Below are 60948 nucleotides of genomic sequence, written 5' to 3'. Positions count from 1 at the left end.
TTTTATTTTTCTTTTATTTTTTATTTTTTTGTTCATTGGTCATTGGCCAAAGATAACAATTGGCAAGGGTTGCCCTCGCTAGATAGGGCAAGGTCGAGCATTGCCCTCGCCAGATCTGCTAACGTTTAGCCTCGCTAGAGGCTGGCAAGGTTTGGCCTTGCCCAAGACCGAGGAGGTTAGCCCTCATTGGCCTTTGGAGAGGTCGCCTTCCCAAATCATGCGGAGATCGCCCCTTGCTAGCATCAGGTGAGGCTTGACCTCGCCAAGCCTTGCCCAAAGCTAGCGAGGCCAACCTCATCGACCTTGAGCCTAACCAAAGGTCACCCCTCATCGGTTGTTGCCTTTGGCTAATTGCTGGCCATTGCCAAGGCCCAGCTACCCATGGATAAAAAATGATAAATGAAGAGAAAGAAAATAAAAAAGACAATAAAATATAAAAAAATTAATAGAAAAATTCGAAGACATATCGGCAAATTTTGCTCACATTAGCGCTAGCTATGCCACGTAGAATGACCGGCGTCCATATCAGTGATTTTCAGCCAAAATTGGCTGAATGAATTACATTGGCAAAATGTGAAAATGTTTAGAACTCAATTGACAAAAATGAAAAGTTTAATACTGAAGTGGTAAAAGTACAGTAAATTTAGAACTTCTTCGATAATTATCCTCTTTGTGAAGAAACACTTTGCACTTCTGATTGAGTTTTCTTTGAAAAGGTGTGCACATCTTGTTAATGGAGACCTATATTACTTAAGTAGGTTCAATGAACTAGACCACTGTAGTTGACTAGAGGTAAACCATTGCACCAAAAATTTGAAAAATAGATGAGGCCTGTGATAGATATGCCTTATTATCAAGATGAAAATGGAGGAATAGAGGACTACATGGTTGTTCAGAGAAGCTCCCCCAGGTTCAGACATTGCCGGGCTGGCGGATCTTGACAAGAAAGAAGAATGTCCTTGACCTTCTCTTTTAAACTAAACGGGGTCCATTAAATTAGCTGGGAACTTTCGACCCAACACGAGGACAAAATCTCCACAAACGGAGACCGGATTGGTTATGCGCGTTCAATTTATGACTAAGCATAAACTCAAAATCAAAGACCTGTCATCCTTGCTCAGGAAGGGTTATCCCCCCCTGCTTTATTAACTGCTGATCTTTATTATAATGACGCGAGAGTTATCAGAGAATTTGAAACAAAAAATTAGAATACAAAGTCATAGCACAGCTCAAATGTACCGTAAGGGATTCATATGTGTTGGAAACTGAAACTCAAGTGCAATAGTAGCCCTGCTTTTAAATGGCAATATCGGTGTTGACACTTTATTTTTAATTGACATATCGATAGAGATAGAAAACCCGAGTTTAAGGTTTTGGGTTTTCGATTGCGATGAGACTCCTTTTTCGAATGAAAATTGTTAATTTCGTTTTTTTTTTTCAGAATGTCATTTTTAGATGATTTCCTAGTTATTTCCAATAAAAAAAAGGAAAGTCAAGCGGTTGACTTTCAGGTTGACTTTGGTCAAATGATTGACAAAAAGTTAAATCCTTAGTAAAAAATTGACTTTTCACACGATGAGATCCCTTTTAGTCCCAATTTGACTTTAGCATAAATTTTTTTGCCAAAATCGATTAAGAATTTTGTATTCCATATTTTTTGGTTTTAAGTTCAAAATTGACCAAAAATAAAATTACTTTTATTCTAGTCATAATTAAGCTTAGTTCCTTCTACGACATTTGATTTAGAGATTACCCATTCACTCATTCAATAAATTTCAAGATTGGGCGTGCCGAAATATGGATTTTCATTTTTAGCCTTGATTAGGGGTCCATATCGATTCTACATGATTCGAAAATGGACACTTCTATTCCACTTGTCTTTGTGAGATAAGTCCGAATCTGGGGCCAATTGCGGGGAATTCATTCGGGTAATTCTTAATTTGAGGGATTTAGCCTTTTTGAACATGAGAAAACCAAGCTAATAAACTTTGATTGATGAAATTCAAGTTGACCTATTTAAGACTAAGGTTTAATTTTGAGAATTGAGGTTCAATTTCACTACTAAACCTCGATTCAATTTTAGCATAAAAGTTGTGCTATAAATTCAAGGCCAATTTGAATGCAATTAGTCATCCTAGGTATGGGTAATTAATTCAATAGGTGCCGCAAAGCACAATGATCCCAAGCGCAAATAAAATAACTATGAGAGACGATTAAATAATGAAATAAGTGCATTAGAAAGTGTAATTGAGTTCTAAAACTTTCAAAAATTGCAATTAAGTCCTAAAACTTGTTATGAAAGCGCAATCAAGTCCTAAAACTTTCAAAAAGTTTAATCAGGTTCTAAAACTTGTCATGAAAGTACAATTGAGTAAAAATATGTCTTTATGAAACATAATTTGGGACGTAATCTTCAATTCTAAGTTCCCAATTCCCACATTAGCTCCCCTTATTTCTCAGTCATCTTCTCTATTCTTTGTCCATATTTTCAAATTAATTAGATCACAAAACCACTTTAATAGTCTCCTCGACAACGTCAGCAACTTTGTGGGAGTATCGTTTCTTTGTAAACTTTGATTAAAGAGAGCTCTTGATCTAGAAGACTAGGGGGATATATTATTTTTTTTGTTCAATGTAACAACAAAAAGTGATTTGGCTCATTGGAACCGGACCAGATTGGTCGGTCCGGTTCGTTTCCCAGTTCCCAGTTCCGGGACCAACCGGTCCAATCCATGGTGCCAAAAATTGGAAACTGGTTCTCCTAGTCCGGTTCCCAGTTTTTGGGTGGAACCGAACCGGACTGGGAACCAATCATCCCTAATTTGTGCCCGCCGCTCAACTTCACGATGGTCGATTGCAGCGTTTTCAGGTTTGGCTTCCCCGACAGCGCCGACTTGGGCTTCTTGCAGTCGCTCAGGCTCCAGTCCGTCATGTGAGTGCGGCATCATCGGGGCGGGAGGCTGTTTTTTCTTCGGTGTGGTTTGCGATCAGTGCAAAATCGGTGTTTCCGGGTGGCTGTTTCAATGATAGTGTCATGTCCACACGCATCATATAAAACTCTACTCATAGGGTGCCGGTGAATGGGACCCTCCGGCGTATTCCGAGGGGGCGACGTCATGTTTTTTGTCATGTCCACACTCATTCTAACTCATCTCACACTGCTCCATTAGTGGAATAATATTTTTTGTTCCATCGTGCTCTTCGCGACTTCTCTCTCCCCCCTCCCTCCTCCCGGCAAGGAGGAGGAGAAGAAGAAAAGGTGAGCTCAACTCGAACCTATTCCTTTCAGAGAATGTGAATCAGTTTACCAAAAGAGTAGCGTTTTCTCATCGTCATCTTCTTTGTCGCAGTTCTTCTCGAGCTGTAAAGAGGCGAGGTTTCTGAAGTAGCCTAGGAAGTGGAGAGCTCTTCCATCACCAAGATACTGCACTGATTGCAGGTGAAGTCGCTGCTCCGGTGCACGTGCGTGTCCAAACGGTGGTGTCTTGATAGACGGCCGTCTCTTCATGGATTCCCCTCTGAACCTCTGCTTCTTCCCCAGGGATTCCCCGAGCCCTAACTGTATCGATCTGCTGACTAACTGCCCCTTCCCCAGGGATTCCCTGAGCCTCAACTGTATCGAACTGCGTACCCCGAGGGACGTGGTAAAGATAAAGTACCCTCTCGGGTGGGAACGGATCAAGGGGCTAGGGTCTTGCCGTGGCGTATTTTGCATCTCTAAAGCGAACGATCGGGAAGTTGCTATATGGAATCCCTCCACTGGGAGATAAAAGCTCTTGCCTGCTGCGAATACTGAGATAGGCGGTGAATTGTGTCGCTCTACTTGCGTTCATGGATTTGGGTATGACCATGAGAATAATGATTACGTGGTGTTGAGGCTGGTTCAGACCTCTGAAGAGCCAATTGAATCTGCGGTTAGCATCTCTCGATCAAGAGCTAATGAGCGGACGTGGCTCGAGGGGATGCCATATCGTCTGCTTAATATGCGCAAGATGGGGGTTTTCGTGTGTGGCCGTCTGCACTGGATAATGAGACGCAAGTGGGCACCGGATTCGGCCAAAGTGTTGGTGGCTTTCGATATTCATACTCGGGAATTTGTGGAGGTGGACGAGCTTAATTTTATAGATAACAATAGGTTTGACATGGATTTGGCCGTCCTGGGAGGGTGTCTTTGCCTCATCATCTATCGTGAGCAAGGGGTGTCGATGTGAGGATTACGAGAGAATATACATCTAGCAAACCATGGGATATGCAGTTCTCGATATCTAACCACTCGAGGGATTGGGGACTTGTCCTGCCATTGAATTACTCCCGGAATGGTGGTTGTCAAGTTTTGGCGGGAGTGGGCAGTGAGACTCTCGTTTGGCATGATTTACAGACCAAGAACGTCGGGGAGTTCCATAGAAGGGGCATGCCAAGCTCCTTTTAAGCAGAAATTTGTTTGCAAACCCTTGTTTGGGTCAATTGATTATGAATGAACTTCCGAGATGAGGGGTAAGTACTTCGTGAAAAGTAGCTAGTTCTTTTATATTGGACTGTCTCGGATTCTTTGTAAACAGAAGTTTAATAACTTGGTTAGTGTAGTGGAATTGACTTGAACTACTTCCTCCATTTTGCATGTTTGTGAAAATGTGAAGCGAAATAAACTTTTTTCCACAGCTTTTTTCGATGGAACAAGGAAACTTATATGAAAATGATGAATGTCTTTTCGCGCCAAAATGGAAAATTCAAATACCAGATAGGAATCAAGGGGCCAAAACAAGCTTTTTCTTGGGGCGCAATCCGTTTGACCTTTTTTACGCGGGAGTCGGGCTCCCGCGCCTTTTGCCGTGGACAACTGTATATGGATTTCGGCCTACACAAAATAACAAAAAAAGAATTATCGCCATATGCACTACACCATTTATCCTCATGATTTGCACAAGACATATTTTCGAAATCAACTATTTCATCGTCGAGTATGTAATAAATACTCTGAGAGGACTTATTGATTAACGCTTTGTTTTTTTGTAAGACAAGCCAAATATCTGACATTAAATTTAAAAAAATAAATAAATTTTATAGACAAGTCTATAAGGCCAATTGTTAATCATATTTAACAAAGAAATATAGAAATGACAATCTTTCTTCTTTTAATTATTTAACGAGTGACTCGGGGTCAGAATCTTTCTTTCATTTTGGACGGTTTCCCGTTGATATACCCTAGTTCCCGCAAATTTATTTATATTCTTAGAATCGTAGAGGAAAGAAAACGAATAAAATACACACGCATGCTACATTAAGCACCAGCCGCACTCGTACATACGATTACAACATGGTAACTTTCAATGCATGACATGAGCTGTCCACGTACGTACGGCAGCAGGATTGACATTTTGGGATGTGAATCCAGCAGCCTAGAATTTTTTCCCTAAATTACTGCGCTCCCTTTTTCCTAAAGAGTCTCTTGTGTCCTATTAGGTCCACCGCTCGATCCAACTGCTATTTTCAAAAGAGATTGGATCATGCCATGAACGAACCTCTAATTGAATTTGTATTTTGAGTATTTGTTGCCTAGTGTGAAGAGAAGAGGGTTATGAATTTCCGACACGTCAATGGGGGGCGCCTGTGATGGGTTCATACTTGTACTTGTGGATTGGGGGGTTTCGATCAAACATTCTGCGACAAAGCGTGAGACCCTCGTAGTAAATTCTCTAGATTATGACCCAAATGGTCCTAATATGCGATATAGTCCATAAACTTTTAATCTGTTCAATGTGATTCTTGAACTTTGATTTAATGTGTAACGTGAGACTCGAATTTTTTGTTCATATTTAATAGGGTTTCTGAATTATATGAAAAAAATATTCCATGTTCTTTCATTAATTTAAAATCAAAGACAATATTGAATATTTTCACGTAATTTATGGACTACTCAAATATGCACAAAAAGCCTAGGGACCGCATTGAACGATTAGGAGTTTAGGAAATACATCACACTATAGGTCAAAATTAAAAAAATATTTATGTCATTTTCCTTAAATTTTAGGGATAGCAGCTATGATCTCGCTTTCTTATTTATTGAAAAGAAAAAATTTGCTGAATCGAGGAAAGCGAAAGGGGAAAGGGGAACGAGAAGGACATGAATTTGTCCTAAACTTTGGGCGACGGATGATGCGATAAATATAGTAAAAATTGGTCCGAACGACAATTCCTAGAAACTTAGGAAATTGACAACTCAATCCGATTGGATTTTTACAAGTGGAGAGGCTAGTCTTTCTTATTTTACGATGTCGATTAGATGAAGGTGGGACGAAAGTGGCGCTATGGACAAAAATCAAGCTGGTCCACCAATTTTTAATACGGTTCGTGGCCGGCTCTGAAAGTGAAGTTTGAGAACTGAGTTTTTTCGAAAAGTTTTGAAAGGAATTGAACAAGATCAATGGTCTGGGAGGATTTGAACTTGAGAGCTTTTGCTTCGATAGAATGGGAGATTTTGTGGGGCTTTAAGTAGCTAGATGAAAGCATGACTTATTATTTTAAACATTACAAGTTTTTAGAACAATTCACAATAGTTTATGAGATGAAGAGGAAGCCCAAACTTTACCAAAAAAGAAAAGAAAAGAGGAAGCCCAAAAATTCACCTTGTAAAAGCTTGAAATAGAGAACTAGAAGCTCTAGAAATACAAGCTTGAGACCTTCGCCTCTGCTTCAGAAGAGTGGGAAATGAAAGAGAAAGGAAAGTGGCATGAAATTCTCTTTTTCATTACAAGAATGCGTTAAAACTTTCTAATTAGATCTTGGATTCTTAAAATGGCTTCACACAATCAAGATGAGATATTCTTGGAAGTCTTTCATGAAGTACAAAAGGAAAATAATAAGGGCCTATTTGGTAACACTCTCGGGAATAACTGATTCTGTTCTTTTGTTCCCCAGAGTAAAAAAAAAGAGCAAAAATTCATTTGGTAAAATTTTTGTTCCCCGGAAAAAAAATATCAATTTTTTTATTTTTATTTTCGGAATAGATTTGGAATAGAATCAAGAAGCAGAAAAAAGTTACTTCTCGTTCTCGGAAATAATTCATAGAATTAATTCTAATTTTTTTCTGCCCTTCTCTTTCTTCTCTTTCATTTTCTTCTTCTTCTTCCTTTTGGTTGGTCACTGGAGTGTCGTCAGTCCGTGGCGATGCCAAGCCATGGCAAGGCTTGTTAGCCCGAGCCTTGCCGTGCCATGGTTGGGCGAGGCTCGGCCTCACCTTGGCTGTGCGAGGTTGACCTCACCCAAATCTAGCAAGGCTCCAAGTTGGCGTCGCCTGGTGATGGCTCAGCAAAGTGGAGCCTCGCCGGTGGCTGGACGAGCTTGGTGTCATCAAATATGGGCGAGGTCAACCTCGCGCAACCAAGGCAAGGTCGAGCCTCGCATAGCCACGACGAGGCTCAACCTTGCCGGCCGGGCGAGGCTAATCTAGTGCTGCCTGTGTGAGGTCGAGCCTCGCTTGGCCATCGACAAGGCTTGGCCTCGCCTTGGCCAGGTGAGCTCGCTAGACCTCGCCTTGGCTTGGCGAGGTTTCGGCGAGCTCGTTGGACCTCGACAACCAGCTACCAAGGAGGAAGAAGAGAAAAAGAAAAAAAAAAAAAGAGAGAAAAATATAATAAAATAATTAAAAAAATTAGAAGAAACAAAAAAATTTAAGAATCCTACTAAACACATTTCTATCCCCGAATTAAAATTTTGGATAGTTACCAAATGCGTTCATTTTCTCAGAAATTATTCCTGGGAATAGAATCATAAAAAATGATTTATGATGAAAATTGTTTATCGAAGTAGAATCGTTACTAAACGCGCCCTCGCAACTAAGGTTAAAAGTAATGATGAGCTCGAGTTAAAAACACTAGGTGTAAAAGGGAGGGATGGATGTTCTAATCCAAAAATTACAAGTGGCTTAATGAGAGTGGCCAAAAAAATATATTTTGAGTGGGAAAAAAGAGAGAGAGCTTCTTCGATAAGTAAAATGCATAAATGAGTCATCAAGAACATTTATGAGCTAAAAAGGTGTTCAAGTAAAAAGTTACAAGTGTCATAATCATGTAGCTCCATTCGATGATATGGCCAAGGGGGATGAATTTAGAAGATCAAACTTGAGTTAAAAAGACACATTGTATGAATCAGAGAAGATGTGATTAAATTATCACACATAGCCACCTTTGGTTTGCTTGATCAAATAACCAAGGTTTAAATAATTATGACTTTGAGTTAAAAGCCTTAAGTGCAATGATGGGAATGGTGCTTCAATCCAAAGAATACAAGTGGCCTAATATGAGTAGCCAAATGAGAGATATTTTGAGAGAAGGCTTTTTGATTAGGTAAAACAAGTGAATCATCAAGACATTAATTGGCTAAGGTTGAAATAGATGATGTAATGCATAAAGTCATCACTAAACTAAGTTCAATGTCACAAGCTAAGGACATGTGGCTTAAAATACTTGGTGGAGAAATGAAGAGAGATGGTATAATTTAAAGAGGAACAAATGGCTCGCTTGTATGGTTTCCAAAGTAGATATTTTGTTGAGTTATCAAAATATGTTGAAAATCAATACGTAAACAAGGAAATCAGTGTCCATTCCGAGCATTAATAAATAAGAAAAATATTTTCAACTCACTAAAAATATTGGTGGAAAATAACGGATGCTAGGAAAATCTCAATTTAATAAATTTAAAATTTGAATATTGTCAAATAGGCAATTTTGATGACAGCAACTAATATGGCGGTGAATTAATGACTGTCACTTAACACCACCAACATACATGTCAATATCTATCACCAAGCTTAACGCCTGGAATGCCGAAGATTATGGTAATGGAAAATTATCCTCCATACCTTCTACACCTCACAAAATTAACAACTTTCATTGCTCCAAACTAAATAACACTTATCTTTATATCTTAAATTTTAATACCGAACATAGAAAGTGCCAGGGAGTCTTTTTGGGAGCATAAGGTGAGGATGCTAGTTTAGGATCCACTTGACTTCCATTTGACTGGATTAACAAAGGCTTTGGTGTTCCCTAATAGACATTGATTAAACCTTTCTTTTCTATAATGAACACTTTCAGAGAATCCAAGTTCTCCTTTCTTGTAGTACAAGTGGAGAGGAAAAAACTGACTAGGGATACCTAGGCTAAGGAAAGTTTTAAGACATTTCTTTGGATGAGGAAAGGAAACCTTTCAAAGGTCACTTGGATACTTTTAGTGTTCAATTCAAGTTGGAAAATTCCTAGAGTTCACTTAGCTCCTGAATAAGCTTCTTTCTCTTTTGATAATAATTAATATTCATTTTTTTTCTAAATAAGAATCCTATTCTATTCAAAGGGAGGAATCTCCTTGGTCTTCTTTTTCGATTAGATAAAGAAAAGCTTGTTCGAATCGAATAGTGTTCATAAAAGAAAGGACAATCATTTCCAAAGGCTGTCCCAAATAGCTAGATTCCTTCTTTGACAAGCTAGATGGGTGATTCTACCTCAAAAGATAAAAAAAAAAAAAGTTACGCTAAGAAAGAAAGTAAGAATCCTATCTCTTGGATGGATTGTCAAGTTGGCTGCTGTATCATGGATCCCCTTGGGAGGGAAGGATTGACAAGCACACTTGCCTATAGGAGATTAGACTATCCATTGTCTGCTAGATAGATTTCCCTTGCATTGGAAGAAGGGGAAACAATTGCCTTTTCTCAGGTTCTCAAACTTTTGGGGATAAATACATTAGAAGTGTCAAAAGTTGTGTATGACGCTCACTTTAATACCAAAAGTTTTCCTCCATTCACTTAATTGCCAAATCAGAGAAAAAACAATCATTTAAGTACCAACGACAAGAAATTTTGGCCAATTTAATTACGTGATATTTATAATTAAAATTATGATATGACTTGGCAATTTTTTTAAAAACTCCAATCCACATGGCATTTTCACGTGACATGTTTGGCGCTGAAGTGATCACTTTTTGACAACAACTGGCACTGAAGTTGTCATTTTGAACAAAATTTGACACTAAAATGATGAGTATTTACAACTTTTATATGACGTCGTTTAGGCTTTGCATGCTAACTAGATACGTTGACAAGCCACATAGGATTGAGAAATTAATAAAATATAATCACGTCAGATTTCCAGTTAACCAAATCGGAGTTGACATTCAAGTGATCATTTTTTGAAAAAAAAAATGATATTCAAGTGATTCGAAAAAAAATTTTGGTACTAAAGTGAACGCTGTACATTACCTTTTGCACTTCTAGTATACTTATTCCCAAACTTTTGTGTAAACTAATTTATAAGCTGAATTTTAACCTAACAAGTGAAAATACGTGATCCATACCCATCATAGATTGAGTCGTTGGTCCAAGTTTTTGTTCAGGCCATAGAGTTAATCTTACTTGCACCGTGGATGGCGACTTTCCAACTGAATGGACAAAGCATCTTGTTCTTTCGAATCAATGGGTACTTCCTCTTTACACGGACGAATCCCACTACCACATTCGCTGTCCCCAATCATTTTTCAAATCGAATATACATTTCTAACCAAATTGTGTACGTGTAATTTGGTCTATTGTCGATGGAGAATCATTCTTTGTTTCTTCCCACAATTTTTAATTTCGCGATACGTACTTTGTGGAGATTGACTTGCCACATGAGGATGGTCTAACATACATTTTTTTTTTTTTTTTGGAGTGATGGGTTTAAAGTCCAACTTGGACTTCATATCAAACCATGTAACATCTGTTTGAAGAATATGGTCGATTACCTAGCCCATGTTGGAGACAGCTCATTAAGGTTTTTTTCTTCTTTTTAAAGTTTAAAGTTAGTACTCTTCGTCGTATTGTTGGATCTTTAGTCTCTTCCAAATAGTGAGCATGGTCCGAGTTGGGTTGGTTCAAAACCTAACCTAGGGATTAACCTGCACAGTATTAGTTCCTAATTTTTGGGACTAAGGACTGACCTTATTGAGTCCAGTCCAGTTCCAGGATCAACCCGAGGCCAATCGATTATATTTTATTCGATTTTTTGTATTCCTTAAAAGGAGAAACATGCTATTTCAAATATATATCCATCAACAATGTGGCATTGAGCAACCAAATCATGATAACCAATACATATCAAACATAAATATAAGATAAGGTAACAACATAAATTTCACACCGACTAGAAGCAACAAACCATAAAAATGAACATGCGAGATGAGCGACAAGGCGAGCAAGGCCAAGGCGGGCAAGCTAGGTTGAGGCGAGTGAAAGGCATTTTTCTTTTTTGTGTTGAATTAGGGCTGAGTCTCTTTCTACTTTCTAATTTACATGGCAAACTACTACAATAAGAACAAAGGATGATGCATTAGGGTTTAGAATATACAAAAGCATATAATATATCTAATATATATTATATATAATTGGTCTGGGTTGGACCAATCCTAAACTATCAGAACCGAGAATCAATCCGCACAGTATAGGGTTTAGGGGTTTGGAGACCAATGACCGACCTAGTCCTTCTATGAATTGGACCAGGATCGATCGGGTTGGGCCGGTCCATTGTCGGCCTAGGGTCAACCTTAGATCGATGCTCACCCCTATTTCCAGATTAGGTCACATCGATTGAATCGCATAAATCTGATGCACTGTTTAGTTCCTTGTTAAATTTGTTATTGTGTTCTATTGCTCTACATACTTGATGATCAGTCCACATAATTTTAGTTCCATGTACTGAACCAAGCATTAGAGCATATAAAAGAGTAGAGTTCACCCCAGCACAGTCACCTATGAATTCCCTCGAAATCTAAGTTCATGCGCAGTGAATTGTCGAAACCAAATTCAATGCAAGAACGACAACCAAAGGACCGAAAATCACATGAGCAAAACGACAGTTAAAGGAACAAAACACCTCAATGCGCGTCGGAAATTCAACTGCAGAAAGCAAAGTGATGAGATTGTAGCCACTTGGGGCTGTTCCCGTTCTTCTGCTGTTAATCTTTCGACAATGGAAGGTGAAACACGTGCGGTATATGTTCATGAACCCATCATTGCCGCAGACTGCAAGCCCACTAGCAGTGGAGGTGATGTAATACTGCGGACGTCATGAGTTCAACGCATGCTTCTCCTAGTATTCGACGTGACAGTGACATGAGAACCAACATCCGTACGGTCAAGTTCCTTGTTCTTAGTCCCGCCAAAATACGAGTTTGCCGTGCACTTCTTGGTTGACTCCGTTCGTCGTGCGGCTCCAAATCAAATACAGAATTTTCTCAAAAACTTAAGAAGGAAGCTGATGAAGCTATTATATTTACGGGGACCATTCTCTTTCTTAACCAGACAGTTCTCATTCCGTCTTATATATATTGATCCATAACTGACACCCCATCATCATCACTCACTCCTTCCTTCACCACTTCGCACTCCCTCGTTTTTGGAGCTCTCCAGATCTTGTCTCTCCCGTAGCTATGGCAGAGAGGGTGAATCCTGCTCCTAATTCCTCTAACTCATCTCTCTCGATACCTGCATTTTCTTTTCTGTGTCGTTTTTATTTTTTATCATTCTATGATTGTGATTCTTCAGAACAATTATCTCTCCATTTGGGTTATTATTTTGTTGGGTCCTTCCTGTTCATTTCGCTGTTTTGCGTCTTCCCCCCTGATAATTTCTCTGTAAACAATTAGGAAAAGGAAAACCTCGAATTATTCTTCGCATTCATTTGATACACGTGGCTTTATTGATTTTTGCATTGTTCTTGTTTATTGCAGGTGACCAGAATGTTGATAAAGGTGGATATGCAGTGCCCGCGCTGCTACAGGAAGATCAAGAAAGTTCTATGTAAAATTCCCCGTGAGTCTCTCTCTCTCTCTCGCTTCCACTCTTTTTAGTTTCAAATTGTTATCATTTCTTGATTCGTCATTGCCATTGCATTGGTGTTAATTTAATTCGAACGAGTTTGCTATGAATTAATTTGTGAACAATAGAAGTCAAAGACCAGATATACGATGAAAAGCAGAACACGGTGTTGATCACCGTCGTGTGCTGTAGCCCGGAGAAGGTCCGACAGATGATCATCTGCGAGGGTGGCGAGACGGTGCACAGCATCGAGATCCTGCTTGACAAGCCCAATGAGACCGAGAAGAAGTGCAAGGAGTCTGATACACAAAAGGATACCGACAAAACCACGGTCGTGAGCGTTGTGCCGCCGAAAGAAGACCTCAAGACGCCTGCTCGAACGACGCCTCCACCGACGCCTTTACGCCAGGCGTGTGTGCCGCCACCCCGAAAGGCGCCAAATCCAAAGGTGTGCTACCCACTGGTGCCAGTGTATCCGATGGTGGGGGTGTGCCGTTGTCCACCAGGTTATAGGGGGTACGGTGGGGGCCCATGTTATTGTGGGCAGAGAAGGCCGGTGATGTGCTATGATGGATGTGGGAGACCGGTTGGTGAGTGTCAAGGCTGGAACAAAGGCCCCTTTCCTGTGCAGGGGAGGCCAGTGACGTGCGATGATGGATGTGGGAGACCGGTTGGTGAGTGTCAAGGCGGGAACAAAGGCCCCTTTCCTGTGCAGGGGAGGCCAGTGACGTGCGATGATGGATGTGGGAGACGGGTCGGTGAGTGTCAAGGTGGGAACGGAGGCTCCTTTCCTAGGCAGGGGAGGTCAGTGACGTGTGATGATGGATGTGGGAGACTGGCTGATGAGTGTCAATGCGGGAATAGAGGCTCTTTTCTTGGGCAGAGGAGGCTAGTGACGTGCGATGATGGTTGTGGGAGACCGGTTGGCGAGTGTCAAGGCGGGAGCAGAGGCTCCTTTACTAGTCAGGGGAGGCTAGTGACATGCGATGATGGATGTGGAAGACCGGCTTGTGAGTGTCAAGGTGGGAATAGAGGTTATTGCGTGAGCCGATGCGATTATTTTATTGAAGAAAATGCCACTGCATGCACTGTCATGTGATCGAGTTCAAAAATTTTCACGTCAATCACTAATGTAGTGACTTTGTGAAAGATAAATAAGTCGATTTTTCAGGGCTATCTTGGGGTCTTTATCTTTGTGGGCATAATAGATAAATCGATGAGGTTGGTGGTCTAGTATGGTGGTATTTGTGGTCAAATATGTTCAACACATGACTTGTTGCTTGTTCATTTCTTCAATTCAATAAGATTGAGGTCTTTTCATATCTCCTCTCATCCTCTCATTCAGCGCATATTCATGTCTCGTGCTTGCCTCTATGGTGATTCATTATGGGAAAGATCAGGTCGAGTGAACTGTTGAATGGCCTTCACAAAATGAAATGAAACAAAATGATTGTAACTTCATCATTTGGCTTGATAATATTGGTATTCGTTATAGCCATATATTCTACATCTACTCTTTGCTTGTTCCTTCATTTATTTTGGCTCATTGTATGTCTACTTCAAAATCTATACCAAAACTCCTCTCCCATCTCTTCCCCTCCCATTCCTCTCTCCCCACCCATAACAGCACAACGCATCAACAGTGAAATTATTACAAAAAAAGTCCAAAATCTATTATAGGGATATCAATTCAGTCATAAACTTTTTAATTTAGCTAATTCAAGACTAAACATTTTAATAATTTGTCAATGTAATCATTTCGATTAATTTCGACTGGAAATTATTGACGTGAATGCTAGCTATCCTAAGTGGCCACCACTATGGTCGTCGACCAATCAAGGGAAATAAGAAGAAAAGAAAAAAGAAAAAAAGAGAAGAAATGGAAAAAAATGAGGAAAATTTTAAAAATTTGGAAAAATTATGCATGTTGGTGTTGGTGGTGCATGTCGGATGGCTGGCATCCACTTAAGCAATTTTCAGCTAAAATTGATAGCACCCTTGGGCTGACAGTATAGTCTGATGCTAATACCGACGACGTCACCTTCCCCCTTGCCTATTGCTTGCACCCCTCTCCCTTATCCCTATCTCTGTTTGTGGCGAGATTGTTCATCGCTTGGGACAGTGAGGCCACACGAGCTCAGCTAAGCCCATAGTTTGAGATAGCCGGCGCTGTGTGAGGCCGGCCTCAAGCTTGCGAGGGCTGCACCTGGTCGCAAGCCTTTGTGGCAAGCTCGCTAGCTGGGCAATCTCTATAACAAAGCTCGACCATGGTGGCCTCGTCTCGATCTGACCTTGAGCCGGCGCAGTGACCACTGCCTGCCTCAGACATGAGGTCGGTGACGACCTCCAAAGGAACAGTGGCGGTGCGTGCGGTAGAGGGGAGACGTGGTGGTGGTGGTGGGGTGGGGGTGGGACCGAAGTCTCTCGGGTGAAAATTTACAGTGGGAAGTTGAAGAGGATTTGTGTAACTTTCTTCTTAAAGAAGATAACTTCCTTACGAGGTCGCCGTTAGATTCTAAAGTCAGGGCACTCGTCACCCTCACTTTAAAGGACTCATACATGATGGAAAGGGAAACTCAAGCAAAGCAATAGCTCTGCTTTTTAAATGGGAATATCAGCAAGACAAAAGCAAAGTGCAACTTTCAATGAATGATAGCGAGTAATCTTAGTTGCAACGCTTTGGGCTCGGTACGTCTAACTTTAACACAAGTTGCTTCTAACTGCGTCTAACGTCATCCTTCAAGTTCGCTTAATGTGCTCAGTTTGTTTTAGTAATTGCTACAAGAAAGTGTCCTTGATTTTGGCGTGGGTGGGCCAGAGCGTTGGCTTTCTCTGTGATCGTGATATTCGTTAGCTGTATTTCGGACGTCAGAGGAAGATCGTTATCGACGTGCAATCCTAAAGCGCTCGTCGCATTTTAGAAAGAACATTCGTTCATCCTATTTTCATCGTTAAGCTTTCCGGGCCAAATTTGACGTTAACTAATATCGTGGTATCTATGTGGAGAATGACAAAATATTACCACTTATAATAAACATCTTTTTGCCAAGGCAAATCGTTAGTTTCTCCCTCTCCTCCCCCCTTTCTTCCTCCTTTCTCTCCTATACTACCAAAGCACACATTTGATGAGGCCTGAACCGCCCAAATGAGTGCCTGCTTTTAAAAGCAAAAAAGGTCATAACTGAGGATTATAAAATGTGCGGAAGACATTCAATATTAGGATGGAGATCTTCTATCCCATATGGTGCTTCACTCTGTATCTCAACAAATCTCAATCATATATAAAATCTTTATTTTTATAAATCAATCACTGAGATTTATCTAAGCACTAAAGGGATTACCATGCGGGGCAAAAGATTTATGTTTGGTCGGAATTGTAGTTGCCATCTTAAAGAGGTTGGACACCACAAATTGAGATTTATCCAAGTACTGAAGGGTTACCTTGCGAAGCAAGATAATAGCTTCACTTTTAAATTACCTTTGTTTTGCCAAAATTTGACTCCGCGGCGAAATACCTTTCAATGGAAATCATTCTCCGGTTTTTATTAGAGGGGACGGGTTTTGTGACAATTCCGAATAAGAAATATCATAGATAGACAAGGGAATGGATAACTTCATTTGAAACTAAACTGAATTTATGCAAATTGTGCTTAAATTTAATCAATGATGTAGCATGAGAATGTAAAGATGCGATTTGGGAATTTAATTGACGACAAAGCACCGAGAAACTAAAGCAAAGATACATGCTAAAATTTAATCAACGATGTGGATCTAGAAACTATTGTCGCGACCTACCCCTTGGTACGATAGGAAATAGATTTTGGGGGTATTGCCTAAAAGATGGGTTTACGTCCTAGTTTTAAACACGGACTCTCCTAAACCCATGCTTCTCATGACGTTGAGTGTTCAAATTGACGCTGAGAATTTTCTAAAAAGAAGTTGGCACTAATCAATTGGGGTCAGCTAGAAGCTAAATAAGGCATGTGAGTGTGTCTCACTTTATACACAACCGGTGAATTTAGGGTTAGAAAATTATACTAATTAATCAATTAGTGCCATGTCGGTATTTAATTTTGTCCATTTTAGAAATATTTTTGTCAAGTAGTTTGGATTGATTTTAAATATATCTACTAACATGTGAGGTGTTCATGTGAGTATATAATCATTAAAATAACAATTAGCGACTGAATTGAGCATTAAATAAAGTGCAAAGGAAAACAAGCATTTAGCGTTAAGAAATGAATGCCAATCCTAATTAAGCAAAAGGAAACCACGATGATGTCAAAGGTGCGCAATCAGTGCCATTTGTCCTCAAGAAAGATCGAAACCTTATGGTAGAGCTATAAGAGTTTGTTTAATTTTGAGCACAATTTTTAAGGATTTTTGCACATTCTAAGAGAAGGCTAACCACAAGACTATTTTAAAGCTTTTTCATAACCATTAGAAAAAGAAGAAGAATTTTTTGGAATTTTTTTATTTAGCTTAATTTTTTAAAAATATATTTAATTGATTTTTGGGAAAATGTCACAAATGGTCCCTATACTATTACTTAATGTGCAATTCGTTCTTGAACTTTCGATCGGCACAATTTGGTCCCTAAACTATTAATAAATGCCCGATTTGGTCCTTGAATTTTTGATTGGCTCAATTTGATCCCTGAACTATTGATAAATGTTTGATTTAGTCATTCGTTAATATTTTTCCTTTTTTTTGGCTTATAGTAATGAAATTGAAAAAATAAAAAATAATGAAAAAAAAAAAATTAACAAAAAAAAAAATAGTAACGAAAAAAAAAGAAACCCTAGCGAGTACTGTTCATCTCCCTCGCGAAAGTAGCCTTGCCCGCATCGGCCAATAATGCATGGGGAAAAATCTCAAATAAAATAAAATAAACTTGCCTAATAAAATAAATATACTTAATTTAATTTTTTCTTCTTTCTTTTTGAAAAAAAAAAGAAATCTTGGTCGGTTCGGAACTCTAGCGAGGGGAGTGGCCAGCAAGGGTTTCCGGTGAGGGCACGGCGAGCAGCACGTCCGGCGCGGGAAAGCAAGGGTTGACACCGGCGAGGGACTACGGTGTGGCAGGGCACCGACGAGGGGCGTCGCGGGGCGCAAGGCTTGCTATCGGACATCGGGGAGAGGTGACCAGAGGTGGTGTGGGCTCCGACAGCGTCGGGTCGCGGCTGGGACAGTGGCACGACAGCGGTTGAGCGTCGGGCGGAGGCGAGCGAGGGCGTTCGGGTCATGGCTGCTGCGGGGCTCTCGAATCTGCCGGCGTTGGACACTTGAGCGGCAAGATCGGGACAACGGTGGCGTCATAGGTCGGCACGGGCTGGAGCGGGGGACGTCGAGCACTGGGTCATGGCGGCAAGGATCAGCTCGGCGAGGTAGCAGAAGCGTCAGGTCATCGCTGGTTGTCGGGCAGAGTGTTGAGGTGTGGCAGGGACGCGGAGGTCACCGGATCTGGAAGTTGCGGGCGACTGAGGCGTTGCAAGGTCGACGGGCGGCAGGCAAGACCAGTGGAGTGGCGGTGGAGTAGAGAGGGCTCATGGGTCGCCGGCGCGGTCGAGGTCTACCGGCGTAGTGACCGGTGCGGGCAAGGCTGCTTCCGTGAGGAAGATGAACAGTATCCGCTAGGGTTTCTTTTTTTTTTTTTTTCGTTATTTTTTTTTTCGTTACTATTTTTTCCTTTTTTTTTTCATTATTTTTTTATTTTTTCAATTTCGTTACTATAAGCAAAAAAAAAAGAAGAAGGGAAAAATAGTAACGAAGGACTAAATCGGACATTTATCAATAGTTCATGGACCAAATTAAGCCGATCGAAAATTCAGGGACCAAATCGGGCATTTATCAATAGTTCATGGATCAAATTGAGCCGATCGAAAGTTCAGGGATGAAATTGCACATTAAGTAATAGTATAGGGACCATTTGTGACATTTTCCCTTGATTTTTTAATCCGAAAATAGTGACCTCAGGCTGGGCCTAGGGCCATGACATGGGCTGAACTTAGACTCTGGGGCCTGGGCTAGGAATATAAATTAGGCTCTCATGTCAAGTCCACTCGTGAGCTAAACCCAATTTGCTAGAGTACAAACCTAACCCAAACAAAACTAAGCCCGCAATCTTCTAACCTAAATAAAGCCTGGATTACAAAACTAAAACATAGGCCCAACGCTCACTGGCCCCACAACCCAAACTCAGCCCATTTTGCTCATGACAAGCCCACTTTTGTTAAAACAACAAGGGAAAATGTCACAAATGGTCCCTATACTTTTACTTAATTTGCAATTTCGTCCTTGAACTTTCGATCGGCTCAATTTGGTCCCTGAACTATTGATAAATGCCCGATTTGATCCCTGAATTTTCGATCGGCTTAATTTGGTCTCTGAACTATTTATAAATGTCCGATTTAGTCATTCGTTACTATTTTTCCCTTTTTTTTGCTTATAGTAACGAAATTGAAAAAAGAAAAAAAAAGAAAAAGAAAAGAAAAATAGTAACGAAAAGAAAATAACGAAAAAAATAACAAAAAAAATAGTAACGAAAAAAGAAAAGAAACCCTAGCGGTTACTGTTCATCTTCCTCGCAGAAGCAGCCTTGCTCGCACCGGTCACTGCGCCGGCAGACCTCGACCGCGCCAGCGACCCACAAGCCCTCTCTGCTCCATCGCCGCTCCACCGGTCTCGCCTGCCGCCTGTCGACCTTACAACGCCTCAGTTGCCTGCAACTTCCAGATTTGGCGACCTCCGCGTCCCTGCCGCACCTAAACGCTCTGCCCGATGACCAGTGACGACCTGACGCTTCTGCTACCTCACTGAGCCGATCCTTGCCGCCGCGACCCATCGCTTGACGTCCCCCGCTCCAGCTCGTGCCGACCTGTGACGCCATCGTTGTCCCGATCTCGCCGCTCGAGTGTCCGACGCCGCGATCCGAGAGCCCGCGGCAGCCACGACCCAACGCCCCTGCTCGCCTCGCTTGATGCTCAACCGCTGCCATGCCACCGTCCCAACCGCAACCCAACGTCGCCGGAGCCCACACCGCCACCGCTTGCCTCTCCCGATGTCCGACAGCAAGCCTCGCGCCCCACGACGCCCCTCGCCGGTGCCTTGCCACGCCGGAGTCCCTCGCTGGTGTCAACCCTCGCTTTCCTGCGTCGGACGTGCTGCTCGCCGTGCCCTCGCCGGAAACCCTCGCTGGCCACTCCCCTCACTGGAGTTCCGAACCGGCCAAGATTTCTTTTCTTTTTCAAAAAGAAAGAAGAAAAAGTTAAATTAAGTATATTTATTTTATTAGGCAAGTTTATTTTATTTTATTTTATTTTATTTTATTTTATTTTATTTTATTTGAGATATTTCCCCATGCATAATTGGCTGGTGCGGGCAAGGCAGCCTCCGTGAGGGAGATGAACAATACTCGCTAGGGTTTCTTTTTTTTTTTCGTTACTTTTTTTTTTTTTGTTAATTTTTTTGTTATTTTTTTGTTATTTTTTCAATTTCATTACTATAAGCCCAAAAAAAAGGAAAAATAGTAACTAAGGACTAAATCGGACATTTATCAATAGTTCGGGGATCAAATTGAGCCGATCATAAATTCATGGACCAAATCGGGCATTTATTAATAGTTTATGGACTAAATTGAGCCGATTGAAAGTTCAGGGAAGAAATTGCACATTAAGTAATAGTATAGGGACCATTTGTGACATTTTCCCAAACAACAATCAACCCATACTCGATGAAGACTACGCTCAGCCGCCATTTCTCTTTTTCTATTTCTATTTTTTTTTTATCAAACTATCCTATTCTTGTTCTTTAAAAAAAAAAAAATTTCCTTCTTGAATTCTTCCTCTCATTGCTCGGAAACCAAGACCTTAAGCCTAGAACGTCAAGGCTCCGGCAAACACTATACGCCCAACAAAAAAAGACCCATTGTCGAACCTCCATCCCCGGCTGCTTTAGACAACCGAACGGGCATTTGCCGACGTCCATATCCATCATCATCCGTTCAAGACTTACGCTCGTAGCCACATCAAGAACACATAGGAAATTTACAGGGATCTGGCCAAAACACAAAGCAAAGGTAGCCAAAAATTGAAGAGATTCGGAGTCGGTAGAAATTAAATCTAGCTGAACCCAGTAATCAATGAAGAGCCTGTACCACACAACATATGTTCACGTACTCCTTTTGACAACTCGGAATCAGAGATTAATTCTATTGAATTTGGTTTAGGCATTTCTTCAAACACATGGCAAGTGTGGACCGAGAGGGAGATTTTGGACATCTTTTGAACTCAAATCCGGATATAGACCAAACAAAAACCACACGAGACAAGCCAAAACAATCAAATCAGCTCTCCCAAAACAGGGCGAGAAAATTGTTTCTGGACCTAGCGTCTAAGGCTGCGCATGACAACGCTTCTGTTCCCGAGAAGAGTTTTTTTTTTTTTTTTTTTTTTTTTTTTTTTTTGAAATAGTTCTTTTCTATTTCTGCTCTGGGAACAATTTATGAGTAAAAGAACCCGTTTGATAACGACACAAAATTTCTACTCTTGGAATAGAAAAAGAATAGAAATGCGTTTGGTAACGCAACAATTTCTTTTTTGTATTTAATCATTTATTTTTTCTTGTCGACGGATCGCTGCCACCGGCCCGCCAGCCGTCGCCGCTGCAACACCGACGGTGGGCTTCCGGCGGCGGTTGGCGGTGACGGCCGGCGGCCGGCGGTTGTGCAGTGGCGGTGGCGGGCGGGCCGGCGGTGGTGACGGGCGGCGGCGGCAACGGCGACAGGCGGCGACCGACGGTGGCGGCGGCGGCGACCGGCGGCGATGGGCGGTGGCTCCGGGCGGTTGACGGTGGTCGCGGCAAGAAAAGGAAATACAAGAAAATTAAAAAAAGAAAATCAGCTTATTTTTAAAAATTGTTCCGGGCACAAGAAGCAACTTTTTTGCTTCTCAAAACTGCTCCCGGAACAAAAATTAGAGAAATTGTTCCTGGAACAAATGCTTTTTTTTTTTTTTTTGACCTAGGGGAACCCCGCACAGCCGACAACTGGGAGTAAACCCTTGGGGAGGCACGTAGGAAACCACCACCCACGCACCCCGGGTAAGTCGCCAAGTGTCTCCACCTGCCTCCCTGCAACTTGCGTTGCAGGGGCTTCGAACTCCGGCCTCTAGCGTGGAGGTCCTGGAGCCTACCAGCGGAGCCACCCTCGCGGGTGGTTCGGGAACAAATGTTTTACCAAACCAGTTTCTGTTCTTTTTTTGTTCCGGGGAACAAAAGAACAGAAATTGAGAGAAATAGGAGCGTTACCATGCGCTACCTAATTGTGGGTCCCTATTGACCAGGCGTCGTCGGTTTGCGTGACGATGGCCTAACGTCGCCCATCCAAGCCGACTTCGGCTCTCCTCTGTTCTGCTCCCTTCCCATTTCTCGGTTGCCCCCCTTGCTCTCTCTCCCTTCAGTCGAAGAAGAAAGCCTCCAAAAACCGACGCACCCCCTTGCTGCCGCTCTCTCTCTCCCCTTTCAAGCCGCCACGCCGCCTACTGCTGGACCGATTGGCTACCCTCGCCTCATCCTTCTCTCGTCCTTTTCGTTGTTTGTCGAGAAGCCAGCGTCCAACGGAGAGAAGGAGAAGAGAGGGCCGGGTCGGGAAAAGGAAAAGAAGAAGTGGGCTGGGCCGGCCCAGGGGCGAAAAAGAAAAGGGAAAAGAACGTTTTTAAATCTAATTATTTTTTTAAAATTTTTTTATATTAGTAATGCAAATGTTCGTAGTGTCTATATATACGATGCAATTTAATGGATACGTGATGTATTTTAATGAAAATTATTTACTTTACTTTATACTTTTTTTTAGAGACTAATTCCTAATTTTCTTTATAATTAAGTCCTAAAAAAAGGACAAAATTTAGGTGTCAAGAAAATCAAGTAAAAATCATAGGAGAGGCTACTCTCCATATCTATTCGTACTACTGTGACTTCAGCATTTGCATATGCATAGTCCTCCTTTGCAGCCCAACTTTCTTGCTCGGATTAGTGCTTATTTGTCCATGACACCATCTAGAATTTACACGGATCCAAGGAGTTCACTTGTACCATGGCATGAATTCTCGAAATTAAAATGATGATGAGGATTTGACACTATTAGGTCGTTTTCGATGGCGCCCTTTAGATGACTTTCTTAAAAGATGAGAGCCCGCCGTGATTGCACTCTCTTAAGTTCAATCCATTGTCTAATCATGTGTCTTTATGCCCAAAAATTCACCTTGTAAAAGCTTGAAATGGGAGAACTAGAAGCTCTAGAAATACAAGCTTGAGACCTTCGCCTCTGCTTCAAAAGTGGGAAATGAAAGTGAAAGGAAAGTGGCATGAAACTCTCTTTTTCTTTGCAAGAATGAGTTAAAACTTTCTAATTAGATCTTGGATTCTTAAAATGGCTTCACACAATCAAGATGGGATATTCTTGGAAGTCTTTCATGAAGTACAAAAGGAAAAGAATAAGGGCCTATTTGGTAATACTTTCGGGAATAACTGATTTTGTTCTTTTGTTCCCTAGAGTAAAAAAAAAGAGCAAAAATCCATTTGGTAAAATTTTTGTTCCTCGGAACAAAAATCAATTTTTTTTTTTAATTCTCGGGAATAGATTTGGAATAGAATCAAGAAGCAGAAAAAAAGTTACTTCTCGTTCCCAGAAATAATTCCTAGAATTAATTCTAATTTTTCTTCTCTTCTCTTCTCTTCTTCTCTTTCCTTTCTTCTTCTTCTTCTTCCTTTTGGCCAATCACTGGAGTGTTGCCGGCCCGTGGCAACACTAAGCCATAGCAAGGCTTGTCAGCCCGAGCTTCGCCGTGCTGTGGTTGGGCAAGGCTCGATCTCATCTTGGCTATGCGCGGTCGACCTCACCCAGATCTAGCGAGGGTCCAGGTTGGCGTCGCTTGATGATGGCTATGCAAAGCGGAGCCTTGCCAGTGGCTGGGTGAGCTCGGTGTCATCAACTTTGGCTGAGGTCAACCTTGCGCAACCAAGGTGAGGCCAAGCCTTGCATAGCCACAACGAGGCTCAACCTTGCCAAGCTAGGGTGAGGCTAATCTAGTGCTGCCTGGGCGAGGTTGAGCCTCGCTTGGCCACCAATGAGGCTTGGCCTCGCCTCGGTCAGGTGAGCTCACTGGACCTCGCCTTGGCCAAGTGAGCTTGCTGGACCTCGCCTTGGCTTGTAGAGGTTTCGGCGAGCTCATTGGACCCCAACTACCGACTACCAAGAAGGAAGAAGAAGAAGAGAAAAAAATGAAAAAAGAGAAAAATATAATAAAAGCACTAAAACATTAAAAGAAACAAAAAAAATTTAATAATCTTACCAAACACATTTCTATCTCGAGAATATAAATTTTGGACAGTTATCAAATGCGTTAATTTTTTCAGAAATTATTTCTGGGATAGAATCAGAAAAAAAATCATTTAAGATGAAAAATTGTTCATTGGAGTAGAATCGTTACCAAATGCACCATAAGTAACTAAGGTTAAAAGTAATGATGAGCTTGAGTTAAAAACACTAGGTGTAAAAGGGAGGGATGAATGTTCTAATCCAAAACTTACAAGTGGCTTAATGAGAGTGGCTAAAAAAAGATATTTTGAGTGGGAAAAAAGATAGAGAGCTTCTTCGATAAGTAAAATGCATAAATGAGTCATCAAGAACATCTATGAGCTAAAAAGGTGTTCAAGTAAAAAGTTACGAGTGTCATAATCATGTAGCTCCATTCAATAATATGGCCAAGGGAGATGAATTTAGAAGATCAAACTTGAGTTAAAAAGACATATTGTATGAAATGGAGAAGATGTGATTAAAATATCACATAGCCACCTTTGGTTAGCTTGATCAAATAACCAAGGTTAAAATAATTATGACTTTGAGTTAAAAGCCTTAAGTGCAATGATGGGAATGGTGCTTCAATCCAAAGAACAAGTGGCCTAATATGAGTAGCCAAATGAGAGATATTTTGAGAGAAGGCTTTTTGATCAGGTAAAACAAGTGAATCATCAAGACATTAATTGGCTAAGGTTGAAATAGATGATGTAATGCATAAAGTCATCCCTAAACTAAGTTCAATGTCACAAGCTAAGGACATGTGGCTTAAAATACTTGGTGGGGAAATGAAGAGAGATGGTATAATTTAAAGAGGAACAAATGGCTCGCTTGTATGGTTTCCAAAGTAGATATTTTGTTGAGTTATCAAAATATGTTAAAAATCAGTATGTAAACAAGGAAATCAGTGTCCATTTCGAGTATTAATAAATAAGAAAAATATTTTCAACTCACTAAAAATATTGGTGAAAAATAACGGATGCTAGGAAAATCTCAATTTAGTAAATTTAAAATTTGAATATTGTCAAATAAGCAATTTTGATGACAGCAACTAATATGGAGGTAAATTAATGACTGTCACTTAACATTGCCAACATACATGTCAATATCTATCACCAAGCTTAACACTTGGAATGCCGAAGATTATGGTAATGGAAAATTATCCTTCGTACCTTCTGCAACTCACAAAATTAACAACTTTCATTGCTCCAAACTAAATAACACTTATCTTTATATCTTAAATTTTAATACTGAACATAGAAAGTGCCGGGGAGTCTTTTTGGTAGCATAAGGTGAGGATGCTAGTTTAGGATCCACTTGACTTCCATTTGACTGGATTAACAAAGGCTTTGGTGTTCCCTAATAGACATTGATTAAACCTTTCTTTTCTATAATGAACACTTTCAGAGAATCCAAGTTCTCCTTTCTTGTAGTACAAGTGGAGAGGAAAAAACTGACCGGGGATACCTAGGCTAAGGAAAGTTTTAAGACATTTCTTTGGATGAGGAGAGGAAATCTTTCAAAGGTCACTTGGATACTTTTAGTGTTCAATTCAAGTTGGAAAATCCCTAGAGTTCACTTAGCTCCTGAATAAGCTTCTTTCTCTTTTGATTTAAAATAAGAATCCTATTCTATTCAAAGGGAGGAATCTCCTTGGTCTTCTTTTCCGATTAGGTAAAGAAAAGCTTGTTCGAATTGAATAGTGTTCATAAAAGAAAGGACAGTCATTTCCAAAGGCTGTCACAGATAGCTAGATTCCTTCTTTGACAAGCTAGATGGGTGATTCTACCTCAAAAGATAAAAAAAAAAAAAGTTACGCTGAGAAAGAAAGTAAGAATCCTACCTCTTGGATGGATTGTCAAGTTGGCTGCTGTGTCATGGATCCCTTTGGGAGGGAAGGATTGACAAGCACACTTGCCTATAGGAGATTAGACTATCCATTGTCTGCTAGATAGAATTCCCTTGCATTGGAAGAAGGGGAAACAATTGTCTTTTGAAATCCATGGTTTTCTTAGGTTCTCAAACTTTTGGGGATAAATACATTATAAGTGTCAAAAGTTATGTATGACGTTCACTTTAATACCAAAAGTTTTCCTCCATTCACTTAATTGCTAAATCAGAGAAAAAACAATTATTTAAGTACCAACGACAAGAAATTCTGGCCAATTTAATTACGTAACATTTATAATTAAAATTATGATATGACTTGGCAAATTTTTTAAAAACTCCAATCCACATGGCATTTTCACGTGACATGTTTGGCGTTGAAGTGATCACTTTTTGACAACAACTAGCACTAAAGTGGTCATTTTGAACAAAATTTGATACTAAAATGATGAGTATTTACAACTTTTATACGACGCCGTTTAGGCTTACATGCTGATTAGATACGTGGACAAGCCACATAGGATCGAGAAATTAATAAAATATAACCACGTCAGATTTCCAGTTAACCAAATTGGAGTTGACATTCAAGTGATCGTTTTTTGAAAAGAAAAAAATGATATTCAAGTGATTTGAAAAAAAATTTTGGTACTAAAGTGAGCGTTGTACATAACCTTTTGCACTTCTAGTATATTTATTCCCAAACTTTTGTGTAAACTAATTTATAAGCTGAATTTTAACCTAACAAGTGAAAATACGTGGTCCATACCCATCATAGACTGAGTCGTTGGTCCAAGTTTTTGTTCAGGCCATAGATTTAATCTTACTTGCACCGTGGATGGCGACTTTCCAACTGAATGGACAAAGTATCTTGTTCTTTCGAATCAATGGGTACTTCCTCTTTATACGGACGAATCCCACTACCACATTCGCGGTCCCCAATCATTTTTCAAATCTAATATACATTTCCAACCAAATTGTGTACGTGTAATTTGGTCTATTGTCTATGGAGAATCATTCTTTGTTTCTTTCCACAATTTTTAATTTCACGATACGTACTTTGTGGAGATTGACTTGCCACATGAGGATGGTCTAACAAATATATATATTTTGGAGTGACGGGTTTAAAGTCCAACTTGGACTTCATATCAAACCATGTAACATCTGTTTAAAGGATATGGTCGATTACCTAGCCCTTGTTGGAGACAGTTCATTAAGGTTTTTTTCTTTTCTTTTTAAAGTTTAAAGTTAGTACTCTTCGTTGTATTGTTGGATCTTTAGTCTCTTCTAGATAGTGAGCATGGTCCGAGTTGGGCTGGTCCAATACCTAACCTAGGGATTAACTCGCACTGTGTTATTCCCTAATTTTTGGGACTAAGGACCGACCTTGTTGAGTTCGGTCCAGTTCCAGGATTAATCCGAGGCCAATCGATTATACTTTATTCAATTTTTTGTATTCCTTAAGAGGAGAAACATGCTATTTCAAATATATATCCATCAACAATGTGGCATTGAGCAACCAAATTATGATAATCAATACATATCAAACATAAATATAATATAAGGTAACAACATAAATTTCACACTGACTAGAAGCAACAAACCTTAAAAATGAACATGCGAGATGAGTGACAAGGCGAACAAGGCTAAGGCAGGCACGCTAGGTTGAGGCAAGTGAAAGGCTTTTTTTTTTTTTTTTTTTTTTTTTGCGTCGAATTAGGGCTGTGTCTCTTTCTACTTTCTAATTTACATGGCAAACTACTACAAAGAGAACAAAGGATGATGCAATAGGGTTTAGAATAGACAAAAGCATATAATATATCTAATATATATTATATATAATTGGTCCGGGTTGGACCAATCCTAAACTATCAAGACCGAGAATCAATTTAAACAGTATAGGGTTCAGGGGTCTAGAGACCAATGACCAACCTAGTCCTCCTACGAACTAGACTAGGACCGACCGGGTTGGGCCGATCCATTGTCGGCCTAGGGTCAACTTTAGACTGATGCTCACCCCTACTTCCAGAGTAGTTCACATCGATCGAATCGCATAAATCTGATGCATTGTTTAGTTCCTTGTTAAATTTGTTACCATGTTCTATTGCTCTACATACTTGATGATCAGTCCACATAATTTTAGTTCCATGTACTGAACCAAGCATTAGAGCATGTAAAACAGTAGAGTCACCCCAGCACAGTCACCTATGAATTCCCTCGAAATCCAAGTTCATGCGCAGTGAATTGTCGAAACCAAATTCAATGCAAGAACGACAACCAAAGGACCGAAAATCACATGAGCAAAACGACAGTTAAAGGAACAAAACACCTCAACGCGCGTGTCGGCAATTCAACTGCAGAAAGCAAAGTGATGAGATTGTAGCCACTTGGCGCTGTTCCCGTTCTTCAGCTGTTAATCTTTCGACAATGGAAGGTAAAACACGTGCGGTATCTGTTCATGAACCCATCATTGCCGCAGACTGCAAGCCCACTAGCAGTGGAGGTGATGTAATACTACGTACGTCATGAGTTCAACGCATGCTTCTCCTAGTATTCGACGTGACAGTGACATGAGAACCAAAATACGTACGGTCAAGTTCCTTGTTCTTAGTCTCGCCAAAATACGAGTTTGCCGTGCACTTCTTGGTTGACTCCGTTCGTCGTGCGGCTCCGAATCAAATACAGAATTTTCTCAAAAACTTAAGAAGGAAGCTGATGAAGCTATTATATTTACGGGGACCAACCGTTCTCATTCCGTCTCATTTATATTCATCCATCACTGACACCCCATCACCATCACTCACTCCTTCCTTCACCACTTCGCACTCCCTCGTTTTTGTAGCTCTCCAGATCTTGTCTCTCCCGTAGCTATGGCAGAGAAGGTGAATTCTGCTCCTAATTCCTCTAACTCATCTCTCTCGATACCTGCATTTTCTTTTCTGTGTCGTTTTTATTTTTTATCATTCTATGATTGTGATTCTTCAGAACAATTATCTCTCCATATGGGTTATTATTTTGTTGGTTCCATCCTGTTCATTTCTCTGTTTTGCATCTTCCCCCTGATAATTTCTCTGTAAACAATTAGGAAAAGGAAAACCTCGAATTATTCTTCGCATTCATTTGATACACGTGGCTTTATTGATTTTTGCATTGTTATTGTTTATTGCAGGTGACCAGAATGTTGATAAAGGTGGATATGCAGTGCCCGCGCTGCTACAGGAAGATCAAGAAAGTTCTATGTAAATTTCCCCGTGAGTCTCTCTCTCTCTCTCTCTCTCTCTCTCTCTTCCACTCTTTTTAGTTTCAAATTGTTATCATTTCTTGATTCGTAATTACCATTGCATTGGTGTTAATTTAATTGGAACGAGTTTGCTATGAATTAATTTGTGAACAATAGAAGTCAAAGACCAGATATACGATGAAAAGCAGAACACGGTGTTGATCACCGTCGTGTGCTGTAGCCCGGAGAAGGTCCGACAGATGATCATCTGCGAGGGTGGCGAGACGGTGCACAGCATCGAGATCCTGCTTGACAAGCCCAATGAGACCGAGAAGAAGCGCAAGGAGTCTGATACACCAAAGGATACCGACAAAACCACGGTCGTGAGCGTTGTGCCGCTGCAAGAAGACGCCAAGAAGCCTGCTCCTACGACGCCTCCACCGACGCCTTTTCGCCAGGCGTGTGTGCCGCCACCCCGAAAGGCGCCAAATCCAAAGGTGTGCTACCCACTGGTGTCAGTGTATCCGATGGTGGGGGTGTGCTGTTGTCCACCAGGTTATAGAGGGTACGGTGGGGGCCCATGTTATTGTGGGCAGAGAAGGCCGGTGATGTGCTATGATGGATGTGGGAGACCGGTTGGTGAGTGTCAAGGCGAGAACAAAGGCCCCTTTCCTGTGCAGGGGAGGCCAGTGACGTGCGATGATGGATGTGGGAGACGGGTCGGTGAGTGTCAAGGTGGGAACGGAGGAGGCTCCTTTCCTAGGCAGGGGAGGTCAGTGACGTGTGATGATGGATGTGGGAGACTGGCTGATGAGTGTCAATGCGGGAATAGAGGCTCTTTTCTTGGGCAGAGGAGGCTAGTGACGTGCGATGATGGTTGTGGGAGACCGGTTGGCGAGTGTCAAGGCGGGAGCAGAGGCTCCTTTACTAGTCAGGGGAGGCTAGTGACATGCGATGATGGATGTGGAAGACCGGCTTGTGAGTGTCAAGGTGGGAATAGAGGTTATTGCGTGAGCCGATGCGATTATTTTAGTGAAGAAAATGCCACTGTATGCACTGTCATGTGATCGAGTTCAAAAACTCTCACGTCAATCACTAATGTAGTGACTTTGTGAAAGATAAATAAGTCGAATTTTCAGGGCTATCTTGGGGTCTTTATCTTTGTGGGTATAGATAAATCGATGAGGTTGGTGGTCTAGTATGGTGGTATTTGTGGTCAAATATGTTCAACACATGACTTGTTGCTTGTTCATTTCTTCAATTCAATAAAATTGAGCCCTTTTCATATCTCCTCTTATCCTCTCATTCAGCACATATTCATGTCTCGTGCTTGCCTCTACGGTGATTAATTATGGAAAAGAACAGGTCGAGTGAACTGTTGAATGGCCTTCACAAAATGAAATGAAACAAAATGATTGTAACTTCATCATTTGGCTTGATAATATTGGTATTTGTTATAGCCATATATTCTACATCTAATCTTTGCTTGTTCTTTCATTTATTTTGGCTCATTGTTTGTCTACTTTGAATCTATACCAAAACTCCTCTCCCGTCTCTTCCCCTGCCATTCCTCTCTCCCCACCCATAACAGGACAACACATCAACAGTGAAATTATTACCAAAAAGTCCAAAATCTATCGTAGAGATGTCAATTCGGTCATAAACTTTTTAATTTAGCTAATTCAAGACTAAACATTTTGATAATTTGCCAATGTAGTTATTTCGATTAATTTCGGGCTGGAAATTATTGATGTGAATGCTAGCTATCCTAAGTGGCCACCACTATGGTTGTCGACCAATCAAGGGAAATAAGAAGAAAAGAAAAAAGAAAAAAAAAGAAGAGAAGAAATGGAAAAAAAATGAAGAAAACTTTAAAAATTTGAAAAAATTATGCATGTTGGTGTTGGTGGTGCGTGTCGGATGGCTGGCATCCACTTAAGCAATTTTCAGCTAAAATTGATAGCCACCCTTGGGCTGACAGTATAGTCTGACGTCACCTTCCCCCTTGCCTATTGCTTGCACCCCTCTCCCCTTATCCCTATCTCTGTTTGTGGCGAGATTGTTCATCGCTTGGGACAGTGAGGCCACACGAGCTCGGTTAAGCCCATAGTTTGAGATAGCCGGCGCTGTGTGAGGCCGGCCTCAAGCTTGCGAGGGCTGCACCTGGTCGCGAGCCTTTGTGGCAAGCTCGCTAGCTGGGCAATCTCTATAACAAAGCTCGACCATGGTGGCCTCGTCTCGATCTGACCTTGAGCCGGCGCAGTGACCATTGCCTGCCTCAGATATGAGGTCGGTGACGACCTCCAAAGGAACAGTGGCGGTGCGTGCGGTAGAGGGGAGACGTGGTGGTGGTGGTGGGGGACCGAAGTCTCTCGGGTGAAAATCTACAGTGGGAAGTTAAAGATGATTTGGGTAACTTTCTTCTTAAAGAAGATAACTTTTCCTTACGAGGTCGCCGTTAGATTCTAAAGTCAGGGCACTCGTCATCCTCACTTTAAAGGACTCATACATGATGGAAAGGGAAACTCAAGCAAAGCAATAGCTCTGCTTTTTAAATGGGAATATCAGCATGACAAAAGCAAAGTGCAACTTTCAATGAATGATAGCGACTAATCTTAGTTGCAACGCTTTGGCTCGGTTCGTCTAACTTTAACACCAGTTGCTCCTGACTGCGTCTAACATCATCCTGCAAGGTCGCTTAATGTGCTCAGTTTATTTTAGTAATTGCTACAAGAAAGTGTCCTTGATTTTGGCGTGCGTGGGCCAGAGCGTTGGCTTTCTCTGTGATCATAGTATTCGTTAGCTGTATTTCGGACGTCAGAGGAAGATCGTTATCGACGTGCACTCCGAAAGCGCTCGTGTCACATTTTAGAAAGAACATTCGTTCATCCTTAAAAGCAAATTTTTGGTAACGACAATTTTCACTCCATGAGGACTTCTAGGACGACGAATTAGAGGCCTCTCCTATTTTCATCGTTAAACTTTTCGGGGCAAATTTGACGCTAATTAATATCGTGGTATCTATGTGGAGAATGACAAAATTTTACAACTTATAATAAACATCTTTTTGCCAAGGCAAATCGTTAGTCTCTCCCTCTCCCTAGATAGCCCCCCTCCCCCTCTCTCTCTCCTATACTACCAAAATACACATTTGATGAGGCCTGAACCGCCCAAATGAGTGCCTGCTTTTAAAAGCAAAAAAGGTCATAACTGAGGAGGATTATAAAATGTGCGGAAGACATTCAATATTAGGATGGAGATCTTCTATCCCATATGGTGCTTCACTCTGTATCTCAACAAATCTCAATCATATATAAAATCTTTATTTTTATAAATCAATGATTGAGATTTATCTAAGCACTAAAGGGATTACCATGCGGGGCAAAAGATTCATGCTTGGTCGGAATTGTAGTTGCCATCTTAAAGAGGTTGGGCACCACAAATTGAGATTTATCCAAGTACCGAAGGGTTACCATGCGAAGCAAGATAATAGCTTCACTTTTAAATTACCTTTGTTTTGCCAAAATTTGACTCCGTGGTGAAATACCTTTCAATAGAAATCATTCTCCGGTTTTTATTAGAGGAGATAGGTTTTGTGACAATTTCGAATAAGAAATATCACAAGTAGACAAGGGAATGGATAACTTCATTTGAAACAAAATTGAATTTATGCAAATTGTGTTGAAATCTAATCAATGATGTAGCATGAGAACGTAAAGATGCTATTTGAGAATTTAATTGACGACAAAGCATCGAGAAACTAAAGCAAAGATACATGCTAAAATTTAATCAACGATGTGGATCCAGAAACTATTGTTGTAACCTACCCCTTGGTACGATAGGAAACAGATTTAGATGGGCTTACGTCCTAGTTTTAAACACGGACTCTCCTAAACCCATGCCTCTTGTGACGTTGAGTGTTCAAATTGACGCTATTAGAATTTTCTAAAAAGAAGTTGTCACTAGTTTATTGAGGTCGACTAGAAGCTAAATAAGGCATGGGAGTATGTCTCACTTCATACACAACTGGAGAATTTGGGATTAGAAACTTGATTACACTAATTAATCAATTAGTGCCATCTTGATATTTAATCTTGTTCATTTTAGAAAGATTTTTGTTAAGTAATTTGGATTGATTTTAAATATATCTACTAACATGTGAAGTGATCATGCATTAAAATAAAATAACAATTAGCGATCGAATGGAGCATTAAATAAAGTGCAAAGGAAAACAAACATTTAGCGTTAAGAAAAAATGACAATCCTAATTAAGCAAAAGGAAACCGCGATCATGTCAAAGGCACGCAATCATGGCCATTTGTCCCCAAGAAAGATTAAAATCTTATGGTAGAGCCGTAAGAGTTTGTTCAATTTGAGCATAATTTTTAAGGATTTTGCACATTCTAAGAGAAGGCTACCGACAAGACTATTTTTAAGCTTCTTCATAACCATTAAAAAAAAAAATTTTTTGGAATTTTTTTATTTAGCTTATTTTAAAAAAATATTTTTTTATATATATTATTAATTAATTTTTTAATCCGAAAATAGGGACCTCAGGCTGGGCCTAGGGCCATGACATGGGCTGAACTTAGACTCTGGGACCTGGGTCAATGATATAAATTAGGCTCTCATGTCAAGTCCACTCGTGAGCTAAACCCAATTTGCTAAAGTACAAACCTAACCCAAACAAAACTAAGCCCACAATCTTCTAACCTAAATAAAGCCCGGATTACCAAACTAAAACATAGGCCCAACTCTCAATGGCCCCACAACCCAAACTCAGCCAATTCTGCTCATGACAAGCCCACTTTTGTTACAACAACAATCAACCCATTCTCGATGAAGACTACGCTTAGCCCCATTTCATATATATATATTTTATCAAACTATCCTATTCTTGTTCTTTTTTTTTTTTTTTTTTAAATTTATTTCCTTCTTGAATTCTTCCTTCCTCTGCCCAGAAACCAAGACCTTAAGCCCAAAACGTCAAGGCTCCAGCAACACCATACGCCCAATAAAAAAAGACCCATTGTCGGACCTCCATCTCCGACTGCTTCCGACCACCGGACGGGCATTTGCCGACGTCCATATCCATCATCATCCGTTCAAGACTTACAATCGTAGCCACATCAAGAACACATAGGACATTTACAGGGATCTAGCCAAAACACAAAGCAAACGTAGCCAAAAATTGAAGAGATTCGGACTTAGTAGAAATGAAATCTAACTAAACCCAGTAATCAACAAAGAGCCTGTACCGCACAACATATGTTCACGTACTCCTTTTGACAACTCGTAATCAGAGATTAATTCTATCGAATTTGGTTTAGGCATTTCTTCAAACACATGGCAAGCGTGGACTGAGAGGGAGATTTTGGACATCTTTCGAACTCAAATCCGGATATAGACCCAACAGAAACCACACGAGACAAGCCAAAACAATCACATCAGCTCTCCCAAAACAGGGCGAGACAACTGTTTCTGGACCTAGCGTCTAATTGTGGGTCCCTATCGAGCAGGCGTCGTCGGTTTGCGTGACGATGGCCTAACGTCGCCCATCCAAGCCGACTTCGGCTCTCCTCTGTTCTGCTCCCTCCCCGTTTCTCGGTTGCCCCCCTCGCTCTCTCTCCCTTCAGCCGAAGAAGAAAGCCTCCAAAAACCGACGCACCCCCACCTTGCCAGCTGCTCTTCTCTCTCCCTTTCAAGCCGCCACGCCAGCTACTGCTGGACCGATCGTACTGCCCTCGCCTCGTCCTTCTCTGTCCTTTTCGTTGTTTGTCGAGAAGCCAGCGTCCAACGGAGAGAAGAAGAAGAGAGGGCCGGGCCGGGGAAAAAGGAAAAGAAGAAGTGGGCTGGGCCGGCCCAGGGGCGAAAAAGAAAAGGGAAAATAACGTTTTTAAATTTAATTAATTTTTTAAATTTTTTTTTATATTAGTAATGCAAATGTTCGTAGTGTCTATATATATACGATGCAATTTAATGGATATGTGATGTATTTTAATGAAAATTATTTACTTTACTTTTTACTTTTTTTTAGAGACTAATTCCTAATTTTCTTTATAGTTAAGTCCTAAAGAAGAGGACAAAATTTAGGTGTCAAGAAAATCAAGTAAAAATCATAGGAGAGGCTACTCTCCATATCTATTCGTACTACCATGACTTCAGCATTTGCACAAGCATAGTCCTCCTTTGCAGCCCAACTTTCTTGCTCGGATTAGTGCTTATTTGTCCACGCACCATCTAGAATTTACACGGATCCAAGGAGTTCACTTGTACCGTGGCATGAATTCTCGAAATTAAAATGATGATGAGGATTTGACACTGTTAGGTCGTTGTCGATGGTGCCCTTTAGATGACTTTCTTAAAAGATGAGAGCCCGCCGTGATTGCACTCTCTTAAGTTCAATCCATTGTCTAATCATGTGTCTTTATGCTATTACGCCATTACATCTTGACAAAGAGTATGATTGACAATGTCTAGGGTATTGAAAAAAAAAAAAAACTAAAACCATAGATGGGCCTAATCTAAAATGAACGACTCTTATGAAATTTATAACATGAAATTCTTCAGTATTGGTCAATGATGGCAACCTTGCTGGCCTTTGGTGAGGTCGACCCATGCCCGAGGTCATCCCTTGTTGGTCATTGCCTTTGGCCGGTCACCGGCCATACTAGACATAGTGACCGGCGCACAAAAAATGAAAAAAAGAAAGAAAGAAAAAAACAAAGACAATAAAAACATAATAAAATATTCTAAAACACATTAACAAAACTTGTTCACGTTAGTGCTAACATGCCACATCAGATAGCCAACGTTCACGTTAAAGATTTTCGGCCTAAAATTGGCCAAGTGGACTACATTGGCAAAATTTGAAAGGTTTTTGATTCAATTGATAAAATTGAAAGGTTATGATTGAATTGGTAAATGTAAAGTAGGTTTAAGACTTTTTGGACAATTATTCCCTTAGTGAAAGAACACTTTGCACTTCCGATTGAGTTTTCTTTGAAAAGATTGTGTACGCCTCTTGTCAATGCAGATCTATATTACTTAAGTAGGTTTAGTGAACTAGACCACTATAGTTGACTCGAGGAAAATTACTGTGCAAACAATTTGAAAAGTAAATTGGGCCTGTGATAGATATGCCTTATTATCAAGATGAATAGAGGGTTATATGGTTATTCAGAAAAGCTCCCAGGTGCAGACCCGAAAAAAGAAGACATGTCCTTGGTCTTCTCCTTTTAGCTAAATGGTGTCCATTAAAGTTAGCTAGGAACTTTCGACACAACTCAACATGATCTCCAGAAAAAAATGTTCATTGCATATAGATATGGGGGGATAGATCAGATTGGTTTGTTCAATTTATGACTAAGTATAAACGCGAAATCAAAGACCTGTCATCCTTGCTCTTGAAGCATTATTCCCCTGCTTTATCTCACCGCCGATCTTTATTATAATGACTTAAGAGTTATCAGAGAACTCAAAACAAAAAAGTAGAATATAAAGTTGGAGCACGACACATCCGTACTGTAAGGAATTCATTTGTGATGGAAAATGAAACTCAAGCGCAATAATATTGCCGCCTTTAAATGGCAATGTCCGCAAGGCAAGGGCAAAGTGTAACTGCCGGGGCAGTTTCAGTGAATGATAGTGACCAGTCTAGTTGCACACTACGGCATGGTAGGTCTAACTCCGAACCAAGTTGGCCCTAAACTTCATTTAACATCACTCTTGAATTCTCATTTTGTTTGACATCTAAGGTCGAAGAGCTTTCTTCCTTTTATTTGTCTTCATGACGAGGGAGATCACTTTAGATCCTTTGGATATGTAAATCCCAAGCTTACGAAATACCCTCTAATATCTTGGATCGGGTGAGCCATGAGCCGAAACCCTAGTAGGTAGCCCAACCGTATGGGAATAATATTTTGATGATGAGCTCAATTCTTTTCGTTTGTTGTGGACTCTATGATATTCCCAAGTTTTGATTTGCTAAGTATCAGTTATGTTAACCTAAACATCATCAAGCTATCAAATTATACAATGACAGATGTGCGGAGATTGTCAATAATTAAAAAGAAAAAAGTTCATAATTGTAGTTGCCATCTAAAGGAGATTTTTTCCTGGCCGCAAATTGCCATGTCCACAAATTCATTTCACTAAAGTTCTGGTTAATATCTCAAAGCATATTGCTATGTTTGTCCATTTAAGGAAATTGGAAAAGACATAAATCTGGAAAATGCTACATACTCTTAAAAATAATAATTATGATGCTAGAAATAAAAATTGGTGTACCAAGTTTGGAGATAATCATAAAAAATTCTTAAACCTATCGTATAGATAATTTAAGAAAATTGGAAAAGACAAATCTGGAAAATGCTACATACTCTTAATAATAACAATTATGATGCTAGAAATAAAAATTGGTGCACCAAGTTTGGAGATAATCATAAAAAAGTCTTAAACTTATTGCATAGATACTAATTTAGTTCTAAACTTTTCAATGTGGCTAATTTATTCCCAAACATTTTGACGATTTGTTAATGTAGTTGTTTTGACCAATTTCAGCCGAAAATGGCTAAAATGGCGGTCTAGTTAATGTTAGCCGACATTGAAGTAGACTATTTAATCCAAAACCTTTTAATGATTTGTCTTAGCCTTTTCGACTAATTTTGATAGGAAATTGCTTAGCAACAGTGGTTTTACGTGATATGGCCGGCATTGACATATATAATTTTATAATTTTATATTTTTTCCTTTCCTTTTCTCTTCTTTTTTCCTTTTATTTTCTTTTTTCTTTTTCCTTTTTTCTTTTTCCTTTTACACTTTTTCCCTCCTCTAGGCATTGTTAGGCCTTGTTGATGGTTCACGTTGAGCAAGGGATGCTCGAGCCTAGGTCAGCAAGGGCAGCCCTTACTTGAGGCCGATAGCCGTCGGCAAGGCCTATCAAAGGGAAAAAAGGGAAAAACAAAATAAAAAAAAGGAAAAACAAAAAGTCATAAAATTTAAAATATTATAAAAATTGTTCACGTTAATACCGGCCTAACACTTAGGACAATTTGCTGACTAGAGCACTACATTAGTGGTTTCTAGCTAAAATTTGTTGAAATGGCTAAATTAATGTATCGTTAAAAGGTTAATGATTAAACTAAAAAATCATCAAAATATTTAGGATTAAAAATGCACAATTGAAATGTTTAAGACCGAATTGATCACCGTATAATAGGTTTATAACTTTTTTGACAATATGAGTATGGACAACACCGGATAATATATATCTAGGTGTATGGTGAGGAATTTCTAACTCAAATTTCAAATGAATATACCTGTAATAGAAATATTTGAAAAGAAGACTTTTTAGCTTCTTTTTTAAATCTAATTTTAATCTTGTTTTTGTTTTAGTGTATTTGGGTTTCCTTATACTCAAATGTTCTTCAAATGTCACTTTGTTCCAATCTTTTTAATCACCAAGTTAAAACTTGAGATGGTTATTCCTCCTTCACCATTTAAATTTGTTTAAATTGTAAGATTAAAAAAATATGTCGAACGGTAAACTATAATTAGTTCCTATGTACTGCTCTCTTGTTTTTTTTTTTTTTTTTTTTTGGAATCAATTTTAAATTAAGTGGACTTTAGATAAATTTGTATTGTGTAACGACTTTCCATGATTTGATAGGAAGCCCAAGTTTGACTTTTATCATATAAGTAGGTACATGATGTAAGTTATATCGTGACAACTTACGTGGGACCACTAGCTAATCAATTTTTCCTTTTTTTCCTTTGTCTAAGTGAAAAATTCAGCATCTTTGCTCATAGCAAATAGAATAACAATATATAACACTAAAACGTAAATGTTTAATGATTTATTAAGGGTGAACATGGTTTTAGGGTAGAATAAAAAACCTGAGAATTAAATTAGAGGGAACCAATCCAGCGTTAGATTTTAAGTTCCAAAAATTAAGGAACCTATTTCTACAGTAGATTTTAGTTCTAGATGAAACTAAGAACCTGGAACTAGTCTTTATATTTTTCTTGTTCTATGTTTGCACGTAATCCTACAATATTCCATGGTGTCCAATGATAAGTATATAATTTGAAACCATTAGTCTGAGTTTCCATTTTTGGCAATATCCATGAATGAGACTTTTATTTTGCTAATATTTCATAATTTTCGTATTTCTAAATATAAGTTGTGATTAGTGGATTATAGTAAATTGTAATTATTAGAGGTGATTATTCACTACAATCGTTTAATTAAGAGAATAAGTGGAACTTGCATAGACTCTGGAATCTGTGATAGGATAAGTACCGGGTTCCTGGGTATACAAGGAAGGTTCCAAGTTCCAAAAATTAGAAAACCTATTCTAACAATTTCAAGTTCCAAGTGAGACTTTGATGGAACTTTGAACCTTTCATCCCCTGTGGTTTATAGATAAAATGTCGTTATGTTTAATATTACAATCACATAATATACTATGGCATATTAAGTAGGGCAAATAAAGAATAAACTCTATATATTTTAAACAAAACACTACTTCCTCTTACTTTTGTTCATTTCAAAATTACCCTTTATAAAAATTAACATCAAATGTCATCCACCACCAAAGCTTCGCTTGCTCCACTCGAAAAACAACCATCCTCACCCATTTAGGCAACTTTAAAAAAAAAAACTACCCTTTTCTTCTATTTTCGAGGTAATTCTCAATCTATTTTTCAACTTTACATACTTATTCACTTTTGCACACCCCTCTAACACTTGCTTAACACCAATATCTAATTAAGGGAACTTTTCTAAGGAAGATTATCCAAAAAGTCGTTAGTCTATTATACGAAAATTAATTCAATGCTAAACTTTTCAATTGTACTAATTTAATCCTAAATTTTTTGACAATTTGCTATTTTAATCTTAAATTTTTTGATAATAAACCTATATAATTCTAATATTTTTAACAATTTACCATTGTAATCCTTCCGGGTAAATATTCAAATAATAAGTTTATAACTAAATTGTCACGCCCCGATCCTCGATCGCATGTCCACCCCTCACCTGGTCGATTAATAGCGATGTACCAGGACGCATTGCTGACCCTTTCTTTTTAATACGCATGCGGAAGCATTAAAATAATTCCTAGAAGGATAGAAAAGTGGGGCCATATTTTTCACAACATGAAAACACAACCATACTTTTATACAAAGCAAACCTCATAGTACATAATACAATACTATGCACAGAAGTCTGAACTATCATACATCAGTTCACAACTCAGGTTTGCAAATAGGATGGGATCTCAGTTCTCATTCGGGTCATGCTTCGGATCATCCTTGGGATCCTCCTTAAACTCCTCCTCCGGTTCCTCATCAGGGTCCTCCTCTTTGGGTTCTTCCTCCTCAGGTTACTCCTGAAATGTTGTCCCACAACCAGGATGAAACTACATTTCATCAAGTTTTACTCCCTAAGACCCTATTAGTAAACCAATACGCTATCCGGGCTACCTATGCACACACGGGTCAAAGGACTTACCTTGGTCTTAGATTCCACCTGCATATCAACACAATTCAATAGGCACCCAAGCAATCACATATCAATATCTCAATCAATCGACTTAGTCGGTTTTATGTCAATCAGACCATTCCCCGGTTGTCTCCCTTATTGAACAGGTTTAAGGGTATCGTCTAAGGGACAGGACAAGAAGCTGGGCCCATTTAGACAAAGCGGACGCTCTCCCAAGTCTCAAATCTTACTCACGGCTCTACGAGCATAGTCTACCAAATTTCTTGGCAACAAATTATGGTCCAAAGGATATGACCTATCTTTAGGTGACAAATTACAGCCCAATGAACGCGACCTTTAATCGGTGGTAGATTACGGCCCTTCTATCCGACAATATTCAGCCCGTATTTAATTTACAAAGTGCCCTCTTCCAAGCGACTCCCTTATCCTGCCCAGACCACGAGCTATCGAGTGGCAATTTACGGCCCAAAGGGCACGACCTCAAAATCGGAAGAAAATAGGTAGCAATTCAACATGAATCAGCAGGGAATGCTCAACACTAACGAAGGGTGGCATAAGCCCAAAAAAGGTTCAGCTGGGCGTCCCTACTCGGCTCGAGGACGGCGAATGTAGGGCGATAGATCGGACCACGTCCGGTCTCCTTGCACGCCTCCAAGCCGGGACCCTTGAAAAAAATGGCTTGTCCCACGAAAAATCGAAAAAGGAAAGAAATGTGATCACCGGAGAGTTGGCGCGGGGAACGGGAGCTGCGACCTCAATCAAGTGACAATTTACGGCCTAATGGGCGCGATCGACTTCCTGAAATCACGCTGCCATCTCGGTGGCAAAAATCGAGCCTGGGTCGAAGGAGAAAGGAGGCTTGGGCCGGCCCAGTGCGGCCCAGGCCAAAGCCAGCTCCGGCCATACTTTGGTGGCTTTCGAGGTTCAACTCACAACCTCTCACAATCAAATTCTTATTAAACACCGACATTGATCAATCTTGGGATAAATCCCCACATACTCATCACTCACTCAATTTTCACAAACCAATCTTGGGATGCTCAATTAAATAAATTAAATAAAGCACCACCGCAATTAAGCACGAAATTTTGGTCATCGGCTATCCTAGCCTAATTTTCGAAAAATAAATAAATAAATAATTAATTTTAAAAATTAATAAAGAAATACTAAAAATCCAATTTAGGCCCGAATGCCTAATTGAAGCCCGATAAGGGTCGGAAAAATCCCGAGATGCATTCAATAAATAATAACACGTTTCTACTTGCTAATGACTATGTCTAACCACTTAACATGCATCACATTTAATTAATAATCACTAATCTACTCTAATCTAATAACCTAATTGCACTTAATTAAATCTAATCAACCATTAAGCATAATTAGCAAATTAAGAAAGCATTAGTGAGTAAAACTCACTTGATTAAAAGCGGAGACCGGATCACCACGACGGCGGCCGAAATCCGAATTTTTGGCGACGTCGACGATCACTCAGGCCGGGCCCAAAGGCCTTGCTAGCCCACAGCAATTTGCTGGGCTTGGTCTGGGCTTTGGCTTGGCTGCGACTTGGGCCTGCTTCGTGGGCCCAAGATGGGCTGAACTTTGGAGATGGGATTCAAATGGACTGGGGATTGCGGGCTTGCTGGACCAAATTCGCTGGACTTCAAGGAGAACTGAACTGTTGAATTCTTGGGCCAAATTGCGGGCCTTGCTGGGTTGAAAACTGAACTGGGCTGCTGATGATGCAGGCCGAACTGTGGGCCGCTTGTCGGTGTTTTGGGCCGTGCTGTACAGAAAGAAGAAGCGAAGCAACTTCTCTGGCGCTTAAGACCTACTGACTTTGCTGGAGAATTTCGTTGGCGTCGAGCTAGGGGGAAACCGAGCAAGAGAGCTGGCGTCTTCGGTGGACTGTTGGAGACGTGCTGGCCGCTGTTTCGGTCTTGATGGACATGACAACGGCAGCAAATTCGGTGGAGACGTTGGATGCGTGCGGCTTCGGCTTCCCTGGCTTCGGTCAACAAGATGGAGGAGCTGTTGGTTTCGTTGACTACAAAGGCGGCCTGCTGGCGTTCGGTGGAGAGAAGATGGATGGGATGATGATGATGGAGATGGATGTGGGATGGTGGATGAAGACTTGCGGTCAGCTTTGGGGAGGTTTGTTGGGCGCTGGAGTCGACGAAGGAAATTGAAAGGGAATGGAACTGCACGGACATGGGACAAAAAGGGGAGAGAGAAATCGTGGACGGCTGTCGCAGACGAAGATGAGAAAGAAGCCAAAGACAGCTAAGAGAGGAAACGTGCAAAAATGAAAAGAAAGAGAGAGAGGGCCTGTCGTGCGTGGCTTCAACGGAAAGAGAGAGAAACGTGGAGGGGGTGGGGCCGTGCGTGAGGGAGAAGCCAACTAAGAGGGAAAATAATGGTCAACATGGCTTAGCCAAAACATTGGATACTTGTTCCCACCAATCCTCAACCTCATCCTCTGTCTTCCCCCATCACTTTCAAGCATAATATCTCACAATTAAACCAAATTGAAGCTAAAATTCCAGCCCTCCTATGAGCATACGAATTTCATAATTTAAGCTCCAATTTCTTCTCCGATTTCCTCAATTCAATGTCCAATTTCGTCGAAGAAAAAGCCCATACCACTTTTGCAAGTCCCTAACGTCAAATAGCTCAGTTTGTAAGTCCAAATTTCCTTCAATTGAATCCATCCGAATTTCCACTATTTTTCCGCGATGTCCGAATCCATCTTTCGTAAAAATCCTGAACTCGACGAAATTTTTTTGAAAGACAAGACGACATCCTATAAATGAATCATGATATGTTCGAACGTCCGATTTTCGAAACCGAATTCTATTTCGTAGTTAAAATCGATTGAACGCGATTTTACTCCGATCCAACTTACCGGGTAGCTTTTAGGGATTTTACCGCGGTTATATCTCTTAACAGTTTCACCCAATAGATTTGTTAACTCATGAGTGATCAGGCTTCGAGAGAAAAGGACCATGGGCGCGCCGATGAGATGCCCATTTCATATATTCGGGATGGGGTCGAAATTCAGGATGTCACATAAATTGACAAATTTGTAAAAAGTTTAGGATTGAATTGGCAAATTATCCAAATGTTTAAGATTAAATTGATGCAATTAAAAAATTTATAATTGAAATGACTAACGTACAATAGATTTAGGACTTTTAAAACAATTGTACCATTTTTGCCATGTGCATGATTCTTTTATGGCATTACGATATAATCAGCAGCCACGCACTTGCAAGCCGAAAGCCCACCACAAATTATATACATTGGTGATATGCTATAAGCCTAGTATCTTAAATTAAAAGGAGACACAATTGTCCAGTGAAATTTATGGTTTTCTGAAGTTCTCAAACTTTTATGTAAACCAATTTAAAAGCTGAATTTTATCCTAACCAAGTGAAAATCCGTGGTCCATACCCATCATAGAACTCCACATTTGTCATATATTTCATGTATCACACTAGATAACTATCATATATATAGAATACAATTCACTTTCAACATGCTTTGGTGGTGAAATGGTGAGTTGTAGTTCTAAGTTTTTTTCAGGCAATAGATCTAATCTAATCTTACGTGCACTGTGGATGGCGACTTCCCAACTAAATGGACAGTGACTGGATAAATTAAGCTTCTTGTTCTTTTTAATCAATGGCTACTTACTCTTTACAGAGATGAATCCCACTGCCCCATTCGCGGTCCCCAATCATTTTTCAAATCCAATATAGATTTCCAACCAAATTGTGTAGTTGTCATTTGGTCTATTGTCGATGGAGAATCATTCTTTGTTTCTTCCCACAATTCTTTAATTTCATGTTATGCTCTTTGGGGAGATCGATTTGCCATATGAGGAAGGTCTTACAATTTTTTTTTTTTTTTTTGGAGTTTGATATATTTTAATTAATTTATGTCACGGGTTTAAAGTTCAATTTGGACTTCACATGAAACCACATAACCCATGTTGGAGACGGTTCATTAAGGTTTTTTCTTTTCTCTTCACAGCTTAAAATTAGTGCTCTCCGTTGTATCATTTGATCTTTAGTCTCCTCTTAGAATTGGTCACATTGATTGAACTGCCTAAATTCGGTGTGCCGTTAGTTCCTTGTTTTGTTATCCTGTTCAATGGCTCGACATACTTGGTGATCAGTCCATACAATTTTAGTTCCCTGTGCTGAGCCAAGCATTAAAGCGTGTAAAACAGTACAGTTAACCCCAGCACACTCACCTACGAATTCCCACGGAATCCAAGCTCATGCGAAACCAAATTCGGTGCAAGAACCACAATCAGAGGATCGAAATCACGAGCAAAACGACAGTTTTAAGGAGCAAAAACTCAACGCGCGTGTTGGAAATTCAACTGCAGAAAGCAGAGCGATGAGATTGTAGCCATCGCCCTGGTGCTGTTCCTGTTCTGCCGCTGGAATTCTTTCTTCAATGGAAGGTGAAACACGTGCGGTATCTGTTCAAAACCCCATAATTGCCGCAGACAGCAAGCGCCACCAGCAATGGAGGTGATGTAATACTACGGACGTCACGAGTTCAAAGCACGCTTCTCCTAGTATTCAACGTGACAGCCACGTGAGAACTAACACACGTACGGTCACGTTCCCTGTTCTTAGTCTCGCTAAAATACGAGTTTCGCCGTGCACTTTTTGGTTGACCCCGTTCGTCGTGCGACTCCAAGTCAAATGCAGAATTATCGCCGAAACTTAAGAAGGAAGCACGTGAAACTATTAAATTTATAGGAACCGGTCTCTTTCTGAACCAGTCTGTTCTCGTCCTATATCATTCATAGTCCTCTATCACTGACACCCCATCATCATCACTCGCTCCTTCCTTCACCACTTCGCAGTCCCATTCACTCGTTTTCGGAGCTATCCAGATCTTGTCTCTCCCGCAGCTATGGCAGAGAAGGTGAATCCTCCTCCTCCTATTTCCTCTTAACTCATCTCTCTTGATAACTGCCTTTTCTTTTCTGTGTCGTTTTCTTATCATTCTATGATTGCGATTCTTCGAGCAACCATCTCTTCATTTGGGTTATTATTTTGTTGGGTCCACCTTGTTCATTTCTCTGTTTTGCATCTTCCCCTTGATACTTTCTCTGCAAACGATTTAGAGAAGGAAAACCTCGAATTGTTCTTCGCATTCATTTGATACACATGGCTTTATCGATTTTTACATTGTTCTTGTTTGTTGCAGGTGACCAAAATGGAGATAAAGGTGGATTTGCAGTGCTGGCGCTGCTACAAGAAAATCAAGAAAATTCTCTGTAAATTCCCCGTGAGTCTCTCTCTCTCTCTCTCTCTCCGGTTTTTTTTTTTTTTTTTTTTTTGCCTTCCCCTCTTTTTAGTTTCAAATTGTTATCATTTCTTGGTTCGTAATTACTATTACATTGGTGTTAATTTGATTTGACTGAGTTTGCTATGAATTAATTTGTGAAAAAAAGAAATCCGAGACCAGAAATACAATGAAAAGCAGAACACGGTGTCGATCACTGTCGTGTGCTGCAGCCCGGAGAAGATCCGGCAGATGATCATCTGCAAGGGTGGCGAGACGGTGCTGGGTGTTGAGATCCAGCTCGACAAGCCCAAGGAGCCCGAGAAGAAGCAGCCACCTGAGAATAAGCCCGACCAGAAGCTCTCGAAGGCACCAATTCCGGTGGTGGACTCCCCACGAGTGCCAGCATATCCGATGGTGCCGGTGTATCCGATGGTGGGGGTGTGTTGTTGTCCACCGGGTTATGGAGGGTATGGTGGGGGGCCATGCTATTGTGGGCGGAGGAGGCGAGTGATGTGCGGCGATGGATGTGGAAGACCGGCTAGTGAGTGTCGGGGTGGGAGAGGTTACTACGTGAGTCCATGTGATTACTTTAGTGAAGAAAATGCCACTGGATGCACTGTCATGTGATCTAGTTCAAAATTTCTCATGTCAATTGCTAATGTGGTAACTTCGCCAAAGATGCATAAGTCAACTTTTCAAGTCTTTCTTGGGGTCTTTTATTTTCGTGGGTATAGAGAGATTGATAAGGCTGGTGGTCTAATATGGTGCTATATGTGGTCAAGTATGTTTAACGCCTGACTTGTTGGTGGTTGATTTCTTCGTTTCAATAAGATCGAGTCCAATTTATTTCTACTCTCATCTTCTCATTCAGCACATATTCATATATCTTGCTTGCCTCTATGGTGAAACAAAGATGATTGAGACTATGCCATTTGGCTTGGTGATAGTGGTATTATGATTAAATTGATATTTATATGATAAGTTTAGGACTATTTTGGTAATTACCCCATCAATGATCGAGAGCCACCCTTGGGTTGACGCCACACAGTCCGATGTTGACGCCAATGATGTCCCCTCCCCTTTGCCTGTTGCCTACACCCCTCTCATCCCTGTCTCTGTTTGTGGCGAGATTGTTTGTGGCTTGGGACAACGAGGGCATGCGAGCTTAGCTTGAGCTCGTGGCTTGCAATCGTTGAGGCCATGTGAAGCCAGCCTCGAGCTTGTGAGGATCATGATTGGTCGCAAGCCTCTATTGCAAGCTCGCTAGCTCTTGACCATGGCGGCCAAGACCTTGATCTAACCTTGATTTGGCACGACGACCCTCACTTGCCTCAAATATGAGGTTGGTGATGGCCGCGATGCATGTGGTAGAGAGGAGAGGTGTGTTGAGTTTGTTTCACATCGATTGTGGCATAAATCAGTGGTCGGTTTATAAGTGAGAGAAAACCTTACCATTTGAGCTAGCTTTTGGGGGTGAGAGAGGCCAAATTCCATCCAACAACGTGGCGGAGAGGTGTGTGGGACCGAGCAAGTCACTCGGGTGATTATTTATCATGGGAAGAAAAGTTGAAGATGAATTTTGTAATTTTCTTCTTAAAGAGGACAACTTCCCGATGAAGTCACCATCAGTATGCAAAGTCATGGCAGCCCTCATCCTCGCATGTGATGGGAAGTGAGACTCAAGCAAAATATTAGCCTTTGCTTTTTAAATGGCTGTATTGGCAAGACTTAAGCAAAGTTGAACTTTCAGTGAATGATAGTGACTAATCTAGTTGCAAAGCTTTGGCTCGGTCCATCTAACTTTAACACAAGTGGCTCCTAATTGCGTCTAACGACATCCTTCAAGTTCGCTTAATGTGCTCAGTTTGTTTTAGTAGTTGTTACAAGAAAGTGTCCTTCATTTTGGCTTGGGTGGACTAGGGTCTTGGTTTCCTTTGTGATCATGATATTTATTTGATGTATTTCAGATGTTAGAGAAAGATCGTTATCCACGGTGCACTCAGAGAGCGCTTATGTCACATTTTAGTAGGACCATTTTGTTCATCCTTAAAAGCAAAATTTCGGAAACGGCAATTTTCACTCCTTGAGGACTTCTAGGACTAGGAATTGGACGCCGCTCCTATTTTCACCGTTAAAGTTATGGGGGCAAATTCGATGTTACAACTCATAATAAACGTCCCTTTGCCTAGGCTGGTCGTTGGTTTCTCTCTCCCTACTGTTGTACTAAAAGACACATTTGATGAGGCCCGCCCACATGAGTGTCTGCTTTTGGTTTTAAAAGCAAAAAAGGTCACAATTGAGGACTATAAAATGTGTGGAAGATATTCAATATCAGGATGGGGATCTTCAGTCCCGTACTTGTTTACTTGGTATCTCGACTATTGGAAATAGATTCTTGAAAAACGAACTAATACTCGAACGATCGAATACTGAAAATCAATGTGGAAACGTGTCCGGGAAACATATAACACCAATTAAAAGACATATCACGGAGACAAACATACCCTGTTTATCACAGATTAAGTACTGTTACAATCTTAGAAGAATTAATCGAGAATCTAGAATTTCGTTTGTCAAGAGAGAAAATATTGTTGTCCAAGGAGAGAAAAAGTACGTTGTCTTTTTCACTTTATCTTCATTCAACGTTCTCCTTTATTTATAGAATAGTAACATCACTATTTCTTATGGGCCACTCATTTATAAGTCAGGTTTTGGCTCAACATAGCCGGACAGGCTTGACTTGGCCCATCAAATAAAAAATCCATCATCTCCCACTTGCACATGGGGGCCGAACATAATTCTTTCTTCACCTCTCTGCAACATTTAAAATAATTAATACATTGCTTTTGCTTGTAGCCCTTTACAACCAGTTTAGCCTTGTAATGGTCCATTTGACCATTGGGTTTGTACTTCGTCTTGTATACTCACTTGACACCAATAGGCTTCTTATCAAGAGGTAAAGAAGTTGGCACCCATGTATTATTCTTCTCAATGGAGTAGATTTCTTCATCCATTATTTGGATCCACTTCTCCTCTATAGCTACTTCATCATAGGATACGGGGTCATATTCATTTGACAAACAAAAATTTACCATGGTTTCATTAGTGATTCCATCACTATCATTGCCATCATCTCTTATGACCACATAATCTCTGAATTTTGCTGGAATCTCCCGCAATTGTTGTGAATGATGTAATGGTGATTATGAAGTTGCTATTGGTGAAGATGATGCACCACCAATCAAAGATGATGGAGGTTTTTCTATATCTCCCTCCAATGGTTCATCTTCGATGGTAATGCTTTAGGTTCACCCTTTTAGTTCTAGTCCCAAGCTGCTTTTAACCTGGTTATATAGCTTATAACCTTTAGTTGTGTCATTATAGCCAATAAAGATGCACTTCTGGCTTTTGTCATCCAACTTCTTTCTCCGTTCATCTAGTATATGGGGATACGCCTTGAACCCAAATACTCATAGGAATGAATCATCTAGCACATTGCCACACCAAGCCTTTTTTGGGGTTCTTCCAAGAGCACTCCTTGTTGGACACCTGTTCAGCGCAAATATAGCACATGCAACTACTTTTGCCCAAAATTTCTTGGGTAAATTTTTAGCTTTTAGCATACTTTTTATCATTTCAAAAACTGTCTGGTTCTTTCTTTCTATCATACCATTTTGTTGAGGAGTATAGTTGTTGGTCAATTGACATTTTGCTCCACAAATTTTACAATATTTGTCAAATTCATTTGAGGTAAATTCTCCCACTTTATTTGATCTCAACGTCTTCAAATTAAAGCCACTATGTTTTTCAACATAGACTGTAAATTCTTTAAACTTGCCAAAAGTTTAAGATTTTTCTCTCAAGAAATATACCTAAGTTTTTCTAGTCAAATCATCCACAAAAATTAGCACATACCTTCTTTGTCCAAATAATTCGACCTCAACAAGGCCAAAAATGCTTGTATGTGCCAACTCCAATGGTCGTTTTGCTCTTCTAGCTTTTCCAACTAGAAAAAAGTCTCGATGTTATTTCTTGACAAGACATGCTTCGCATGGACAATTTGGACAATCAATCAATGGCATGCCGGTCACCATCTTTTTCTAGATCAATAATTTTAGTCCACGAAAATTTAGATGTTAAAACCGAAGATGCATTAACCAGTTGCTATCTTTCATCATCGCTTGGAAACTCAAGAGGCTCTTTGTCTAAAGAGTTAGGGGAAACATTTGGTTCTTTGTCATTTGCACCATTGTGATCAACTTATTGTCAACACCTATGGTGGTGCAAACTCCATTTTTAATATGAACCTTGTGGCCTTTTTCGAAAAGTTGCCCAACGCTTAGCAAATTCCAAAAAAGTCCTAACACAAAGTAAACATCCGTAATGGTAACATTAGTACCATCCTTTGACTTGGTAATAATGCTACCTTTGCCCATCATGTGAATTTTTTGTTATTCTCGAAATTGACTTCACCACAACTTATCTCATCCAACTGCTAGAATAACTCCTTTCGGCCAAGCATGTGATTGTTGCACCAGCAACCAACTACTATTTGTTGGTGTCTACGGTGCTTAGGTCATCCTTCTTACATGTTACCACCATATATTCTTCAGCATTGGTGGCATGTGCATGTTCCACTTGCTCGTACGTCGCCTTTGGTTGGCATTTAGATTTATAATGCCTAATTTTATTGCACTTAAAATACTTGACTTTTGATTGGTCACATGTTTTATATTTTCTGGTGAAATTTGAATTTCCACCTCTACCTTTGCCTCCTCCACAACCTTGATTGCCTTGATAGCTTTCTCAACTTGATAGAGTGACCCGACTCTGCAATGCTTGCTCGCGATTTGAACTAATAGACTTTTGATTCATTTTTTGCTCATGCGAGCATAATGAACCCATCAATTGCTCCAATGTTAGGGTTGACACATCTTGCCCTTCTTTGATCGTTGTGATGACATAATCAAATCTTTCTGGTTTGCACATGATCAAAAAATACCAATTGATTTAGAGTCATTCATGCGTAAAGACTCAAAATTACATCGAAGTATTTGAAGTCGTACTTGATGGACATGATATCCCATACTTCTTTCGTGGTCTCCGCAGTCGATATTTCTTCAAATATAATTTCCTCCACGGCTTGAAAAATTGCATACAATACTTTTTGATCTTTCTTTTGGGACTCCACCAGAGCATATTTCTCCTCTTTTCTTAAAGCCTCTAATGCTTCAGCATTGGCCACTTCGGTGTAGCCATTTTCAACTAGATTCCATAAATCTTGCGATTTGAAGAGAACCTTCATCTGGATGGACTAGTTGTTGAAATTCTTTCCATTCAACTTTGGAAGTTGCAATTGAACAGATTTGGTAGATGCCATTTCTAGCTCTAATACCAAATGTTGGAACTGAAAAAAATAATGGCAACTCTGGAAATTTGGAACAAGGCACAAGTTGGAGGGAGAAATTGTTCTTCCAATACTTTTTTGGTGGCTTCGATCAAATTACAACACTCACCCTCTATCTCTTTATAATAGCAGCACACTCACACTTAACATACATAGTCTTTGACACTCCTTCTGAAGACATTAAAATGGAATAACAAAAGTCAACAAAGCAATCCATGGAGAATTTCTTCAAGGACTTTGTTTGCATTATTTGTCTTCTTGCTTGAGTAGCTCTCCTCATTAAATGCTTATAGCATTTTGGACTTAACCTTCTTCAAGCGCCTATTAGGAATCATGCTTCACCGATTCGTTTTCTTCTTCTTCGGACACCCACCATAAATTGAGGCCTTAAGAATAATTCTGAGCAACCAATGTGGTCGAATCTTCAAAAATCAATTTTGTGTTATTCTAACACTGAGAACCAACATACGTTCAGCCAAGTTTCTTTTTCCTAGTCCCACCGAACTTCCAGTTTGCCGAACACTTTGGTTGACTGGAGAAGAGAGGGAGTGTCTGTGTGTTACTAGTGTAACGGGAGAGAGACACAGAGGCTTTAGTGGATTATTTTCTTGCTGACTTGGCGAGTCTCACCTGCGCAATATTTTCTCGTCATTTTATATGGACCTTTTTCTTTCTTAACCATTCTCTTTCTCTATCATCCATACAAATCTGTCATTGACACCCCATCATCACTTGATCCTTCACCACTTCACACTCCCATTCAATCATCTTATGCCTGAGAAGGATATGAAGAAGCCCAAGAATGTCACATTCATTTGGCCACCGAAAAAGCCATTGAGCCGCCTGCTCCTACGCTGGTGCCAACACTAGCCCAGAAAGTCCTTGAACCTGCTCCACCAAAGCCTCTACAGCAGGCACCCATGCTGCCACACCTGAAGGCACCAAAGCTGGTAATGGGCTACCCGCCACGGTATCCAATGGTGCCAGTGTATCCAACGATGGGGATGTGTTGTTGTCCACCATGTTATGGAGGGTATCGTGGGGATCATGCTATTGTGTGCGGAGGAGGCTGGTGATGTGCTATGATGGATGTGGAAGATTGGCTTATGAGTGTCCAGGTGGGAACAAAGGTTCCTATCTTGGGTAGGGGAGGCCAGTGATGTGTGAATGGATGTGGTAGACCGGCTTGTGAGTGCTATGGTGGGAATAAAGGTCATTATCGTGAGCTGTGATTACTTTAGTGAAGATAAAGCCACTGCATCACCTTTATGTGATTGAGTTCGAAGTTTCTCACATCAATTACTATTGTAGGAACTTGGTGAAAGATACATTAGTCAAATGTTTTGGGCTATCTTGGGATCTTTATCTTTGCTGGTATAGAAAGATCGATAAGGTTGGTGGTCTAGTATTGTGGTAGATGTGGTCAAATATGTTCAACACATGACTTGTTGCTTGTTGATTTCTTCATTTCAATAAAATTGAGTCCTCTTCATGTCTTCTCTCATCCTCTCATTGAGCACATGGTCATGTCTCTTGCTTGCCTCTATGGTGATTCATTCTATGAAAGAGCTGGTCAACTTCACTGTTCAATGAACTTCATGAAAACAAATGAAACAAAGATGATTGTGACTTTGCCATTTGGCTTGATGACATTTGTATTAGGACTAAATTGACCAAATTAAAAGATTTATGATTTAATTAGCATTCATATAATAAGTTTAGGACTTTTTTGGTAATTATCCCCATCAACGATCAAGAGCCACCCTTGGGTCAATGCTACCCAATATGATTCAGACGCCAGTGATGCCACCCTCCCCCTTGCCTATTGCTTACACCCCTCTACCCTCATCTTTGTCTCTGTTTGTCGTGAGATGTTCAAGGATTGGGACAACATGGACATGTGAGCTTAGCCTGAGCACGCGGCTTGCAACCGCCGAGGCCTTGTGAGGTCAACCTCGAGCTTGTGAGGGTTGTGGCTAGTCAGAAGTCTCTATTGCAAGCTCACTAGTAACGCAAGCTCTATAGCAAAGCTTGACCATGGTGGCCACAACCTTGATATGATCTTTAGCTAGCATGATGACCATTGCCTACCTTAGATACGAGGTTGGCCATGTTTATGCGTGTGGTGGAGCGGAGAGACGTGTGTTGAGGTTGTCCTATATTGATTGAAGAATGGGCTATTAGTCAGTTTATAAATGTGAAGAGAAAGTCTCACCTTTTGAGCTACCTTTTGAGGGATGTTGACACCAAATTTTTATCGACGTTTTAAGTATCCATTCATTTTACAATATATATATATAAAAAAGAAAAAAAGAAGGATAAAAGATAAAAAGAATAAAAAATGTGTGTGTGTGTATATATATAATAGAGATTAAAAAAATGGAAATAAAATTCGGAGCACATTCTCTCTAGCAAGTGTCGGACCTGTTAATCCTTTATGGCCAGCCCATTTCTTTTATCTCTTTCAGCCCATGCGTCTAACTCACTTTCCCTGGCGCATTTCTATGTTTTTTTTTTTTTTCAGCCCATCTATTTTTAACCCATCTTCCTTTTGTCTCTTGTGGCCCATCTATCCTTATTCCTTTAAGTCTACGATTTGAGCCCACATCAGATCCTAACAAAAGAAGGCCCAGCTCATCACCCATTTACTCTCCTCCGCACGCGCGCGCGCGCCCAGCAGAGGGAAGGAGGACGTGCGAGTGACGCCACCGCCGTGACGCAAGCAGAAGGAATAATCCAGTTGTCGTCAGAGGAGAGGTGGGGGAATGGGCGAGAGGCATAATGGAAAATTTTGGCCTGAGAGCAAAGTCCAGCTAGAGAGTTTTTCGGCTGAGCGAAAGGAGAGAGGCGGGTCGAGGACAGTTTTTCCACAAAACCAGATCGCGGACAGAAACCATATATCGCAGAGAGAATAGGCAGAACGAGAGGGAGGTCGGCCATAGAGAAGGCTTCATTGAGAGGGAGATCCACATCTAAACTTGAGCTCCTGTGTTAGGTTCCATACCAAATGTTTGATGAGATACTTAAAAGAAAATCAAAGGGAGAATCACATCTAAACTTGAGATCGATTCAGATTTGCTTCTGCATTGATGAATCTTGTCTCACTTTTCGTGTTTTCTCTATGTTTTCATGCGATTTGGTGAAAAATCCTTTTCCAGTGTTGGTCGTGTATCCCAACTTGCTGGAGCTAATCTTCTCATGCCGGTGTGCCCTACGATTCAGGGCCGTTCAAGTAAGTGCTTCTCTTCACTTTAAGTGTGTTCGTGGTTGTTTAATTGTTAGAAATGCTAGGTTTGAATAGCTTTGACTTCTGTTTGCATATTTTTTGTTGTTTTGCAGTCGCAAGAGTGTGCGGCCGGAAGTGATGAATGCCAGCTGGAATAGATGATTGGTGGTTGGTGATGGCTGGTTGGTGTAGGCACCGGAGGCGATGCAGCAAGGGCGCATTCTGATGGTGTTGAATGGTGTTTGTTCAGTTGGAGTGGCAGAAGACACGCTTCGGTGAAGAAGAAGATGACTAGAAGAAGAATGTGCACTGGAAAAGGACGAAAGAGAGAAAAAGAAATAAAAAGAAAATCAAAATAAAGACAATAAAAAATAGGAAATTTTGGGTTTTTTTTTTTTGTAAATCCAACCGAGTCGGATCTAGATTTAGGTTGGGTCAATGGTTCGGATAGGGTAAATAGTCCGAAGTCATTCCCCGAATATAATAATGATAGTAAATTTAAAAAGATTAGAAAAATTAAAAATTATTAAAAAATAAAAAATGATAAAAATTCAAAAATGAATGAAAAGTTAGAAATTTGAGAAAATCATTAAAAAATTAGAAAATTGGGAAAACATAAAAAATTTGAAAAATAAAAAATTCATAAAAAATCTAGAGAATCTAAAAATAATAATAAAATATTAGAAAATGATTAAAAAATCCAGAAAATAATAAAATATTAAAAATTCAGAAAATTCTAAAAAATAAAATAAATTTAGAAAAAAAAAAAAAAAAATAGAGACCCTTAAAAATTGAGACTTAAAATTGGACAGACCTTTAAGGCTTACAATAGGGCTTTTCATTTTGGATTGTCTTTTTCTTTTTATGGATAATATTAAGATGCTTGTGTGCTTTCCTTTATGATTAATTTGATTGTACTTTTTAATATCCATGATGTTATTTCATGCTTTAAAATGGTTAAGACAATGCCTAAAATTCTTTGTAGGCTGCTACGCATTAGTTAGCATGATTAAGTTAGGTACTAAAAAGGCTTTAGTCTTAGGGCTAATGTAGTCAAGTCCTCGAATTTGGTATTTGTGATTACATAAATAGTAAGATATCCTCATGTACTTTAATGGGTTTTTAGCTGACTCCAAAAAGGCTAGTGAAGACACCTTAGTCAAAATTTACATAGGCTTAATTGATCAAATTTTAAATGTTTGACATCATGCGAGCTATGGATTTGGGAGGGCTTGAGTCAGTGGAAGGCTACCGGCCTGAAGTTGATAATATCCCTAAACCTAACGGCTCTGCTCCCGTAAGAGGATTAGGTCGTGACAAGGAAAAGAGGCCAAAGACCACCTAACACTAGTATGGAGCTCAAGTTACCAACAGGTTTAGACCCAATAGTTACAGAAGAGTTACAAGTTGTTGCAGCTTTGACCTGGGGCATTGTTGAGGTTGTTCCACATCAGTTATAAAAAGGGTTGGTTGATTGATAAATTTGAGGGAAAGCTTCATTCTTTGAGCTAGTTTTTGGGGGTGAGAGAGGCTCAACATTATCCAACACTTGTACTAGAGTTCAGGTTACGAACAAGTTTGGGCCCAATAGTCACAAGGGAGAGTTACACGTTGTTATGACTCCGACCCATAACCGCTGTGTGAGAGGGAGATTATTAAGGTTGTAAGGAGCTAATGGTTAGTTTATAAGTGCGAGGAAAAGTCTCACCGTTTGAGTTAGTTTTTTAGTTGAGAGAGGCCGAAGACCATCCATTACTGATGTCAGAGACTAGATTGCCAAGAAGTCTAGACCTAATAGTCACATGGGAGAGTAATGGATTATCACAGCTTCGACCCAAGCTTGATATGTGAGGGGGATTAATGAGGTTGTTCCAATTAGTGGTCATTTTATATGTGAGGAAGACCTCACCATTTAAACTAACTTTTGGAGTAAGAGAGACCCAATACTATCTAACAACGTGGTAATGGGGTGTGTGGGACTGCAAAAGTTTGGATATTTATTGTGGAAAGTAAAGTTGAAGATAGATTTTGTAATTTTGTTTCTTAAAGAAGATGACTTCTTGATGAAATCACCATTAGTATGCAAAGTCATGGTACCCCTCATCCTCAATGTAAAGAATTCACATGTTATGAAAAGTGAAACTCAAGCAAAATAATAGCCCTGCTTTTTAAATGGCTATATTGGCTAGACTAAAGCTAAGTGCCAATTTCAGTGAAAGATAGTGACTAATCTAGTTGCAAAGCTTTGGTTCGGTACGTCTAACTAGAACACAAGTGGCTCCTAATTGTGTCTAAGAGCATCCTTCAAGTTCGCTTAATGTGCTCAGTTTGTTTTAGCAGTTGCTACAAGAAAGTGTCCTTCGTTTTGGTGTGGGTGGACCAGTGTCCTAACTTCCTTTCTGACCATGATATTCATTAGATGCATTTTGGACGTTAAAGAAAGATCGTTATAGACGTGCACTCATAAAGCCCTTGTGTCACATTTTAGAAATAACATCTCTTCATCCTTAAAAGCAAATTTACGGTAACTGACAATTTTCAATCCATGATGACTTTTAGGACGAGGAATTAGAGGGGAAATTTGACGTTGACTAATATTGTGGTAAAGAACATTTCTTCATCCTTAAAAGCGAATTTTAAATTTTTAGTAGCGACAATTTTCAATCCGTGAGGACTTTTAGGATGGGGAATTAGATGGGAAATTTGATGTTAACTAATATTGAGGTAAAGACCATTTCTTCATCCTTAAAAACAAATTTTTTGTAACGATAATTCTCAATCCCTGAGGACTTGTAGAACGAAAAATTAGAGGAAATTCGACATTAACTAATATCGAGGCATCAATATGGAGAATGACAAAATATTACAAATTATAATAAACATCTTTTTGCCAAGGCTAGTCGCCTCTCTCCCTCTCCCACCCTCCCTCACTCTCTCTCCTATACTACCAAAAGACTCAATTGATGAGGCCTCCAAATGAGTGTCTTGCTTTTGATTTTAAAAGCAAAAAGGTCATTGTTGAGGATTATAAAATGTGCGGAAGATATATAAAATTAGGATGGAGACATGCTATTCCATACATTGCTACACTCGGTATCTCGACAAATCTCAATTGCATATACAATCTTCATCTTTATAAATCAATGATTGAGATTCATCCAAGCATTTGAGGGAATACTATGCAAAGCAAAAACTTCATGTCCGGTCGGAATTGTAGTTGCCATCTTAAAGAGGTTAGGCAACACAAATTGATATGACGTATTATTCAATTACGTCCACCAACTTTTTCCCACAAATTCTAATTGATATCTCAAAGTACAAAGCCATGTTTGTCAATATAAGGAAATGGGATTAGAAATAAATGATGCGTTTATTTCATTGAAAGTTTCATAATAAAGAAAGATATTTTTCATGAAAATTATTTTCAAAGAAATTGGTTAATTTTCATTTATTTGGGATTAAGGGAAAGTGATTTCCTTTTTGAAAAAAAAAAGGAAATTAATTTTCCCAAATCTAATCATGTTGTTTTCGTTTTATGAAAAATGTTTTAAAAAAAATCATTAGTTTTCTTGTCACGCCCCGAACCTCGAGTGCTTGCGAATCCCTCGATGGTTGATACAAATTTGTGATGTCTTAGGACACGTTGCCAACCCATTCATTTTATTACGCATACGGAAGCGAACAAATACCCCTGACAACCAAAAGCTTGGGATAGAAAAGTAGGCAACCAATCACAACCAAAACATGCCATTTATAAACACATGGGTTTATATATATAACACCAGGTTGTCTACAAAAAGACCAGCTCAACAAAAAGGGAACTGTCCTATGATCCACTAGTCGGACACGCTCGCCGAGCCTTTGGTCTCCACCTCCCCAGACTCCGAGGCTTCAGGTCCTGCACGACCGCCATTTAAGGACTTGAAAATGTTGAGTCTCGACGGGGTGAGACAATGTCTCAGCAAGTTTATCTCCTAAACTCCAATTAGGAAGAAAATACGCCTAGAGGCTTAACCATACAAGTCAGAAGACTTACCTCACCTCAGTTCCTTCCTGCACGTCAGTACAATTCATATTCAATCATCGCTCGCACAAGCTAAAACTACCGACACACATCGGTCCATCAATTCAATTCAATCCAATCGATTCTATACGATCAACACCATCTATCAAATCATACCATATATCAAACCATACCATCTATTCATCCATCAATTCAATTAATGCTCACACAAGTTGAAATGGATGCAATGCTCTCACAAGCTGATATACGTATAGATGGTAGCTCACACAAGCTGATAGATAGATGATAGCTCGCACAATCTGATAAATGGATCGTTGCTCTCACAAGTGATAAACGATCATTGTTCTCACAAGCTGACATACAATACTCACAAAAGCCGATAATGATGCTCGCACAAGCTGATAATGACTCGATTGTAATTTGGCTCAAATATCGAGCTAAGGTGGAGAATTGTTAAATTATGACTCAAGTTTAAGCGTTTGGAAAACTGCGATTCGTTGGATTTACAAAAGAAGGAAATAATTAAAAGATGAATTTTCTCCTTTGGAGCTGGATTTACAAAGGAAGGAAATAATTAAAAGATGAATTTTCTCCTTCGGAGTGAAGCTACCGAAGTTTTTCTTTTCCTCCGAGGGATGTCGCTGCAGCCCTACGTAGAAGAAGCGAAGGAAGAAGCCCTGCACGTGAAGATTTGTTAAAGTGGTGGGCCCAAGGTCAAAAGTTTGACCTTGGGCACACACACGCACACTCTATATATTACAGGGATGAGCTGATAAATAAAAAGGGGAATCTCTCTACATGTACGCGTGAATCCAACGTTGGTGGGTCCAGGTCAACTATTTGACCATGGGCACACGATTTCCTTCTTTGGCGTGCGCGTGAAGTCGGTTTAAAAGAAAAGAAAACCCTACGTATGAAGATGTACGTTCGACGATCAACATAGCCGCACGTCCGCGCTGCTTGCAAAAGCCCTATGAAGAGGATACGTACGTGAAGACGCTGTTCTTGTTTGATGTACGTAGAGTGTTTTATTCGACCTTGAATGCGTAGTAATTTTGTGCCGTGAATTTATCTCAAAGTGAGTTGTTTATTTATAAACACTTGGTTTGAGATTAAATTGGGATTTGGGAAATACCGAGAGAGTGTTTGAGTGACTCGAGTGTGTAATCTCCTTGTATTGCTTGATCTATAGTGAATTTCACTCGATCAAGCCAAACATAATACAAACATATAAAAGAACGTCTTCTTTTTTTGGGCCTTAGAGAAAGATTTGCACCTCAGAACACTAACTTGGCATCAATAACATGATAAATTAATTTTACGTGCTTATGGCCAAAAACAATTAATTCTGCAATCTTCAATTGTAATTGATCACGAGTCAGTCTCATATTACAAACTATAAAAACAATTAAATTTTATAAAAGCGTAATAAGTTACCAACAAATTATCTGGAAAGAAAAAATTAGTACTTTTTCTTGTCTAATGGTGGTTTGACAATTGGTAACATTTAGTGAAATCTTTCGATGTCAAACGAAAAAACAAAAGTTGCTCCTATTTCATCCTTGACTTTGGACTCGCTACTTTTGAGAGAACCAACTTTGACACGGAAATGGCGAAGCAAGAAAACCACATTTTAGGCATGGGAATTGAAATCTAACATCATTACAAGAGCCATGAACGAAAGAAAGACAAAATAGAGAGAGTACCAAACAAAGGAAACAAAGTTATATTTTTCCTTGATACCTGATGCATCGAACGTGTGGGGCTAAGTGGTAACTGGTGGGTAGATGTCGACCGGGTAGATGTCGGCCATCAGTATTATATAGTGCCGCATGCTCTCTCTCACTCGACCCTTTCCCATCCGAAAGACAAACCTTTTCATTCCATGAAACAACCCCCTCTTCTCTCTGTCTCTGTCTCTTATTGATGGGTGTAGCTAATTTCCCATGTTATCTGTTTGAGTTTATTTCTTTTAAATAACTCTTTTTTTAAAATAAATACAAAAAAAAAAAATCCCAAGCCTTTTGTATTTGTATACCAATTTTGTCTAAAACTTTTCACCTTTTGACAATTTCTCAATATGATCCATCCAGCTAATTTTGGTTCGAAATTGCTAACACGAATGCCCGCCGTCCTATGTAACATGGCCGGTAGTAATGAGAACAGTTTTTGAAGTT

General features: G+C 40.0%; 3 protein-coding genes and 1 long non-coding RNA gene across 4 annotated transcripts; 3 read left to right on the top strand and 1 right to left on the bottom strand.

The window, feature by feature from the left end:
- The first annotated feature begins 12295 nt into the window (after positions 1-12295).
- Positions 12296-14163, top strand: LOC120285980 (protein PYRICULARIA ORYZAE RESISTANCE 21-like). Its single transcript, XM_010059494.3, has 3 exons — positions 12296-12465; positions 12754-12835; positions 12970-14163. The coding sequence occupies exons 1-3, from the start codon at positions 12454-12456 to the stop codon at positions 13938-13940; spliced, it is 1065 nt and encodes a 354-aa protein (XP_010057796.2). The 5' UTR covers positions 12296-12453; the 3' UTR covers positions 13941-14163.
- Positions 14164-28816: 14653 nt separating this feature from the next.
- LOC120289521 (protein PYRICULARIA ORYZAE RESISTANCE 21-like) lies at positions 28817-30588 on the top strand. Its single transcript, XM_039304563.1, has 3 exons — positions 28817-28960; positions 29248-29329; positions 29476-30588. The coding sequence occupies exons 1-3, from the start codon at positions 28949-28951 to the stop codon at positions 30363-30365; spliced, it is 984 nt and encodes a 327-aa protein (XP_039160497.1). The 5' UTR covers positions 28817-28948; the 3' UTR covers positions 30366-30588.
- A 9839-nt stretch (positions 30589-40427) lies between these two features.
- LOC104445593 lies at positions 40428-43096 on the bottom strand. The gene is made up of 2 exons (XR_726023.3): positions 42221-43096; positions 40428-40691 (listed from the first exon to the last, which is right to left on the bottom strand). It is a non-coding gene; the product is annotated as an uncharacterized LOC104445593 (long non-coding RNA).
- A 2408-nt stretch (positions 43097-45504) lies between these two features.
- On the top strand, positions 45505-46966 carry LOC104445595. The gene is made up of 3 exons (XM_039304589.1): positions 45505-45748; positions 46034-46118; positions 46281-46966. Exons 1-3 carry the CDS (start codon positions 45737-45739, stop codon positions 46739-46741), a joined length of 558 nt encoding a protein of 185 aa, XP_039160523.1. The 5' UTR covers positions 45505-45736; the 3' UTR covers positions 46742-46966.
- The last annotated feature ends 13982 nt before the right edge of the window (positions 46967-60948 follow it).

Source organism: Eucalyptus grandis, chromosome 11 (assembly GCF_016545825.1).
Source record: "Eucalyptus grandis isolate ANBG69807.140 chromosome 11, ASM1654582v1, whole genome shotgun sequence".
NCBI classification, from domain to species: domain Eukaryota; kingdom Viridiplantae; phylum Streptophyta; class Magnoliopsida; order Myrtales; family Myrtaceae; genus Eucalyptus; species Eucalyptus grandis.
The sequence above is the reverse complement of the archived record's forward strand: the minus strand, read 5'-3'. Positions and strand labels throughout refer to the sequence as shown.

Bases quoted from the DNA above. Each gene is read 5' to 3' on its own strand.
- LOC120285980 (XM_010059494.3), top strand. The intron at 12,836-12,969 runs GTGAGTCTCTCT...TGTGAACAATAG, and splicing joins AGTTCTATGTAAAATTCCCC to AAGTCAAAGACCAGATATAC.
- LOC120289521 (XM_039304563.1), top strand. The intron at 29,330-29,475 runs GTGAGTCTCTCT...TGTGAACAATAG, and splicing joins AGTTCTATGTAAATTTCCCC to AAGTCAAAGACCAGATATAC.
- LOC104445595 (XM_039304589.1), top strand. The intron at 46,119-46,280 runs GTCTCTCTCTCT...TGTGAAAAAAAG, and splicing joins TCTCTGTAAATTCCCCGTGA to AAATCCGAGACCAGAAATAC.